We start from the raw sequence: 72,089 nt of genomic DNA, 5'->3' as shown, positions 1-72,089 counted from the left end.
CTAGTCTTCAGTCCACTTTTTTCTTCTTTGCCTCATATTAGCATCTTTCTTTTCTTAATTCAAATTTTCAGATTTCTTCTCAACTTCATTTCTTGTTCACAAGTAGTTTTGGGGAACTGACTTTTGCCAGTTGGGGACTTCCTAATGCTCTTTTTCTCTCTCTCATGTTTTCTTCCTTTTCCCTTTTTCTACAACCAATGATAGTATTTATTAGACAAACTGTGGCCCCACTGGGTCAATTTTTAAGAAACATTTCCTTACTTAAACAGAGAAACAGAATGATCATGAATGGGCAAAAAATTTTCAGTCATTTTACAGAAATATCAAGTGCTTTTTTTTCTTCTTCCTTCCACTGGTAATGGGACACTGAATGGTGTTATGCTTATTCTTCCATTTCAGTTTCTTCTTCAGCTAGAACTGATCAAATCCCCTACACCAGGGGTGTCTGCTATGTCTTCAGTTCTCCCTCTGGTCCGATCCAGCGGGGGGGGCGCCCAGCCACAACCTGATTGGTCACCAGTTTGACAGCTCAGTATAAAAGGAGCTGTCAAACGGGCCAACAGCATTGCCTCACAGCTGAGTTGAACTTGCATTGTTAGTGCACGAAGCTTAAATAAAGCCTAAACAACCAAGCAAGCTGCCTCGCCTCAGTTTGTGGTGTGTTTGTTTCCAAGAACAAAACAGTGTCAAACTCAAACTCCAGGGCTGGATCCGGCCTTGGGGGTGCTTAGATCTGGCCCATGGGAACAACGAAGGACCGGCCCACAGTGCCTCTGCCACCAAAAACAGAGCTCGGGAAGGTTGTGGGTGGCCCATTTTCGCTGGCAGAGGGTTGCAGGAGGCTGTCTGTTGTAGCCAAAAACAGAGCTCAGGAGCCTATTTCACTGGCAGAGCTCTCGGGCATCCCAAAATGAGTGACATCGAGCTGGCCACCCTGACCTCCAAGGTCAAACACAACCCTGATGAAACCCTCAATGAAATCAAGTTTGACACCCCTGCCCTACACCATATCCTTCAGGGCCAACTCACTCTGTGATGATTAGCAAGATGATACCCTGTCCTTGGCCCCTATTATGTGGATGCCACAGAGTCCAATATTTTATGCACTTCTGTACATAAGGCTTCTGGGTTAGCTCATAAATGTTATTAGTACTATGATGATACCCATTTATGTATTTTTGCCCTGGTAAATTAAGCAATGTCTTATTGTGTCTGGAGGCTGGAAGAGTCTGAGTGATGAACCACAGGTTTCAACTGAACCCTGACAAGACTGAGAACCCATGGTTCCAGAACTATGCCATTTTTAGTGTTGGGTGGGGTGGATAGTATTGTGGTTAGAGCACCCACCATCTGTGATTTGGGAGACCAGTGTTCTGGCTGATATCCACCTTGCAAGTTGACATCTTGGGCAAACACTCCAAAATGTTTCAACTGCCTGCCTCAAAATATGAGAGGGAACAAGGGGAATCATGCCGGCTAAGTAATTGCCTAGGTTAGCAAGATCCATGTCAGATGTTGTGGAATCAGGAAAATCTGAAGATAATGGACTACTGGAACAAACTCACTTATCATCATGCATGATACAAAAGAAAATTGTGAATACAGAACAGATAAATACTTCCATTCCCCACTATCCTGTCAGAGCTGAAGACGCTTCTTGGATGAGATGCGAAGCATCTTTGGGATAATCATGACCTGGATAACTGAGAATCTATACAGACTTTTTACTTCAGTAATAATTTACACACACACACTTTTATGATATTTACAACACAAAAATTTGTAAATATGTTTGTATGCATATGTGTGTTTTGCTTTCACTTCTCCTTTTGTTATTCTTTGTTTGTTTGTTTGTTTGTTCAGTTCAATACAGGCCAAATAAATAAATACCAGAAAGGATAAAGGTAGGACAGCAAGCAGGTAGAGACAGGTGATGGAACAAGTGAGAACATAGACTGAGGAAACAAAAGCAGGGAATTAGCCCCTGAGTCAGGGACAGAAAAATACTGCTTACAGTAGAAAAGGGATAAATTGAGAGAGGAGAGAGAAACAAATGTTCAGGGAAATGTAAATGAAGTGGATCACTGCACACTTCCCACACTTGTAGTATACAAACTCAGCCATTTGTGGGATTTTTTTGAAAAAAAAAATCTGTGACCTGAAACAGTGTTAAAAATCAGCATGTGTATTTACTGTAGTCCCAATGATCAAATGCATAGGAATGTACCCAAAGTGGTTGCAGTCTTAAGATTTAAATAGGAAAGCTGCTAGCTTTGAATGCTTTTTGCAGATAGAATATTTTGCTGCAAGGCTGGCCATTTCTATGTAGATAGTTTATATAATTCGGCTTGCTGTTGGATGATTAATGTACAGAGATGCAGTTTCCAGGCTCCAGTTTTAAAAATTAACAAATGTCTTTGAAATAGAAAGGAGATATTATTAAATGCATCTCCTTTTAAACAGAGCTCTTCCTTTTAGCTATTTGAAAGGAATCAAAATGAAGGCTGCAGCATCACTTAATGCAGTGATTAAATGAGAAAATTATATCTGTCTCAGTAGGTTAAATGGGAGGCTGTCGAATGCCATTTAATTGAAGTGGGATTTGGGTGCACATCAATCTGAAAAAGAATGACCCTGAATATACAGCCTTGCAGAAGAGGTTTCTTTCTTTCTGCCCAGAAGGCCACATAGGAATATTCCAGAATATGCAAAGTCTGCAACCCGTGGCTTAATGAAACTGGGAGACAATCAAAAGATGTTTACCCACCATCTCTGTATTATTCACAAATTCACAAGCCTGTCAAACACCTTCAAGTTAATTTGCAATCTCCCCCATGTACTTTTGTCCCAAGAAAGATTAAATTCAGATCTGTATCCTAGCATCAAGCATTACTAGGGGTTGGGTGCAGCTGCCCCAGGGTGAAGAAAATGGAGCTTTTTGCTGGCACTTCATTGACATTCATTAACATGAACAGAAACCATAGTAGGAGCCCATCTCTTTTTGACATTTCAAATCTTTTACTTAGTCTTCTCTCTGTCATGGAATTCTTGCTGAAGAAAGGATCACAAGATGGGGAGAAGTTGCCAGCTCTTTATTCAATAATCTTTGGATGTCTATTTTTCAAGAAAGTGGGACCTGAACAATAGAAAGGCAGAGATTCTTATACAGTGCACTAAGAGGTTGAGAGGCAGGAAAATGAAGACATCTGAAAAGTGAGCGAGATTTGGGTAAGTGAGATAGTAGAACAGAAGAAAATATTTGTAGCTCAGGGTTGAACTGTGGGGTCCTTTTGTGTTCTAGGAGCTTGGTTGTTTTCTTGCAGATGTTTCATTACCAAAGTAGTAACATCATCAGTGCTAGTTTGGTAATGAAACATCTGCAAGAAAATATTGAAGTTCAGAGAGCCCCAAGATATGTTAAACTGTTACAGACTAAGCAAACGCACTAATTAAAATCCTAATAGTTTTACTTCTACGGCAGGTTCGTAATCCTGCACTTCTGATTGGCCCGCGAGCAGCGGAACCTGATTGGTCAATTCTGGCCGATCTGATTGGCTGTTAACGGGCGCCACTGATTGGCCGTTCCCAGCGCGGCAAACTCAAAAGCATTGGCTGTTGTGACAGCAGCCAGCCCTCTAAAAGGGCTGCTGCTGCCCAAGTATTTCGCTCTGTTCTGAAGTCACTAATAAAGAGTTGAGTCACTACCCAATGCCTCGTCTCCATTCCTTGCGTCCACGCTCCAGACATAACTCTAGTGACGAAGGTGGGATGCGGAGCCATTAGAGCTGACTGAACAACCAACGAACCTACAGAGCACGTGGCTGAGAGCGCACCGAAAGAAGCGGCAGGATGACCAGCAGCGCCATACCACCCGCTCCATTTGACCCGGCAAACGAAGACTGGGACTCGTATATGGACAGGTTTCAGATGTTCCTGGAAACCAACAATCTGAAGGATGCTTCGCCTGGCAAGAAACGAGCTGTATTCCTGACCCATTGCGGGCCTGCTGTTTTCAAAATGGCAAAGGCGCTTGCAAAACCAGCGGAAGTCAAGACAATGGACTGGGACAACCTTGCCCCAATCCTCCGGGCCCATTATGCCCCAGTGGTACCAACGCTCATCCGAAGACACGAGTTTTACCAGAGGGACCAACAGGAAGGCGAGAGTGTTGGAGACTTCATCGCCGACCTTCGGAACCTAGGTGGACTCTGTGGCTTCACCAACCTCGAAGAAGCCATGAGAGATCGGATTGCTTTGGGTCTCAAAGATCCCACAACCCAGAGCAAGATAATGGTGAAGGGAGACATCGCCCTCGCAGATGTCATCGCCAACGCTACTGCAGCAGAAGCAACCAGGAAGTCAGCCGCTCGAATGCGCCAGGCAAACGCACCACACCGCCAACTCGCCAATGACGCTACATCGTTTTCCGAGAGGCACGCAACAACCACTCACCATGAGGACCTCGAATCCTCATCAGAAAGCGAGGAAGAAGAGGTCAACAGACTCAGGTCAGAACGCGACCAGCGGGACCAGCGGAATCGGAAATCCCCGTACCAATGCTCCGGATGCGGGGGTAGCCATCCGCGATCTGACTGCAAATTCCTAGATGCACTCTGCCGTTCCTGTGGGAAGAGGGGCCACATCGCGAAGGTCTGCAGAAGCAAGCAAGGACCCAGCCCAACCAGGAGAGAAAACAATTTCCGACAGACCGCTGGCACCCCACCAGCGAATCGGGACCGCCAAGGCACTCAATGGAACCTACACTACAGAAATCGAGCACCTGTCACTTCATCCAGATGTGAAGAAGCGCATCAGACTATCATCATCGGCCACGCATCATCCCTTGATGCAAGAAAAATCCGAGTGAGGGTCAGTATCGAGAATCGTCCATGCACTATGGAAGTCGACTCTGGATCCTCCCTATCCATGGTCTCATAGAAAACCTTCAGGCAGCTGATCCCTGACATCTGCCGCCAGGACCTCAGCACTCAAAATATCATATTAAAAGACTACCAGGGAAACCGAATCCCGGTTGCCGGATCCAGCGATGTCCGAGTAACATTCAAAGACCACACCGCAACCCTACCTCTGACCATCGTCGATCGAGATCGACCCAGCCTTCTGGGTTTGCAGTGGTTTGCACCGCTAGGAATTGAGCTAGCTGGCATCAACCAGACTGGGAGCGATGACTGGGAAGCAGCCCTCGTCCAGGAATTCCAGGACGTGTTCAGCGAGAAGCTAGGCAAGTACAAGGGATCCCCCATATCATTTAACCTCAGCCCCGAAGTTGCACCCATTCGCCTTAAGCCTCGTCGAGTGCCCTTTGCACTCAAGGCAAAGATTGATGAACAATTAGACAAATTAATAGCCCAGGGCGTGTTGGAACCGATTGACCACGCTTGATGGGAAACCCCAATTGTGACCCCCATAAAACCAGACGGATCGTTGAGAATTTGTGGGTATTACCGGGCCACCCTCAATCACGCGCTTCAGCAGAACGCTTACCCTGTACCTGTGGTCCAACACCTTCTTCATTCCCTGGGAGGTGGAAAAATATTTGCAAAATTGGATCTAGCTCAGGCGTACCAGCAGTTGCCCGTAGACGCCCAGACTGCTGAAGCCCAGACTATAGTTACGCATAGAGGGGCCTTTAAATGTAACAGACTTCAGTTCGGAGTAAGTGTAGCACCTGGCATTTTCCAGAGTTTGATGGAGAGATTATTGCAAGGCATAAAAGGGGTCGTGCCATACTTCGATGATGTTTTAATAGCTGCCCCTACTAGAGGCCTGTTAGAAAAACGACTCAGACTGGTTTTACAGAAATTCAAAGACGCTGGCCTGAAGGTTAAGAAGGACAAGTGCCAACTCTGTACAGAGAAGGTTGAATTCCTGGGCTACCTTCTTGACAAACAAGGAATTCACCCTACTGAAAAAAAACTATCCGCAATAAAAAACGCCCCAAGACCTAGGAATAAAACAGACCTCCAAGCCTTCCTAGGACTCATTAACTTTTATAACATCTTCTTGCCCCAAAAGGCGACTGTTGCTGAACCCCTGCATAGGCTCCTCGACAAGAAGGCTTCCTGGGTCTGGGGACAACGGGAAGAGCGTGCCTTTCAGCAAGTCAAGGACCTTTTAACTTCAGATGCTGTATTGATACAATATAACGAGACTTTACCCTTAACCGTCACCTGTGATGCCTCACCGTTTGGGGTAGGAGCAATCCTGAGCCACATCCTACCAAACGGTACTGAGGCACCCATTGCATTTTTTTCAAAAACCTTGTCAAAAACTGAGAGGAACTATAGCCAACTTGATAAAGAGGCCCTCGCTATTGTAGCAGCGATCAAACGATTCCACGAGTATGTATATGGAAGACCCTTTTCCATTATCACCGATCACAAACTGTTACTTGGCATCTTAGCGGGAGACAAACCAACGCCCCACATCTTATCACCTAGAATGACCTGTTGGTCGGAGTTTCTAGCCGCATACGATTACCAATTGCTACACCGCCCGGGAAAAGCCATTCCCCACGCTGACGCTTTAAGCCGCTCACCGCTACCTGAAGTCATAGACGATCCAGCTCCAACTCTAACGCTTCAAATTGAAGCCCTTCCTTCTCCACCACTGACTGCACGAGATATCGCCTTAGAAACAAGGAAGGATCCTTATTTGGCGCGAGTCCTCAGCTGGGTAGAAAGAGGTTGGCCTGACAACGAACCCAACGACGCCTTCAAACCTTTCAAAAACCGCCAGACTGAACTCTTCTCACAAAAAGGATGCATATTGTGGGGAGACAGAGTCATCATTCCAGAGCGGCTACAGCACAAGGTTTTGAAACTATTGCACGATGGACATCCTGGCATCGTGCGAATGAAGGCACTAGCGAGGAGCTACGCTTGGTGGCCAGGTATAGATAAGCAAATAGAAACTTGGGTGGCCACTTGCAGAAGTGTCAGGAAACTCGCTCAGCTCCGCCAAAAGCCTCGCCAACTGAATGGGAAACACCCCAAGGTCCCTGGTCCCGCATCCACATCGATTTTGCAGGACCTACCAAGGGGCATACATTTCTCATAACTGTGGATGCCTACTCCAATTGGCTAGAGGTCCACAAAATGAAGAGCACCACCACAGAAGCAGTCATCAAGAAACTAAATAAACTATTCGCTACACATGGGTTGCCAGACGTCCTGGTCTCAGATAATGGACCCCAATTCACTGCTCTTGCATTTGAACAGTACCTCGCAGACCGGGAATACACCACGCCTTAACTTCGCCTGGTCACCCTGCAGCCAATGGGAGAGCTGAGAAAATGGTCCAATTCATAAAGAAAACCTTACACAAGATGGAGAGAGGAGACATTGACGAGAAAGTGACCAGGATGCTCCTCCTCCAACACATTACCCCGCACAGCATCACAAACAAAACTCCAGCCGAACTCCTGATGGGACGGAAACTACGCTCACATCTTGACCGCCTACATCCCGCCTACACGCCGGAACAACCCCTGGGGTCCAGCAGCAGGTACCACACATTCAGAGTAGGCGACTCTGTTTTTGCGAAAAACTTCTCAGGAGACCCATTGTGGGTTCCCGCTACTATAACTCAACTTATGGGCCCCCGTTCCTACCGTTTACAAACTGCTGATGGGAAAATGTGGAAACGCCACATTGACCAACTGCGCTCCAGACTAGCTCCTACCACAACTCCCGAACCTCAAACCTGGGGGGGAAGGGAAAGTGAGGGGGCCGAAAAAGAGCTAGCATACGACACGGGACTTGAAAACCGAGAGTCAACGCAACCAACCCCGGGATATTCACCTTCCAGAGGAGGACTGGACCAGATGATTGCCTCGCCACAGAGCAGCGCCGTGATGGCAACTAATCCAGGAAATTCAGGAGCCAGTCTTGACGGGAGCAGGGATGACAGCCCCGAGACGCCCAGCGTGACAGTTGACCCAGCCGGGCCGTCAAGCTCAGCAAACAGCCCAGCGGAACCAGAGTCTGGGCAAGGACTGTTAGAGCAACGCAGATCGGGCAGACAGGTGAAACGACCTGCATATTTAAAATAGTACATCACCCCACCCCTCAGACGGAACCTAGGGGGGAGGGGTGTTACGGACTAAGCAAACGCACTAATTAAAATCCTAATAGTTTTACTTCTATGGCAGGTTCGTAATCCTGCACTTCTGATTGGCCTGTGAGCAGCGGATCCTGATTGGTCAATTCTGGCCGATCTGATTGGCTGTTAACGGGCGCCACTGATTGGCCGTTCCCAGCGCGGCAAACTCAAAAGCATTGGCTGTTGTGACAGCAGCCAGCCCTCTAAAAGGGCTGCTGCTGCCCAAGTATTTCGCTCTGTTCTGAAGTCACTAATAAAGAGTTGAGTCACTACCCGATGCCTCGTCTCCGTTCCTTGCGCCCACGCTCCAGACATAACATAAACAAAAGGAAAAAGTAGTTTCTATCGTACAACAAAAGCCACATGTTCGTAACAAGGCAGGCAAGTTAAGGATTCCAGGGTTAAGTAGGATAGAATGGTAAGATAAACAGGTACAACATTTGATTAGAGTAAAATGTGCCTAATTTCTCATTAACAAGACTTCCTCATGGAGGCTGCCTCCTGGACAAATCTTTAGGCAGACAGATGAGGGCAATCTCGGTTGGTCACTGGGGCCAAAGGTTTAGTCTTCCAAACTTTCAGATTTGGGCTAAGCCCATCCTTAGGGAACTTCTCTCTCACCAGAGAGAGAGAGTGTGTGTGTTTTCTTTTGCAGCAGCAACATGATTCTCCTCATCAAGATTTTCCCTTCTAGAACCTGCTTTGATAATTTCCCAGCACAATAAGGGCTTATAGCTAAGTGAAGCAAACTAGCCGCTCTGTTTTAGAAGCAGTAGTGAGCAGTCCCTTGCTTTGCACAGATTTAATTGTAAAAGTAGAGCACCTGCCTTCAAAAATGGCTGAGAAATTATTTTAGGTTTGTTTTCTGAGAAATAAGTTGTACTACGTTCAGTAAAATCAGTTACACCTCAATTTCTGAATAAACTGAGGCATTAAAGGAAAAAAGAAACTTAAGCCCCAATATTGATTTGTTTTTCTACAAATGTTATCCATTTCTACAACATGGTCCTTCAAGTGCTACAACAGCAAAGAAAAGCAGTGCAATTTAAAAAAACTGCCTTAACATAAGAATTTCAACTGATATAAATTATCTTAGTAATTGAAACTATAGATTATTTTAAAATTGAAAGGAGAAAACATGACTAGCTATTAGGGAAAATAAATATAAGAATAAATGAATGAATGTTGCACAAACATGTATTTATTCTTGTCTATGTATTGTTGAAAGGTGCCAAAATGCCTTTCTTTCGAGGATTTGATTTTCCCGCTGGGAGAGCTCCGGCACAAGGATATGGACAACAGTATCAAACAAGAAAATGTTTAAGAAATTTATGTTAAATTTAAATTTTACAGAAAATAAGCTACAATTTTTTTTATTTAAAGTAAGTAAAGCTCCATAAACTGTTTAATCTCTTTGTCCCAGGAAATATATTCACCTACATACATTACAATAGCAGCAATAACATCAGGTCTTTTAAAACTTTCATACAAAATTATTGCAAAAACCTGAATTACTGAAACACAGTTCCTGTTAAGTTAGCAGACCACAGGGTACATCAGCTACATGCTAATGTTCAGCCCAAAGTCAACATTTTGCGCAGACACAAAAAGAATTGATTACTTAACATTATAATAGAAGAAAAATGCTTCCATCTTGGGACCAGATAATAAGCTTTTATTTACATTAGTTTAAAACGTTTTCTTGATGAAGAAAATTTCTTTCATTTGTTTAAAGAAACCAACCTCCTTAAAGTTCCATTTCTGATGGAAATCAGCCACATCTTAGTACATTTCAAGGTGGGATCTTTGAAAGAATTACACATTTGAAGTATAAAAACCACACAAAAGAATCCTTAGTCAGGATGCCTTATTTCATTTTCTTGTTCATTTTGTTTCTGAAAACAAAAACAACACAAAAAAGTCTTGTTTTCTACATTATGTTCATACTATTTTTTATACATTCCCATTTGTATCGATCAAAGCTTACCAAAGAATAAGAAGAAAATAGTTTTAAAAATAATTCAATATAAGTATATTATTTAAGAACAAGTGAAAACAAAAATATAAGGTAGCTCTTCTTTAAATTCATGTTTGCTTTGCCAAATAAAAAAGTGAAACTTTAAATACAGAGAAGTTGCAAACAGTCACTGAATCTTAAAATACCCTTTGTTCAGTATATACTTTAATTGCTGCATGTGATTATTTCAAAGGGAAATTTTAAAAGACATATCAGAGATTTTTGTCTCCTTTTAACATAACAAGACATGTAATGACACCATGTGGAATAATGATATTCTAAAAGTATATCTTACACTACAGGTCTGCATTATTTTTCATATTACCTTTTTTGGCACTATAAAAACCTGTATGAATTAAAACAATTGTATTCATGAAAGATTCATTGTGTTTCTCTCTTCCCAAGATGAAATCATTCCTTCTTGATACCTGATTTTGCTCCTAGATATAGACTCCTAGCTTTGAATAATTATTCTAGTATGAAATAGAAGCCCACTTGTATATTTCTTAAATTTATTATACTAACAATGTGTAATTCTTGTCAGGGATACTTTGCTTTGCAGCATGCATACATAGTGGTAGGTCAGAAGCTAAGTGACAGAGAAAGGTTTTGTTACTCCCCTATATAATTTACTTTCCCATTTAACCTCCTGTTTAAAAGATTATCAGTCTATATTAGTAGAAATCTAAACTGATTCCAATGAAAGGTTGGATAATTGATAACACACACACATACATTCAGAGTTACGCCCACGAGAAGGACCAAAACACTTCAAATTAATTTGTTATAATTGGATCCTGAATTGGGCAGGCATACTGTTCACTATATAAGCGGACATCCATTTTACCTTCTTCAGTCTTTACTCATTTTATTTTAATATAAAGTATTTCCAGTTATTCTTCAGCCTTGTAAATACATACAAAGATTAGGTGCATTGCTATGATTGGAGTCATCATGAAATGTGAATTGAAAATCATAAAAAACCATCCATCTAAGCTCCTCCCCACTCCAAAAGTAGTAGCCAGTTGAAATGCCCTGACAATCAATAATAGTCTTATCCTATGGAATGATCCTCTACAAGTAAGTATCATGAGATACACAAGCAGATGAAGAACAGTTTTTCTCAAAGAATCAAAGACATCAGAAGATACTCATTCAGATAGTCGACTACCAAGAGTATATCTCTATTTAAAATATAATTATTTCCAGTTGTATGCTTCTAACATATCACTGACATTTGATAATATTGTGTAAATGTAGGTTTCCTTTTTCTTTTATAACAAACATTTCTTTCTTTGGGTAACATAAAAGTAGCTACCTATGACAAGCTTTTTTTCTATAGGCAGGCAGATTTATTGGAATGGAAGTATAGCAGTTTGCACTATGCTAGAAAAATGGCTCTTGAACACATACAGTAACATCAAGATAAACAGTTTTTCTTTTCAGGATCATACAAAACACTGAAATCTCATGTTTTCCATTACTTTCTATCTATCTGAATTATTTACATATAATGCATTCATTCTGAATTATAGAACTAACTATCTGAATTCAACAATGTTCATTATCTGTATTATTTATGCAGTTATAATTTCTATTTTATTACTATTATTACATGCATTATTAACTATGCCAGCAGCAGGACATCACAAAATGCCTATGTGTTAAGAACTACCACTATTTTCAGTAGGGAATAATTAAACATATATTTCAATAACATTTAGCATAATAAATAAAAGATCACTCATGTTAGCAGTTCAGAAGTCTGCACAATGTTCTCTAAGGTGTTAAAAAAAAGTAGTAGTTCATAACTCAAATGGAACTGCTACTCTGTGCTATAGTTTGGTGTCAGCAGGCAAATAAAAATTGGGAAATATATAATTAAGAACCAGACCTAAAAGAAAGAAAAGCTTCTAAATATATAGGACAGGGTTATTTAAAGGACACTCCAACATAGAAAATCACCTGTTTGTTAAACTTTATAACAGCAAACTACAGAGAGAGCTCTCATGGAAACATGTTTTTTTTTTTTTTTTTTTGTAAAAATGAACATTCTTGGAAGTGTATATTGTGTAATTAGGTAGCTATCTATCAAGAGAAGATCTAAATAATAACAGTTGATTCACAATTTGGTAACTATATGTTTCATAATATCTCTAGAATTTCTATAAAACCCATATAACGTCCAAGAAGCCACCTAGTAAGACAAGGAGGTATTCTCCTTTCAGTAAATAACATGCCTGGTGTTATATATACACTACTTTGGTAACAGGAGATCCCATGGTGCCTTCCCAAATCAGTTATTTGCAAATGACACCAACACAGCCTAAAGTCAAGGTCTTCCTTACTTCAGAGCTTCTAGTTACAGTGTGTTCGTGGTAATAGATGCAGACTTTTGGTAAATGGGCACTTATCCCCAGGTCAAGGAAATCGAGTTCTTATCGACTTGTTGCTATCAACGTTACCATGCAGTTATGGCTAACAACAAGTTTCTAGCATGGCTAAAAAAAGAAATGAATGCAGCTTTGAGAAGGTCTGTAGGAGTTTATGGTGAACATCAAAGAAAGTCAAGAAGAGGAAAGTTGAATTTAGCTGAAGAAGGCCATTATCCTAGGAAATGAGCCATCAGTGGTTTTGGAAATGTGAATGAAAGAGAAGGGGAAACAGTAAAAAATAAATAGGCTGACTATAAGTAAATTAAAGAATTCAACTGCCACTGATACCCTCCAGATAGTTCCTGGAAAGTTACCTCTGCACAGCCAGAAATGCAAGTGGGGGGGAGGAAATATTATTTTCTTTTATTGCATTGGAATCCAGACTGATCATATAGAAAGGCTACCAACTTCCACCATTATAAGAAACTTCTCCCAATACAATTTGTTCTTGTTGTTATTCTGAAAATCTGTGTTGCTCTTATAAACAGGATTTGCCTCATCCAATCCATTGCTAAACAATTTATTAATTACTCAACAATAGCTCTGCTTATTGGTTTGCAGATATATGTCTATGGAGAGTCTCAGTTATCCAGGTCATGGTTGTCTCAAAGGTGCTTTTTTCAGAAGGCAACTTTGTTTTTCCTGGAAGAGGTTTTGCTTTTCATCTCTTCGGTCTGATTGAAAAAGCAAAAAGTCTAATTGCCTTTTGAAAAAGCATCTTTGAGATTTACAGATATAACTGGAGGTTTAGTCCAATATGACACATTGTATCTCCAAAAATTCATAGCTAGAAAGGCATGCTGACCAGAAATTCTGAAAATTTTACTTCAGTATATATCATTCTTATATGAATAGGATTTAGGGCAAGTATATTGACTATGTTTAGATTCTCTAGTCTGAGAGTGTAATTTTAATGTGGGGGGGAAGGGGGGGAAACCAACTTCAAGAAAACATTTCACATTTGATTTAAAATCTCTTTCCTTTTATACATTTCCTCCGATTTATTTATTTATTTATTTATTTATTTATTTATTTATTTATTTATTTATTTATTTGATTTGCCAATTGTTTACAAGATAATAAGTATAAATGTATACATAGTTGTGAATACATGAAATGGTTACATATAAGAAAAATAAAGAATAAGAGAAACAATAGGACAGGGACGGTAGGCACGTTGGTGCGCTTTATCCTACTTTACTTTATTTGTCTTATTTAAAACAAACAAGCCAGGAATTGAAATAAACCACTTTTGTATTGCAACAACAGCTGTTTAGATTTAGTGCAATTCCAAAGTAGGAATATTAACGGCTTAGATAGCAACATTGTATCATGCATTTAGTAAAGGAACACAAGCTCCCTCTGGCAGCAATATGTAGTACTGATCGAAATTGCTCTTCCAAGAAGAAATTAATGATATAAGATCTAAAAAAGCAATGAAAGAAATATTGAAAATCCATTGATGTACTGGAAAATATGAACTTTTCATTGAGAAAGAAAGCTCCCTTATTTCCAAACAAGAAACTCTCTTTCAAATTGCCACCTCGTTAAAAATATGTCATCTTTACTGATGAACATAGTTTTCTATTCTCTATACAGTTGAAAAATAAATCAGTAAAAAGTAATGAACCATAGTTTTTTTAAATTGCTATTACTGTTACTATTATTATTTCTTAGGCAAATGAGATTGTCATACTTCAATCATCCCCAAAGAATCTACATTTACAAACTCCACACTACCTTTCCCAAGAATTATTATCATCCTTCTGTGGGGATCATAGCTGTTGTGGAGTGGCGGTAAAGATAGAGGCGGACGCAGGCTCGAAAGTTAACAGGCTTTATTCTAGTGAATAAAGGGTCGCCGCGGCTGCCGAGGCTAACTGGCAGTCAGCTGGCAGCGACAGCTGATGCCGTTTGACAGCTCCTTTTATAGCCGGCTGTCAAACGGCATCAGCCAATGGGAGCGGTCGGCGCTCCCACGCAGGCGGCGGACCAGAGAGAGAACTTGTCAGTCTGTGAACACAGCACTCCTTTCCCCTGGCCAGGCGCATGCGTAGTCCTGCAGCCTGGTAGGCCATCTTCGCTCGCGGCCAGATTGTCGTAGACCAAGGGGCTTGCCGGCAGGCAAAAGGTCCCTTGCTCCCAGAGAGTCGCCCGGAGATCCTCGCTGGCCTCCAGGAGCCCTCATCCGAGTGTCCGGCTGCTGACCAGGTAGGTCCTTCCGACTGGCTTGCTGTGGGGACAGCTCGGGATTCGGCCGGTAGACCGGGTTGTCAGGCGGGGAACTGTTCACGGCTGCTGGGTAGACTGGTTCGCTCGGCTGGTCGGCTTCAGCAGGCGGTTGGTAGACTGGGGCGTCCGGTGAGTAGGCTTCAGGTGGCTGGTAGACCGGCGCATCTAGCGGCTGGTAGACTGGGGCGTCTGGCGGTCCCTGGGAGTCGACGGCAGCTCTTTCCCAACGCCTCCTTAGCTGGTCTATGTGCCGGCACCACACTCGGCCATCCTCCAACAGGATTCTGTAGGACTTGGGTCCTGTAATAGAAACTATTTGCCCTGGCATCCATAGAGGGTGCCCTGCATAGTTCCTGGCATAAACCAGGTCTTGCAGGGTAAATTCCCTGGCATGGCTGTCAGAGCCTAAAGGGGTGCCAGGGGTATAGTGGGGGTGCAACCTGTCCAGGGTGGTCCTGAGATGTCTGCCCATCAATAGTTCTGCAGGGGACTTGTTGGTGGTGGTGCATGGAGTAGAATGCTGGCTGAGTAAGTACGTGGACAGCTTGGAGTGCCAGTCTGCTTGGCCAAACCTTGCCAAGGCTTCTTTTACAGATCTAACACCCCCCTCAGCCATCCCATTGCTTGCAGGGTTAAAAGGGACTGTGAGGGCATGCCTGATGCCAAGGTTGGCTGCAAAGACCCCGAACTCACAAGAGGTGAACTGAGGGCCATTATCTGATATCAAGGTGTCAGGGAGGCCATGCGTGACGAACAGTCTGGTCAGGGCTCGCGTCACAGCCAGTGTAGTTGTGGAGGGAAGCAAAGCCACATCAATCCATTTAGAGAACGAGTCTACTATGACCAGGAAGGTCCGCCCATGCACAGGGCCAGCCAGGTCAACATGCAGTCGGGACCAAGGGGCCCCAGCATCCTCCCATCGAGTTGGTACAGCTGTTGGAGGTGCTGATCTAGTTGCCTGGCAGGGCTGGCACGTGCTTACCCAACTGGAGATCCGGGCATCCAGGCCTGGCCACCATACGTAGCTGCGGGCCAGAGCCTTCATCCTCACGATGCCTGGGTGGCCTTCGTGAAGGGCTTTTAAAATTGGCTCTCTTAGCGAGGTGGGTATGACCACCCTTGTCCCCCATAGTAAGCAACCCTGTAGTGAGGATAACTCATGCCTGCGGGTCTTAAATGGGATGAATTCAGGGGTGTACTGAATTTCAGGCCACCCCCCTCCCCACCCAGTCCAGGACTTGGGAGATTACCTTGTCCCTTCTGGAGTGGGCAGCAATGTCCTCGGCTAAGACTGGTAGGTTGAGTTCGTTGCAATCAAAAATGGCGTGGATTGGAGCGGGGTCCTCCACTGGTGTTGGCAGGGGGCACCTGCTGAGGGCATCTGCATGGCACAGGTTCTTCCCCGGGCGATGTACCAGCTTATATGAGTAGGCGGCTAGGAACAGGGTCCATCTGGTCATCTGCGGGGACAGTACCTGTGGGGTTTGCTTGTCTCCTGCTAAAAGGCCTAAAAGTGGTTTGTGGTCTGTTATAAGTTCAAAGTAATGACCATAAAGGAATTCGTGGAATTTTTTTACAGCAGCCACTGCTGCTAAGGCTTCCTTGTCAATTTGACTATCATTCCTTTCTGCTGCAGAGAATGTCCTTGAGAAGAAGGCAATTGGGGCCTCGGAGCCATTAGGCAGCCTATGGCTGAGTACTGCCCCTATGCCAAAGGGGGAAGCGTTTGCAGCTAGAACCAGGGGAAGTTGCTGGTTAAACTGGACTAGAACTGCATTTGAGGTTAGCAGGGATTTGACTGCTTGGAAAGCATTGGCTTCTCCTTGTCCCCAGTGCCAGGGGGCTTTTTTATCTAAAAGTCTATGTAAAGGTTCAGCTATAGAAGCCTTGTGTGGAAGGAAAGCTGCATAGAAATTCAGGAGCCCTAAAAAGGCTTGTAGTTCCGTTTTGTTAGAGGGGGTAGGTGCCTCTTGAATGGTCCTAACTTTTGTTTCTATAGGATGAATTCCAGAGGCGTCAATTCGATAACCTAGGAAGTCCACTTGCTTAGTGGCAATGGTGCACTTATCTTTTTTTAGTTTTAACCCATGCTGCCTAAAACGGTCAAGAACTGACCTAACCCTGAGTAATAATTGTGTTTTGTTGGTGGCAGAGACTAAAATGTCATCAAAGTATGGGACTACCCCTGGGAGTCCTTGGAGAATCCTTTCATCAGGGACTGGAAGATACCTGGGGCAACACTAACTCCAAATTGTAAACGCTTACACCTAAAAGCGCCCCTGTGGGTAACTATTGTTTGCAAGTCAGCAGTGTGATTGTCTACTGGGAACTGCTGATATGCTTGGGACATATCTAGCTTTGCGAAAATTGTACCTGGCTCAAAAGAGTGCAACAGGTGTTGAATTACGGGGACTGGGTATGCACTAATTTGGAGAAAACGATTGACGGATGTTTTATACTCTGCGCAGATTCACACGCTGCCATCTTTTTTAAGGGGGGGTGACTATGGGGGTCTCCCATTTTGCGAAATCTACTTGTTCTAGTACCCCTTGCTTAATTAGCTTATCTAGTTCCAGTTCCAATTTAGGGCAAATGGCAAATGGGATTCTGCAAGGTTTTAAACAAATGGGGGTGGCTTGTGGGCTTACAACAAATGAGATAGGGCTACCAGAATAACATCCCAGCTCATTACTAAAAACGTCAGCGTAGTCCCTGAAGAGGGTGTCTACCTCAGTATGCACCACAGAGTGAATACCAGTTACACTAAGTCCCAGAGCAAGGAACCAATCTAGCCCAAGCAAGCTGGGAAGGGCACCATCTACAACCACCAGAAGCAAGTGGCCTCTAAAGTTCTGGAATTGAATAAGGAACTTGCCTTTACCCAGGACTGGAATGATCTTTCCCTGATAGTCTCGAAGAGTCAGGTGGCAGTTGAGCAGCTTCTTGGAGAGTGTAGGGAACAGCTTCTTCAGGGTGGCCCACGAGATGATTGAGAGGGCAGACCCGGTGTCCACCTCCATCCGACAGGGTTTACCTTCTAAAAAGACAAAAATGCTAATTTTGTTAGACCCAGGGGTGGTATTGTCTGAGTGGTAACAGGTATAGCAATCTTCAACTTGCCTTTGAAAGGAGGCAGCAGCTTGAGGTCTTTGTGAGAAGGTTTTTTCAGCCTGGCAAACTCTAGCTATGTGGCCTTTTTTCTGGCAGTTTAGGCAGATGGCGTTTCTGAATCTGCAGGTTGACCTGGGATGTGCTCCCCCACAGCTCAGACAATTAGGTTGCTGTCTGGCTGCTGGGTTGGTGTTTTTCCTTGGCATCTCTGGGGGCGGGCTTGGTAGTCTGAGGCGGTTTACATCAAGCGGTTCTTCTTCTAGGGATACCTCATCAAAGTGAATGGCAGAGTTCCCTTGCTTTATGGGGTTTCCCTGAATCTCAGCTGCTGACAGCTCTGATAGCTCAGCAGCCCGAGCTTTTTCAATGGCTAAGCTTAGGGTTAAATCCTTTTTTGCTAGCAACCGCCTCTGTAGTTTAAGGTCTCTAACCCCTCCTACAATTTGGTCGAGCAACATGTCTTCCAGGTAATCCCTAAACCCACAGTGTATGGCAGCTGATCTTAAGGCTGCCATATACTGACTAACAGTCTCTCCTTCAGCCTGAACTCTCCTTCTAAAAGCTAGTCTCCTAGCTATTTGAGAGGGTTTGGGGGAGTAGTGGTTAGATAGGATTCCCTGCAACTCCTCCCAGGGAATAGCTTTCACAGAGCGTGGGGACACTAAAGCTGAGGCTGTATCAAAAACTGCAGCCCCACAGAAACTCAGAAAATAGGATCTTTTCCTCAGGTTAGTGGCTTCAGTCAGGTCGATAGCGTTTAGGAAACACTCAAACCGGTTCATATACGACTCCCACGTCTCACCCGTCGGCTGGAAGGGAGGGAATGTCGGGTTTGTACCCATCTTTGAAGAGGCGGTGTTGTTTTCCTCGGCTGAGGAAGCTTTAAATTTGCGCCTTTAAAAAAGCGCTTGCGGCTGTGCCTGTCAGGCAGCGTCAGACTCCTCAGCTGGGATTTGAACTTCGCGCTCGTGGAGAGCATCAGTAGCGGTGACGTATTCAGCTCTTGGTGGCTCCGGCTCTTTTTGACAGTGACTGTGCTCAGCTGTCTTTGCCTGGTTGTCTCTTATCGTATCCCGCCCTCGTCGCCAGTGTTGTGGAGCAGCGGTAAAGATAGAGACGGACGCAGGTTCGAAAGTTAACAGGCTTTATTCTAGCGAATAAAGGGTCGCCGCGGCTGCCGAGGCTAACTGGCAGTCAGCTGGCAGCGACAGCTGATGCCGTTTGACAGCTCCTTTTATAGCCGGCTGTTAATGGCATCAGCCAATGGGAGCAGTTGGCGCTCCCGCGCAGGCGGCGGACCAGAGAGAGAACTTGTCAGTCTGTGAACACAGCAATAGCAGTAGTGACTGCTTGGTTTCCAACAAAAGGTAAATCATTTGGGAAAACTGTGTCATGATAACGAATTTCTAGATTGAAGTCTGTTTCAGTACAGTTATCTTCTATGGAGGAGTATCTTCTGTTTCAGTCTATTTCAGTATCTTCTATGGAGAAGGCAGTTTGCCAGCACAAATAGGTTCATGCTTATCCATTTGGTCTCTGAAAAGAACAAAGAAAGAGATGTGGTAGACTAATGTTTGAAAATACATTCCATAACTAAAATGTGGATAATACAATTATGTTTTCCAATGTCTAAATGAATTACACTGAATTACTGGATGAAAATTAGATGACATGAATTTGACTAGAGAATACCCAAACGACAATGTGGAAAAAACTGATCCCAGATATAAGTTTCACTAAACAGCTGGCAAGCAGGAAGAGCTAACATTTTTAAATGATGAAATCAAGTGCACAAGAATGAAAAAAATAATTTTAAAACTACGCTAATTACTTAAATATATGCCAGATTTTAGTCCAAAATTGGACTATATGTGAACAGAACTTGGTAGCAATAGAGATTACAACAATCTACCGGCTAACAAAAATGTGAATTTTGCAGTACCTATTTTTTTCTTCAATTACAAGATGTGTGTCCATCTTGTAAATACAAACAGTACAGAATTGCATTATGCTGTTTCCCCTGTACTTATTCAGTAGCAATTGTATTTTCCAAAATTACTGCCACTAATATCCTGTACTGTGCATACAAAGGAGGCTGCAGTAGAGATCCTTGCCATTCTTCCTTTCATACTAGTAATGTATACAAATTTCAGTCATGTAATTTGGACTAGTTTATGTTTACATTTTATGCTAGAAAGGAGTAGAGCAGATGTAGCACTACTGAGGAAATTATTTTATTTTATTTTATTTTATTCATAAGTAGCAATGTTATTAAAGTGTGCATGTTAGCTTGTCAGGTCTCAGCCAAATAAAGTGGTCTTAGTGACTAGTGCATTGCAAAGCAACAATACATTGTCACATCTTGTATGTTGTGTAAATCACATCTAAGCCTGTATTGGGAAATGAGAATAACTTTGAGGGAGAGCTGGAGGAGTTGTAACCAGGTGTCGGCTGCAAAAATTTTAGCAACCGGTTCTCTGCCCGGTTGCTGGGTGGGCGTGGCGATGATGGGCATGGCCTAGTAAGCCTCCTGCACCATGGGGGGGGGGGGCATTTTCTCTCTCCCCAGGCTCAGGAGGCTTCCGTCAAGCCTCTGGGAGGCAAAAACAGCCTCCCCGGCCTCTGTAGGTCCTCCGGACGCTAGAAACATTTCTGGCCTTCTGAAAGGTCCATTTTTAACCCTCCCCGAGCCTCCGCGTGGGCCCTGTACTTACCTGGCATCCAAAATGGGCTGCATGGGTACTCCTGGGAGGGCTGGGCTGGGCTGGGCTGAGACAGCTAGGAGTGGGATTTGTGGGTTCACCAAACTGCACAGAATCTTAGCTAGAGGATCACCTGAAGCCATGCGAACCCGCAGCAGCCCACCCCTGGTTATTAAACAGGCAATGGTCAGATAAAAGAAATCTTATTTGAAAGCAGGAATGGAGTTTTATAAAATACTTCAGACTTGACTCTATCTAGGAAAAAGGCAGGAAGGTGCATTCAAACTTACAAGGTTCTGTTATTGTAAGCCTACAATAAAGTAGTTTTAGTATTCATGACCAGTGTTCAAGTCTGAAGTACATCTATATCAAAGATGAAAGTGTGTTGAAGATATTGGGGGGGGGGGAGGGGAGCCAGGTAAAGGATAAAAGAACAGCAGCAGCAGCAGCAAGCAACCAGGCAGAGATTGACTTATGTTGAACAAAGCATAACAAAATCATACTGGATGTTCACAGTTGCTTAAAAACTGAAATGTATTATTTGTGCAATTTCTATTCCTATCCCCTATTGTATTTCTAAGAGGTATTCCTTTCTAACTTGTGGTAAATTAATTCCTTTTAGTTAGATAACAGGTTTTGTTCATAGTAAGTACACTGTTATTAATAACAACTTTGTTTTCCTGACCACAAAGATTTTCATTCACCTCTCCTTTTCTTATTCCTTCTTGCTCACTTATGTCCATTATTTGTTTTATTTTTATTGCTTTACAATATATCTCTTACACTTCTACTTTAACCACCTCTCCTCTCACGTTCTCTCTCCATTCCACTCCTCTTTCCAAAATCACTTATTCTGCTTTCAGCTTCTTCCTCTAACTATCTGACTCCATTAGTTTTCATAATAGAATAGCAGTTATTCCTATCTCTTAGCCTTCATCTCTCTCAGCCTTAATCTTCCTCCCAATGGCTTCTCTAGAATTTCTTCTCTGAGCGAATGCAACATATCTCTCTTGTAAAACTACTTCTTGTCTTGTCCCATCTATGGATTCCATGAAACTGTTTTTTTTACTGCTTCATTTTCTTATACAGAAGCCTCCACAATAACTAAAGCTACATAAGAAAGGTTTGGGAGAATGATTAAACTGTCCTCAGGTCAGTTTTGCCTGGAATCTCTGAAAAATTTGGTCTACTCGATTTCTGAAAATAATTTATCTGTACCTACCTTACCTACACATATCTACACCTCTAATAGCATTCTGCCTTTCCCAGATCACCACTTTGTCCTCTTTCTCCTGAGAATGTTTTCTGGGCCTTAATGTAATTTCTTTATATGAACTTTGTGACTCCTGGTTTCCTACTCTTCGTCTTTTCTTTCCTTTTTGCTCACCAAGCATGGTCAGCTCACTATTTTAATGCCTTCACAACAAGGAGTCATTTTCTAACCAACATCTTTCCTCTGTTGCTAACTCTAAACTCTCCCATTTTATTACTTCTCAATTCCATCTCCAGAAAATTGTTTCTCTACATTCCTCAGGACATGTACTACTGATGATTATGATACTCATAAGTGGCTAGTACATTTGGTGAAAGGCAAGCAAAGTTGTCCTCTCACAAATGATTCATTTATTACAAATAAGATGAAACTGATTTCATCTTCAGTTGTGAATTTTGCTTCATGACTTGTTAAGGATGGCCAATCACATCATTTCTGTATCTTAATGAAAAAACAGCTATAAATAATAAAATAATAAAAGATGAATATCTTTCATGAAAGTATATATTATCTGAACACTGATCTATTTAAAATTAAAACATTTTGCCATGTGCCTGTGATATATTATGATTGAAATGGCTGTGTAAGAGAACAGCTGCAAATAGAAACCAGGAGTCACAAAGTTCATATAAAATATAAGGCACATACTGGAATATCTCTGCCAAAAATTATTTCACACTAGCTTTTTAAAAAAGTTATTAATGCATAACAAACACTATATAACAAGAAAAAATATCTAGTTATAATAAACATGGAAAAGGTTTCTCCTCTTAACTGGGATTTCTACCATCTGCCAAAAAATCATACAGGTTAAACTGTCTAGAACTGAACGTTGATTGGAGAACATGTTCTGCAAGATCAAAAGCAGCCTAAAGCTGTATGTCTCTAATCAATTTATTGCACAAGCATTACATAATAAGGGACTAGATCCTATCCTTCCTCCTAGGCAAAAGCAAGAAGCTTTGATCTGCACAACACAAGTACCAGATAAAGGTGCAAGAACTAAATCACGAATTCACTAAAAAGGCTGTTACTAGAATTTCTTCTTAAAGACTATTATAATTATTGCAATAAACTTACTTATCAAAAACCTGTATGACTTCCACTTTTAATATTATCCAAGCAAATCCTGATAGTTGGGAAACTAGATTTAATCAAAGGTAAAATTATGTTTAAACAGTTACTGAAAGGAAAGTCAATGTGGTTATTATTTGATATGCAAATATTTTATCCATAATTGTCAGTTAGCGATAGTCCTCATGTGTGTTTCCCGAAGTACCAGAACATCAATTGAATAATTTGTAAAGATCTTAGTCAAGTATCACTTTTTGGCTCTGCTGATTCCATGTTAGTCCATCACAAGACTGAAATCCCATAGGCCAGAATGGAAAACAGCTGTTCACTTAACATCTACCCACTTTATAATGTAAATAATAATGTTTAATAATGTCTTGGAAGAGGAATGATCCAAGATACCTTCTTGTGGCTTGACCATTAGTGATCCCTCTACCAAACTACCTGGTTTTAACCTGACTCACTCCTTCTGGACAAAATTGAACAGAATTAAGTGTTACACTGGAAGAAATGCCTCTGCCCTGTATCAGTGGGAATGGAAAGATGTGGCTGTGGTGCTGATATGCAGACTATTAAAAATATTGTGCAAGATTTCCCACAACATGCATCTTCTGGCTTTCTAGAAGATCTGCATCAAGCAATGTCAGAGGCGATAATCTGGATAGCTGAATTGGACATCCAGTTATGAGGCCACTGCCACAGTCCATAGAAGTTTTGTATATAATTATGTGGTTTGTGTGTGTACTAAATAAATAATAATGAAAAGTTTACCATTGTAGCTTTTACCACATCAGCTTCTCAGAAATTGATAGCACTTAAGATAAACAAGCAGGCAAATTTTATTTTTAATTTGAAATATTAATGATGGACTTTTCACACTGCAGCCTTAAACTTCTCAGTTCCCATCTGTAAACTGGTTAGAAATTAAAGGGATCATTTTCCAGTTTTCAACTACTTCCTTCCCTGTTCCCATCAATCCCTAACTGTATATTTATATGGATGGATGGATGGATAGATGGATGGATGGAAGGAAAATAGAAAGTGTTATTTTTACCATTTTCAAGTCTACAAAAAGAAAAAGGAGGAGGAGGAGGAGGAGGAGGAGGAGGAGGAGGAGGAGGAGGAGAGTTTTACTATTTACAATTTATAAAACAAAAAAGTAATTACCATTGCCAGTGCCCATGATGCATGATACACAGTAGACAATTGGAATAGACGTAATTGTCTGTCATGGCATTAAGAATAGTAGATGAAGTGGACAGTATCATTTGTGATGACAAAAAAAGAAAAAGAGCAGCAGAAACTGATTTCACAGAGGGCTGGAAAGAGGCTGTTGTTGTGTGTTCCTGGACTTACCAAATAGCAATCAGTGCATGCAAACAAATCCTAAGATTGAATAAATGCTAGTTACAGGTAGAACCCTATATAAGTTTGAAGGGAAAAAATAAGTTTCTTTTACAAGGGAAAGCAATTTATACATGAAACCCACTGCACTAAAACAATGTATCAAAAGGAGATACTCAGCATGCCAGTTCAAAGGAATACAGCATATAATTCTGTAATGTAAAATGCTTTTGAATCACCAGAGGGCAGACTTCAACTGCTTGATCTATTTAAAATATTTTAAACAAAACAAAATTATCCTTCTTAAAGTTTAAGGACAAGTTTCTTCAGATACTCATGCTTTATTTTTTATTATGCTTAAATTAAGTATATAATTTTTTAAAAATAAAAGTGCAATGTTCAAAACCCCTGGGTGCAGGGATTCAGAGATTTTAGGTATTGAAATGGGCTTTAGGCTTGAACAGGTTAATAATCAGATGAAATCCTTTAAATTTGTAACATTCCAAAAACAAAAAAAAAGTAATGTAAAACAGGGAAGTTATTGACAGTGGATTGATTGATACAATTAGGTCACCTATTCCTCTTTGTGAATTCTAGGAGATCACAAAATAGATGCTGATAAAGCTATAAATGGTTCCCAAAGTACTTATTTAGCATCCTTGACTTAAGTGAGAATTGATACTATATAAGTGACTTCCATAAAGAAGTTTCGAATATCTATTTGGTTTTCTCATGACCAAAAGCATATTTTAGTGCCTAGGACAACTAGTTGAGAAGTAAATCGAATTAATATTTCAGCTTGTGGTTTGTTTGTTTTTTTGCAGTGCCATGTAAATAAAATCTATTGACATATTTAGGGATGGTGGGGTTATTTGACAGATTAAAAATATGGTGAAACTGTTTAGTCAAGTGGGAATTAAACATTTTCTCCTAAACAGATAAATTTAAATGTACATGTTTAATGAAAATTGAACCATAAATCTGTGTGTATGCTTTTATGTATTCAGGGTGAATAAACTATGGTTGTTAAGCCACACTTTTATGAGTTCTAAAGCTCTTCAAATTAATTCCAACAAGATCCAGTGGCAAATTACTGAATAATTGCTTACTTTAAACCAAAACAAAATAAAACAAATTAAGAAAAAATTACAAAATTGCCAATTCCAACATTTCCTCCAATGACATCATCATCTCTCTAATCCCACCATTTGCTTCTCAACCACCGGAAAACAAAATAAATTAAGTTTGCCATCAGCTGCCAAGAGGCAGCTTGTTTTTGTTTCAATGTCTATATAATATCCAAGGAAGGTGTATACTTGGGTCTATATTTAGTTACTTAGAGCACTTAGCCTTGTGTCCTATACTGGGGACAACATTCCAAGTAATAGGCAAAGCCAGAAAAATAAAAGGCTGAGGCCAGAACGAACTAATTTCCATTGTATTTAATAAAAATGTTTAAAAGGATAATTTTGTTTTTCTTCTTTGTTTAATCATTCCTCTTTTTTATAGTTTCATTATGCAGAACTGAAGTCATGTGCCTTTTCTATTGACATTTTTCCTATATAGCAGAATTCTCATCAAGATTAACTATAGGAGTAAATAAATAAAACTGGTAAAGGAAAAAAAAATAGTCTTTCTCAACTTGAACTTCATCATTTCAGTTAGCTTCGCAATAATACATCACTGGCTTCATGTATGGAGGGTTTTTTTTTGACAACATAGTGTAGCATTCAGCTTTAGCAGGTTGAAATACTAACCAGGTCCAGTACTATTCAGCCTTTCAAGATCAGCCAAAATGAGCTAGATTCTGATATGTGTTGTTGTATAAAAGACTGTTTCCCCTAAATATTCCAGTTTTGGCAACACTGAGCTTTTCCAGAGAGATGCACAGATTAAGAGACTGGGCAGTCCCAAACTGGATGAAGAAGGGAGGGGAATGTTCAGGATAGCCACACCATAGAATCCCTGAAGATATATCTAGTAGGTTAGAAGGTTATAGCTTAAGTTTGGCAAGAATCTGTACATTTAAGTGTAAACAAGTAAAAGAACTGAACTCGGTTGGAATTTACAATGTTATCTCTGGGTTTGAGCCTGACTGCCATTTTTTTTAAAAAACAACAACAAATTTTATTAGTTTTACAAAACAATACACAAACAAACAAGGCATAATAACATAAAAGATCTTTTCTGAAAAAACCAATAGAACATACAAAATAATTCCAAATTGTAATATATATATTTATGTTATCTGTTCAGCTTCATATCTTATCCCAACTTCTCCTTTTCATTCTATTATCCAAATTATATTTCTTGCTGATTAAAATTTTATTGCTTTTCAAAAACAATACACAAACAAACAAAACGTAGAACATAAAAACATAAAACATCTTTTCTGAAAGTTGCTTGATCCCGGGTTAAAACTCTTCGCACAGACACAAATTCAAAAATCATATTCACTTTATATACCATTCCATATCTTATTACCATTTTCAATTTTCTATATAGCTTCTTCCCTCTTTTATCTTTCTTAGTTTTATTTTATTTATCTCATCTCAGTTCAATTCATAATACATCATTCTTTGTCTGTTGTATTTCCAGCTATCCATTCATCTTTTCTCTTTAAACAAACTTCTCCTGTACACTGATTGGAGTGACGCCTTTAACTCTTTCCCCTAGCTTAATAATACTTAATATAACACTTAACTTATATTGGGATTCTGTTTAGTACATTCTAAAATTACACAATAAATTTTATGAGAAAGGAAAAAACACAAGAATAACAAAGAATAAGTATATAAGACCACTATCAATGCCATTAAGAAACTAATCATACATATTAATACTCATTTATATCTTAAGCATTTTATTCTAAATACACATATAAAAACACAATCTTATGTACCTTACAGAATCCCTTTTTTCAATTAAATTTACCCATTATCTCTAAATGAGTTTTGTTTCTTTAAATCTTGCTTCCCACCATTAAGGCTTCTCATCCCCTCCTTTCTCTCTTGCTTATTCTTCTCCTTGCCCTTTTTACCCCTTTGTCTCTCCTCCTCCCTTTTCTTCTTCTGCTTTCCCCCTTTCTGTTGTTTTCTAACCTTGTATCCACCTTTCACCTCATTTTTCTCTTTTTTGGTTGTTTTTTTCAAGCCTTAAAATCCCCTTTTTCTTTTCCTCTTTCTCCTCCTTCCCAAATAGAACCATTTGTTCATCAAAGATGGCTTCTTCTTTGTCCCAGTCGTCCTGCTGCGCAGTCAATTTTTCATAAGTGCATACCGCCATTTCTAGAAATTGAAAAAGAGTGCCCAAAGTATCTTTTCCATCTTGTTCTTCTGAGCCTGACTGCCATTTTAGATAGTGATCTACCAAGCTTATTATTTGTAGAGCCCCATGAACAACTGCAACTTCTGTCAGAAAATTAATTTGGGGTTCAAACTTGAGCCAGGGTTGTGCAAGAATAAATCAAAATAAAGTCCAGACAGCTATGAGGAAAGAAGATGTATTTATTCCCAAAAGCAAAGAGGTTTTCCTATGGGAGTAGCTACAGACAAAATGAAGTATAAAAGGACTGCTTTACAGTATAGGGTAGCTTTTCCTTGCTGTGGATCTTGAAAGGTGTGCATGTGTGCATGTGCTAGTTCTAGGATGCCATTTGAGGGATGTGGGCATATGTAAGTACAAGTCATTTGTGAAGGTTATTGAAGGGATGTGGGCATATGTAAGTACAAGTCATTTGTGAAGGTTATTCTTGTAAACATGCAGCTCCACTGGGGGATAATTTTAACTACCGTATTTATCGGCGTATAACACGCACTTTTTCCCCCTGAAAATAGGGGGCAAATGATGTATGCGTGTTATACGCCGATATAATGTTAAGAAGCCTTCGGTGAATGCTGCTGGGATCGGGATCAAGGACACAAATGAAAGAAGGGGAGGGAGGAAGCAACCGAAGCCTGTCCTTCTCTCTGGGTCAGCTCTCTCAGTCGCTCTCTCGCTCCTCCACCAGCACAGGAAGAAACTGCTTCAAAGAAGCGGGGGGCTTTTCTGTCGCCTCTCCCCCACCCCCACCCCCGTCCGCCCGCCCGCAGTGCTCCGTTCTGCCTGCCTGCCTGCCTTCGTTAATGGTGGAATCGGAACAGCCGGCTGAGTAAAAGAGGCGAATAGTTATTATTCTCAGCCGAAGCTGCTCCCAAACAACCAGAAACTAAGGCAGGCAGGCAGAATTTTTTTAATTTTTTTTCCTGAAATTTCCCTCTTAAAATGAAGATGCGTGTTATACGCCTGTGCGTGTTATACGCCGATAAATACGGTAACTCTATTTTAACTAACTCTTCTTTGATGTGTGAGTTAAGTCTGGGTAACTTATTTTGAGGTTTAAGGAAGTTTCCAGTTAAGGGCGAAGATCCAATTGTCAACTGTGATGCTGACCTGGCTGAATCCATCTTTTCCTGCCTCATAGTTGCCATGAACTTTGAAAGGGGAAAGGGAGGGGGGAAGCAGATAGACTAGCTACCAGTCAAAACAAATAAATTTCTTGTGGGAACCAAGGTCATCCCAACAAATGGCAAGTGAAGGAGAGGAGTGACCAAGTAGCCTCCATCTACCTTCATTGGACAATGTGATCGGTGATACTTGGGGATACTTGATCGGTGATACTTGGGAATCACAGAATTTATGTTTGACAGTTTAGTATCTTCAAGGGAACTCTACAGAAATCTGAAGTAGCATTTTTTTTTTACTGAACAAAAAGTGATATAGGTGAAGTTCTCCATTTTATTTTCCTCACTAAAGCTAGCTTTATCTCAGCCAGCATTAGCTGCATGAGCACCACTAATGCTGGCAGAGCTATGTCTAACATTAGCAAGAAAAAGAAAACCAAGATGATGTATTTTCCTTGCTAAAGTTAGCTTTAGTTCTGCCAGCATTTTTTTTTCCTCAGAAAATGATGGATGCTTGTGGGATTGTGCCATGTGGTCTAGCAACTCCAACTTCCAGAGCTCTAGAGAACTTTCAACAGTAAATAAATGTGTGATCGGTGATGGGGGTGCGAGGAGTGTGTGGAATCTGGTATGCTGGCAAAGCAGGGCCAGTGTATGTAGGAACCTGGTGGGGGAGGATGGGAGGAAAAATGGGGAGGGACACAAAGCAGCATCTCTAAAGTTGGCCATAAAGTAAATGACTAGAAGGGTGTTACAGCAAACATAACTTCCGGATGAATCCTAAATAGGCTGAAAAATAGCTACTATCCCAGGGCAGTAGCTCTTTTGAATTCTACCGTATAGTTGGTGCGGTGTTGCCGGTTTTCGGTTCAATGTGTGAAGTGTGAAGGATGTTTGTGTTTGTGTTTATTTTCATGGTCATGATGTGCACCGAAGATGGTGTTTGATTTCGTTGTGCGAGGTGCAATGACAATAAACTAAACTAAACTAAGCTAAATACCTTTTGAGGAGGTCTGCCATAACTTTAAAAGACCACTAAGTGACTGTTGGTAAGTCAATGACTATCTATATATACTTTGATCAGTTCATTATTTTCATTCATGTAGTAATGCTACTGTAACATCTCAGGAATATAGCAGTTCAAGGTTCTCTATCAGCACTCAAGCTTATATAAAAAAGAGATTCAAAGCAACCCTACCTTGATTCAGTTTAGCATAAAAGTGAGTGACAAAATCTGTACATTAAGGCTTTCAAGATTCTGCTATTATTCCCTGTAAAAATAAATTGAAGTTGGCCAGATGAGGGAACAGACATTTCTAATAATCCAATAGTTCTTGCAAAGTCTGTTCTCTGATTTGGTCAACTTCAAAGAGTGGACAAGTACTTTCTAGCAGAAAAATCCTCACCTTGAATTTCAGCTCCGTCCATTTAAATGCATATTGAAAAACTACTTCAGAGTGAAGGCCCATTGCACTTATGAACTCATTCAACCAATATGTCAATCAGTACAAGATGGAGCACTAGAGTTTTGCTAGTGACTATGTTTTATTTTAATTAGTTCTAATCTTCTTTATACTTAACTGATTAGTATTAGTATATTGTACAAAAATATTCCTATCCATAAGATCAGATAGCACTAATTAAAAAAAAACAGGTTGAGTTCTGCCAAACTTTTAAAATTTATCTATAAACTGATATATTCAAATAAAAAAAATTACTTTGCTGTCCCCATTTTCTTAGTTCTTTATGGAAAGTGCAGAAATCTAGTTCTTCTAGATTAGTAACATCAGCATATGTCATCATATGTTCAGAAACATATGACTGATTCTTCCAAAATGTAATCTACTCTCAAAAGCAAGATGAACATTGCCATACCAAAGAGATTTGAAGCTCTTAAACATCTTCTGACATATTCAGGGACTTGTATTTTTGGTTGTGAATGTTTATGTTGTTGTAGATCATGCTTTATAGAAATATTATAAAAGCTGAAGCTGTAAGAGCTAATGTTGGTAAAGAAGATATCATTGTCTCATCTGATTTGGATGACTGATAGATGGAGAAGTCCTACTGGCAAAATAACTTCAGGATTCAAGAAGCAATTATCCACCTTAGGAAATTCCAGCATTAATTTGCAGCAGCTGAAGAATGAGTCAGCTGATAGAAGTCCTGATACCAAAAGGCCACCCAGCTCAAAAATATGCCAAGAACTTCAAATAGCTAATTAGAGATGGTCTGCTGAGCTCCTTCAGAAACAACACCATAATTCAAACACATCTATGGCAATCTAATTTTAGACCAACCATTGGTGACCAATTTCTTCACTGTAAATAACTGGAGCAAACCTCAGCTCCACAGTTTCATATTCTTGAACCTTGTTGAACTTCAGCTCTTTGATAGTGGACCAGCTAGCAGTCCATGATGCCTGACTCTATGGACTACTCTGGATTTCTTTTCTTATGCTTTAACTCAACACACTACCTAGAACCACTGACAAATAAGTTCCAACAAATCAATTCAGCATATATGCTTGGTCTGAAACAGGACAGCAGAAAGCCAAGGTAGAATGCTACTATGAAAACAGGTGGCATACACTTTCCAACCATCAAAACCAAAAGGCAAGTATCTAGTATTTTAGAAGCCTAAAATTTATACTGTAGAGCATAAACAGATGATATCTCTGCCTTCATTGCAATTCAGTGGATTATGAGATATTCAGTTTAGGCTTCGAACTTGTCTGCAAAAAAGGTTAGCCATACTTGAATTGTGAGTACTTTGCCAAGCCTGAAACAAGAGTTAAATACCTTGGGACATTGTGATTTATAACCAAGCAGAATATGAAACATGACTGAGGAATTGTTGTGAATGACGTTGCTGTAAGACTGAAGAGTGCAATTCATAGCTTCAAAAGTTTTGATATAGCCTTCTGGGTGCCAAGACATGCCACTTAATTGTAAAGCTTTATGTCAAAACATTATTAAATACATGACTAATCTTTCATTAATTGATATTTAATTTAACATTAATTGAAGTTAAATAAAATTAAACCCAATATATTTATTTAATCAAGTGTTGAGGCTGCCTAATTCTGGGTGACTTACAAATAGAAAAAAATTGTTTTGTTTGTTTCTCTTGCTTTGTATAAAAACAACACAAAAATACAGAAGAACAGAACTGACCAGAAGAAGTATACACCAACCACAACATATCCCAGATGCACTCATTCCTGATACATCAGTCAAACAGCAAAAAAATACTGTGCATTTTACAGCTAAGTAAAGCCAGTTACACGACTGATTCTTTTACCTGTCAGGCTTCCTGGTATGAAATCAGCCAATGTTTGCTAGAAATTTGACAAAACAAGATTAAATAAAACTCTTTACTGCATACTACTATTTTAAAAACCATTATAAACGGTTGTTTGTCCTTTGTCAATGCAAGTGTGAAGTCTCTGCTCTTATCCCTTGCTGGAATTTGTTTTTCCCATCTTTCCTACAGCTTAATATATTGTTTGACTTGTGCTTTGCAATCTTGGAGCTATTGACTAACAAGCTAATAGATTGACTAGCATCTCTGCCCTAAGACACTCTGGATTTCAATGTAGTTCTTACATAATCTTCTTCACCATAATAATAATATTCTCTGTTGCTGCATGGCTCCCGATACCTGCCTTGTCATCTCCAGGCCTATAACTTTTCTTCCTCCCATTTTCCTATAACAAGCCAATGAGAAGAGGAAAAAAATAAGCTATCGGCTTCTCCCCCTTTTAGATTTAGCACAAAATACTTCTTTTGAGAGCAGGCATCAGAATTTCATTTTTTTTAATATGTGCCAGTGTGTTCACAAAAAGTGACAATAAAGGTTATTTTATCTTATTTTCTACAAAGAATATCCATTGCCCCCAAGCTATCAACTTTTCTTTTACTTTTGTGGGGAAATTGTTCTCTTGATCTTCTTGCTATCTAGAGAGAACAATATTTATAGTCTGAACTATTTAAAAAGGATTCTCTGAAACATTCTAACTCCATTTTTTCTTCCTACAGAGTGTTCTTGCCTGGCATTTTTTGTGTGTGAAAAAAATGGCTAGAGATTAGTTGCTATCCTGATACTGTTCTGCTGACATAAGAATGAAAGAACAAGACATTAAAACAGCAGGTTGGAATGAGGTCTACATTGGCTCAATTGGGTCACTATTTGTGTCTCTTTAGAAAGAAGGGCCAAGAAAGACACAGAAAAGTGAAATAAAAAAGCTATGTACATGTCATAGTTGGATGATGGAGGCCCCTATTATATGACATCTTGGCTCGAAGGATGTTCTTAAAATTGAAATAAGAACATTATGCACTGATCAGTGTGCTTCCTCTAATTTAAAAGAAATACTGTTCACGAGAAACAGAGCATCACATGATACTTACATTTTACTGAACAAAATTTTACTTTGTTCACCCTTTGAAGCATTCAAAACTCATTTATAAATACTTGAGGAACATCCAATTTATACAATATATGTTTAAAATCCTGTAATTGGTTTCTGCTTATGCTCATAAGGCGAAACAAAACTTAAGTATCTAAATCAGAACTGAATGTTCTGTTTAGAGGGTATGAAGGATAATTTTTATTTGAAATTGTTAAAAGGATTTTAAAAGGATTAAAACACTATATATTATATATTCCAAAACTTCATTTTAAAAAACCACAGAAAAATATCTCAGAGAGATTCAAACTGGATTAGAAGAAAAGAGAGGGAATATCTTAGTGTGATGTTTTGTTATATTTTCTCCCATTTTCAGTGATTGGGTATTTCCTATTGACTTTCACAAATGTAGCAATCACTTTCTTCTTCCATGCATTTGATCCCTCATGTGTCTTCCTCCTCATAATCATTCGGATATGTAGTTGAATTGGGGATTATAGAACATTTAATTCAGATTTGGCTATCCTGATGCTGAGCTACAAATATATTTCCTTTCTTTCCTGGAACCCTGTTTTCCCACTCTGACAACAGAAGAATTTTGTTTGAGTAAATGAAATAAGGAAACTCTTCTTCCCAAATTTAAAAACTAAAAAGCTGGGCCTTAAACACTTCGCATCTTTGCTACAACCCCTCTGGTTCTTGCCTCACTCCCAAACATATAACCACCCAAAGTCTGCCTATTTCTTCTGTTATCCAGAACTTCTAGTACATTTAGATGGCATCAGATTGGACAAAACTGTCAAAACCCAACAACAAATTTTATAATAGTTGGATTTTTTTTATTTGTGCCCATTTGGGTGCGAAGCAACCATAGATATGTGAATGACGGTTAAGGCACCAGGCTAAAAACCAGGAGACTTGAGTTCTACTCCCACCTTCGCCATGAAAGCTGGTTGGGTATCTTTGAGCCAGTCACTCTCTCTTTCTCTGCCCAACTCACCTTACAGGGTTATCGTTATATGGAAAAGAGAAGGAAGGAGTAGTAGGTATGGTCACTGCCTTGAGTTATTTATAAAAAATAATAAAGGTGGGATAACAAATAAAGAAATGTAAGAAGTCCCATTGCTTCTTACATTTAAAACTGACAGAGCTTCTTATTTTCTCTGTGACACTCTTCCACCTTAAAATGTGGGAATCTACTTGCCCTGGTATAACTTGTTGACACCAGAAAACACACACACAGTCTTGTGTCTGTATCTAGTAGTAGCACCTGGGTGGACACTGTGGGGAAAAAAATAAGGAACGAGACCATGGATGAAAAAAGGTTTAAAAACCTTGGTTTAGAAATGTAAGTGGTCAGCAGGTTATGAGAGCAACTGAGACTGAAATTTCCATTGCTACATAATGTGATTGTAAAGTAAAATGTCACATGATGCATCATTTAGTGATGGAAATACCAGCAGTCCTGGTTGCCATCGTAATTTCAATTAATGAGGTTTTAAATGAGCACATGGGAAGTGATTAGAGTCCCAGACAAATAGGCTGTCAGGTGGGAGCATGGAGGACATCAGTGGATACTACAAAGCACATGAAGTGAGCTGATGTGCAGGCAGGAAAGTGTTGTAGGAGTGTCCTATAAAAAACAGGCATAAAAATTACTACAAAGAGTGGGTCAGCAAGTAGCAAGGAGAAGGAGAAGCTTGCAACCTACAGCCAGCTTTCCCATTGACTTTGTTTGTGGGAAAGGGAAGGTTGCAAATGAATATTATGTAATACTACAATGGCTGCAACTTCCTGGAGTGGTCATAAGTCCCTTTCTTTCAGTGCCATTGTAACTTTCAATGGTTGCTGAATGGATGATTGTAACCTAAGTTGTATCTGTAGTTTGTGCATTACACAATGACTATATTTTTTGCAGATACTCAGCTGATGATTACACTGTTGTTTAATTTCAAAATATTCATCTGCTGTTTTGCTTTTTGTTGTGAATGCCTCTCAGTGATAGGTAGCCCTTGAATTATGATCATTTGTTTAGCAATCATTCAAAGTTACAATAGCACTGAAAAAAGTGCCTTACAATCAGTCCTTGCACTTATGACTGTTGCAGCATCCATGCAGTCAAATAAAAATTAAGGCACTTGTCAACTAGTATGTATTTATGATGATTGCAGTATGCCAGGATTATGTATGCAAGTTGTCATTTGTGACTTTCCCTGCTGGCTTTCCACCTACGAAGTCAATCCAGAAGCCAGATTCACTTAAATGACAATGTGATTTATTTAACAACTGCAGGGATTCATCAAACAACTATGGGTATGATATCATATTAATGACCCTCTTGCTTAGTGATGGAAGTTCTGGTCACAACTGTGGAAATAAATCAAGGACTACTTCTAACAAGGAATATAAATGCTACTGTGTTCTATGCATAAGCCTATACTTGGATGATTTCCCAAGTACTAAGGAACTGTTGTGTTCCACTTATTTGGTATTGAATCAAAGTTTGCTTTATTGTAACCAATAACAAAATAAGAGGACTAGTTATTGGTGTGCTGTGTTATTTAGTGTGACACTACCCTCCTAAAGGTCCCAGAAAGGATAATATCTCTCTGAAAGCTGTGCTAGTGTGAGGTATAGCCATTGACTATACTGTAGCTATATCTCCAGAAATCCCAAAAGATTATTGAGAAACAGGGCAAATGAACAAAGATCAGGTGAAGTGTTAGTATTGCTTTATAATCCTTTTTAAGATCTCACTTGGAATACGGCATCCAGTTTTGGTCATGTTTCAAAAAATGTTAAGACTCTAGAAAGAGTACAGAGAAAAGAGCAACAAAAAGGACTTGAACACTATGAAGAATGCTTGTAGGAACTTTCTGGTGTCTAACAAAAACCAGGTGTGCGATGATAGCAATCTTCCTGTATCTAAGGGGCTATCTCAAAGAAGAGGGGGTCAACCTACTCTCCAAAGCACTTGAGGACAGGAGAAGTAACAGTTGGAAACTTATAAAAGAAAGATCCAACCTAGAACTAAGAAGTTTCCTAACAGTATGAAGGCTTGCTTCCAGAAGTTGTGGTGCTCCATCGCTATAGGTTTTTAAGAAAAGATTGGAATCTCCTGCTTGGGCAGGGATTGGACTAAAAGACCTTCCAACTCTGTTGTTGTTCCGTTAAATTGATCAGGAAAAGTGCACCTTTTCTACGACCGCCTGTGCTTTTATATCACATAGTTATAATTCTTAGCCCCAAATGTTAAAGTTGTCGCAATTTTCCAGCTTCCCCTTAGTGAAACGTACGTGTCAAGAGCCTGCGCTGCAATCGGCTGGCTGCGTGCCTACTGCCAGAGCCGCCTTTGGTTTAAAAGGAAGGGGCGGGACAAGCGAGAGGACTGTTTTACGGCACCCCTTTTCCAAGTAAGGTGGCGTCGTGCTACCTCCCAGTTTTTGGAAGTTGTAGTTTCCACAGAAAATCCTCTAACTGCCAAGCCAAGGAGATGTTATTGAACGAAGCAATATCTAAAATGCATGTGTTTGTTGGGAGAGTTACCGTGCTTGGTCTTCAGTGCTGACGCAGGCAGATCATGCATTACTAAGTCTCCCATAACGTGTTTTACAACAATCCTCAAATGGAAAATCCAGGCACCTAGAGGCCACAAGTGGAAGAGAATTGCATTGCTATACCGTTGCTCAAGGTCGGGGACAGAAACGTTACCCTTCTAAAGTGAACTAATTGACCAGCGTTGCGTAGCAGCCCCTTCTTAAAGCATTCGAGAAATCGATTTCTACTTCTGGCGACTGCTTGGGCATATCTATTTATGTTGGCTACAGAAGAGATGGCCTTTGCCCCTGCCCTTTTTCAGGATTTTCTTCATTAGTGGTATCGTACTTGTGGGTTTCCCCATACTCACCCGTCCGAGTAATAACCAGGTTCGAAAGCATTTAGCAACCGAGTGTATTTGAGCAGTCGATAAAATTAAAGAAATAAAATAAAATATTTACCTTACACCGAAATCTTTTAAGTGCTCCCCCAGCTAAAAGCTCAATTCAAGTCAAGTTCGGGCTCTTCCTCCCACTCTCTCTGAATGGACTACTAGAGCGATCATTTATCGCTTTCCTAAATGACAATTGCTCCCTTGCCCAGAAGATGGCGCTCACGGGGGTTAGCCAGGCCCTGCCGCACCTTTAAGCAATCACAGAGGAAGGAAGTGTCCAACACTGTCTCCTGCTCTTCCTCTCCCCCTCCCGACCGCCGGAGAAAAGAATGAGAGAGAATGAGCTGGAAAGATACCGCGATCCATTTATTTGCTGGAGGGTAGGTAGAATTGAGGCAGGTTTGGGCCCTGGGGTGGGACGTCAGACGGGAAAACGTGCGGGCACCTAAGCGTTCTGGCCGGCTGTGATGCTGGACAGAAAGAGGGAGGGTTTCCCTGGTTCGCCCAAACTAGTCAGCGGCTAAAGGGGACGGTAATATGAAAAACTTACAGCTGAAGCTGTAAGCTCTGCGAGAGATTTCTCCGGATTTTGCAGAAATTCCTTGGGTGGAAGCAGGCCTCCTGTTTGCAGTTCCCGTAGAAATGGCTTCCCGAGAGTTAGAAGCATCTGCTTGCTGGCCAGGGTGTGGGGCCTGCCCGTGGAGGCAGCCCAGATGAATGCAGGAGGCCTAAGCAAGTTGACTCTGATGTAAAGCTAGAATATGGGGAAAGGAATTGTCTGCGAATTGGACGGTAGGATTTAAGGCCAGAAAAATAAGGGTATATAAGGAATTATCTTCTGGCTCTGACTAATGAAATTGGCCCTGTGCAAGATTTGGATTTTTTTGAGGGGGAGGATGTTTCCTTTTTCGGTTTCTTCTTCTGTTTCTTTTCATTGGAAGGCAGGAGTCACTCTTTGGAAGTTGCTTATGGTTCAGTATCAATCCTGTGTCATTTTTTTTTGCAACAATGTTCTTAAAACCATAAACAAAATAGGCATTCTTATATAATGGTATTCAGCTGAATAATTTTTCAACTAAAATAATTTTTGAACTAAAGAAACTGATTTTAAACTAAAAATACAAGATACAAGTGTCATCAAGACACACGATGCTATATTCTGGAGATGTCATTTATGTCATATCACTGCTTATTCATTAACAAATTCAAACTGAATAATATATACATAGCATAGCAGGACAATTTTGGGTGGGGTTGACACATGCACTAAGCCATGAATTGTTGAATAAATCAGTATGTTGCCTTGAGTTTCTGAATGAAAGGTAGGTTATAAATCAAACATAAAATGACTCAGCAAACAATATTGAATTAATCTGTTTTATAGTTAATCCATTTTTAGCAGGATACAAAAATGCTAAAACCACAGATTTAATAATTTTTATGAAGTTTTATTCTTAATTGAAACAATAGGTTTAGGCAAACTTATCAAAACAGGATGTAACTTTTTATCAATTGAATACTTATACATGTCCACATTTTTGTACTTGTATTAGGCATTGCACCTAAATATGTAAGGGGCATATTTGGTTATACAGTGGTGTATTCATCTTGGTTCACTTAACCCAGATGTTGCCAAAATATGGTTTACCAGTTATACTCTGCTGCTGAAAATAGCCTTTTGTTCATTCATGGAGGATTATGGGCTGCTAAAGCTTAAAGCAATAAACAGCCAACAGCTTAATATATTGTGAAAGGTTTGAAATCAACATAAATTAAACACTGAATATTGCAACATTGTTTTCAAGCCTTTTTAAGATCAAGTGATCTGATATGAATTCAGGTGCTTCTGAATTCAGTATGTATTAATTACACATGTCCATTTAGTATGATCAGGCCTTGGGATGTTTTCACTGTGGAAAATATTGATCCTAGCATTTTAGAAATAACAGGTAAACAATCTGCATAAAGTATTTAAAGGCACTGGATGATTATATATTTTTACACATATGTTGCTACAAATATAATGCAAAAATGCCTCAGCAGTCTTTTATAATAAATTCCCCATTTGCAGATGGGGGGAAATGTAATCTTGTTGCAGAATAACTGAACCTGTATTTGATCCTTTTAAACCAAGTTGGACTTTTTCCATATTTGCACTTCAAATAACCACAAAAAAGAGAGTAAAGTCACAAAAGTATGTTCAGGAGAAGTAGTTGTTGCTGCAATACAGGAAAGAGAAAGCTTTTCAGGTATTTTCAATTGCACCCTTATCTAGGTGTGCTAGGAATGTAAAGTTCTGTTGATTCAGGGAGAATTAGATAATGTTTTAACACTATCCAATTTGTATCTTATACTAAAATAGTATTCAGAGTTTCTTTGTTTAAAAAGTGAGATACCGTCCATTTAAATTCTCAAGGTAGCATAAACTTTGAAAGGAAAGATATTAGTACTAATGCAGTTCAATAAATTGTCAAGATATCTGAAAAAAAAATGCAGAAAGTAGCAAACAGTATAATCAAATCAAGCTTTTTTAAATAAGGTAAAGCTTTAAAAAAAACCATAGAACTGTATTCCTTAACATCCAACAATATTATGTGAGTAGTTGTTATCCAGCACATCTGAAAGTGCTGGGCTAGAGAAGGCTACTTACACAGAAGGAAGATCCCATTGGGTTTATTCTGCTCACTCCCAGCAGTTCACAAAAATTGGCTGTTAATGGATCTGACTTGAGGGCCTAGTCTGCTAAGTTCCTTAGTGCTTATGCAATCATTTCCAAATAATGTCTAATCCTCTTGATCAGGGGTGTCAAACTCGAGCATAGTGACTTTTTTCCCCTTTGCTAAAATGGGAGTGGGCGTGGCCAGCACACAATGCATCTGGCCCACGGGCCATGAGTTTGACACCCCTGCTCTTGATAATTGGGATTGGGGAATGATAGAATTTTTCCAAAGCTGATGGCCATGCATTTTTTAAAAAAACTAATAACTAATATACTAATAACTAATATCCATTGAAGAGATGGGTAGAGGGAGAGAATCTTGTAACAAACTAGAAATGTACAACTATTGTAAGGGAAATATAGAAAGGTCCTGGAGCTAAATTACATAAACAAGTTGATAAGGAATAATTACAATCTGAGATGTTGAGTTCCATAGGGATGAGGAAGGATAATCAGTATGTAAAGGAGATATTTGTAAAGCAGAGTATCATCTATGTCTTGTGTTCTTTCAAAATTAGTAAAATTGATGGGAGTATAGCAGGGACTAGAATTGTGAACATACATGGGAGAGATATTGATTCCATATTATGTACTATTTAAAAAATTTAAAAATCCACCCAAACAATGGTGTAGTTGGAACCATTGGATATTGTTTGAGGCCATCACTACCTGTTTGATCAATATATATATCCAACTATCTTTGCCCAATAGATTCAGAAAATTAGATGAACTAAATATCATGGTTCTGCTAGCTGTGGAAAACAGGTTGTGCAAAACTTATCTTACTTCATAACTTTTTAATACTTCATAACTTTTTTTAAAAATTGAGACGGATATGAATCTCTCTCACGAGAGGAATGAATAGCTCCAATGCCCTTTTTTCCCCCACCCGCGAGAAACAATGTGAAAAAAGTCTCTACACTCCTCTGCTGCTTGCAAACACGCGCATCTGTAAGTCACTCTAATGTATATTTACGCGGAAGTGAAAGCCAACGACTTCAAGGGGCCTTGATCCCAAGAAAATAAAAAGAAATGCGGAAGCATGCGCTTCCCAGGCAAACTAGAGATGCAGCGCCTCTTGCTCGCTATCCCGGCGTAATTGACTTAGGAGGTTTTATTGTTTTGGTTTGGTGTTTTTTTTGGGGGGGGGTGTTCTCGTGTTTTGCATCAGTATACAGTTCAGGACGTAGTCACGTGCACAAAGCCAGCACAACTTCAGCCGGTGATGTCACGGTCGTTCGTGAGCCAATGGCCGTGTCTGTTTATATTGGGCTTCGTTTCGCCTTGGAAGCGAGAGGCTAGGCGGTTGCGCTTTTGCCTGCTTGGCTGGTGCTGCTCTTGCCTCTCCTGTTGGGACCGGAGTTTCTCTTAAGATTAAGGCGTCTCTGAGGAAGCGGCGTCACGGCTTCCGAGTTTATGCTCATCGCAGTTCAGATTAACAAGAAAGCGGAGTGGGAAAAGCCTCTCCCGTTCGGTCTGTCTTCTAGCTTAAGCGGGATAAGAATGAAAATATGAGCCAGAGAGACATTTGCGTACATCTCTTTGCTGGAGGGTAGGTGAAATATTATGATAACCTCCCTTCCTTCCTGCCTTGAAATTTATCGACTGACTGCTCCATAGACAAAACTTCTGTGTGTCGTACGACATTTAATTGCTGGAGCGTGTGGAAGCGTGTTATAGACAGGCATTTTTTTCTCTCAAAATAGAATGGAAGTTTGTGGGAATTAAAACCAAAAGAAATTTCGGACTGACTTTCAACCCTTTTTAAGTCACCCTGCACTAATTCACATTAGGTAATACAGGTTTTTACTACTATTTCACAGAGATTTAAAATAAAATGGTGTGATACATATGTAACATTCATGTTGTGTGCTGCAGGGAAGAAAGTTAAAACTTCAGTTTGTTTGTGCAGAGGTTATGATCTTGAATTGACTAGTTTTTTCCCTATTGCAATTCTTTATTTTTCTTCATCAATTATTGTTGGGGGCTGGAGTATGTTGTTCTAACTTGCAAACAGATGTACACTAGGAAGTTATTTGAATGTATAAAAATTACTTCTTTTGGATAACATTGATTTCTTGAAATATACAGTCAATCAGATAATCCACTGCAGTGTAGTAGGTGCATTTTCTTTCTGTAGTATCTTCAAGCTGATCCAGAGACAACTGGTTCTAACACTGCTCTTGTTTATAGACCTTGTATAAATAAGAAATAGATAATATACTCCAACAATTTGGCTTGTAATCTTATATCATTTATCAGATATACAGCCCATTTAGTCTAGCTGAAATACCAAATACTAGAGGGTAGTTTTATGTATGTATATGTAAAAAGGCAATTGAATGAAAAATTATGACCATATACACTTGTTTTTATTTTTCAAAGAAGGGCTTTGCAGATTTGGTGCAGTCCTGAACATTTCAAGGAAACTGTCAAATGACATTGTTAATATATGGCGAAACAAGTCCCACTGACCTCAGTGGGACTAAAGCTTCACTGATAATATTCCAGTAATGAAATTAAATTTCGCCATTCTTCTGCAACTTTCAGAATATTTCCAGGTCTGTTACATGACACACATATTCATGATTTACTTAAGCTGATTTTCTGAACCTTGGTTTATTTAACTAAATTTTCCAAGTTAAAAGAATGAATTGATCTATTAGCTTAGCAAATGCATGGTGAGTTTATACACAACAGACAAAACTAATATATGGCTGGCTAGTTTACTGTTCATTGTGTTGCAAAAAACAGTCAAAATGTGCCCTGAAATGTTGAGCTGCCCAGAATATATTTTAGTTGGTCATGAGAATATCCAAGATAAAGGAAGTGGTTTCCTTATACAAAGCAAAATTAAATTCCATCCATAAATATAACTTTCCCTGAAAGAATTTTGTGATGCCTCATGTAATAAAAATTCTGGATTTATATAGGGCTTGCAGGCAAAATAGGTAGATCCAGACAACTGAAAGAAAATTGGGAAGAGTTAGATTTCTGTGCTGCTATTTAGTGATAAATGGATTTTGATCCTGATTTTGTAGTATTACCAGAAAAGTCTTAGAGCATAAAAATATTCTTTGGTGCAATGTAGCTGTATGTTTTGAAATTAAATACTTATTTTTTGAGATTAGGAACAGAGCGTGGAACCAAATAGTGCAAAAGATAATGTATCTGAATCAGACAAGGGCTATAAATAGGATAATTGAACATAAATAATTGTTCTCTGCCATTATTGTGGCTGGTATGGGAATCTTTCTAGATTATTTGGTTCAAAATATCTGTAGGATGTTTTTGTTTATTTAGAGGAGGATATTGTGGCATTGTATATCAAAGCTATGATATTGTAGAATTCGTTTTCTTCAAAAATTTGAAATATTCTGCTAGTTTCTAAATTATCAAATTCCACATGCTATTGAATTGAGGCCTCTGAATTTCAAGCTTTTGTTTCAAATTACAAACCTACATGTTAAATTCTTTTTCTTTTCACCCAGATTTACCAATTAGTTTTTCATTTCTGAATGATCTCTGTCCCAAAGGTGCTTTTCAGAAGGCAACTGGACTTTTTTGTTTTTTTCTTTGAAGACATTTCTCTTCTCATCTAAGAAGCTTCTTCAGCTCTGACAGGATAATGGGAAATGGAAGGATTTATATTCCTTGCAGACAGCTGATCATTTGCTGCCTGAAAGGAATATAAATCCTTCCATTCCACACTATCCTATCAAAGCTGAAGAAGCTTCTAGGATGAGAAGCTAATCGTCTTCAAAGAAAAAAAAAAGGGGGGGGGGAACAAGAAAATCTAGTTGCCTCCTGAAAAAGCACCTTTGGGACAACCGTGACCTGGATGACTGAGAATCTCTACTGATTGCTTTCTGGTTTGTAGTTGCATGTTTGGAGATGGTCTACATGGACAGTCAATAATTCTTTTAGGAATTTGATTGTTTCATTCTGTCTGTCATGTCATCCGGGGCAAGGAAAGGCAAGTGAGGAAGCATGTATTGCAACATGACGATGCACATTTGTCCCTTACATATTTATGCATCATATCATTATGCAAGTATAACACAACACTCTTTTTGACATCATTATGGACACCCCCAGTTACACTATTTTCCCCAGTGTTCTTATACTTCTTAATTCAGTAGTATTTTTTTCTTGCGGACAAAGACCCCATATATAACAGAGGCATATGCTTTCTCAAAACTTATAATTTTTCTTTTTATTCTGGGTTGTTTCCTATGGTAGGATTTATATTTCTGCTTCCAATTCTCAGAAAGTTGGTCAAAGTTCATACTGTACAGAAGGTATGTTACAGACCTTGACTGCTTTGTTATTAGAGTAGTTGAAGGCTTCTGCCTAATCCCTCAGTCAGCAAAATACAAAAAATATGTGTTCGTGTGCAGAGCAGGGTGAAAGTAGCTTAGAGTTATCAGTCCCAAGTATTTTTATTACTAGCAGCCAGCAAAAGTTCTTTTAGTTTTTAGTCCTCTAGTTTTTATTTTGCTGTAGCATAAAGTCAAAATATGCCATTTTTACTGCTTTACAAAACTATCTTAACGGGGAAAAAGCATGTTCTAAAGAAAGAAAGGAGTTACCAAAATCAAAACAGTAGAATAGATAGCAGGGGGCAAATTAACAGTATATATTTACAACAGAAGTTAATCAAATTTAAGCAAGAATGATTCCCATATATGCAGTATTGCAAATGTATATATACATTTTCACTTTGGCTTCTAAAAGGGCATAAATCTTTATAAATAAAGTAAGTTAGCAGAAGCTGAAAATGGGTAGTTAGAAAACAAGCAGCCTCTCGTCTCTTTTTTATTTTTAGTTAGTGTCAAATTTGCTTTATTTTTTTCAATACAGACAAATAAGTGGCATTACAGTGGAAACTAACGTAAGACAGAAGCCCATTTGGTGCAACAAATAGTTGATTAAATTTGTAGCAGTTTTTAATGTTATATTTAGTTCTGGATACGAAGGTAAATAATTTCATGTCTATTAACACTGACATGATAGTTAATACTGACGTAATACTTTCCTTTTTGTATCTTTAATGGTTTAAGTTATCTAACCTTAGAGTACTAAGATTATTTAGTTAGTACGGTAAAAATGCCATTATGTCAAATAATGTAATCTATTATGTTAATAAATAAAAGTGCATTAGTTGCATAAATAAAAGTGGTAAACTTCTTATAGGCAAGTTCTTCTGTAGTTCAACTTATCATGTAAAGTTAATGAAATTTGAAAACATCTCAATTTGATTTCAAATTCATCCTACTACCAAATGTTAGAAAATAAATATGTGCATTGTATCAAAACATGTTTGTTTTGAAAGATTCCTCTATTAAACTTACTGAATGGGGATTTGAAATTGGGTGTCTCCAATCCTAATTGGAACTTTGGCCAATTTACCAGCCTATCTATGTCAAGATTCCAAGCTTGAGTTTGAAATACACCTTAATGAAAGTTACTTATTAAAATAAAAATAGTAATATTCAAAAATTTGTTTATTTGCAATTTATACTTTTTTCCTACTTAAAAAATGCTCAGAGCGCTAAAAACCATGGTAAAAATTAGTAGTTAAATTATATGCTATAAATGCAGGTGCCCTCTACTTTGCTGTTATTGATACACTAGTACTAGTGCGATTGATTCAAATACAAAGGTAAAAGTGATTCCTTTTTAAGAAAAGGTAAGTGTTCTTCAATATATTTCCACTTGAATCTTTATTTGCCATTTTTAGAAACCAAATGTGAAATTGGGCTTCTTTAAATTTATTGATAGTAATTCTTGCTACATATTTTCAAAGGTTCTGACAGAAAATCTACATGTTGTAGATAACTGAGTAGTTATGCAATATTGAAAGAAGATAACTCATTGTATTTGCTTATTTAAAAGTGATATTTTGCGAGTGGAAATAATTGTTTATAAATGCAGAAAAAGCATAAATCCTTTCTGTAATGAAAGAGTTATTATACAAATTTAATATATATCATCTTTGTTTAACAAGTCATATTTGTAAAAAAAAAGGAACCCAGTCATGCAGTACTTGTGATAAACACATGAGATTATTTATGGAAATCACCAGTTTCCATTCATGAGAAAATTAAGTTAAATATATTCCTGTTTCTTTTCCTGTGTTTCTAGAAATAGTTTAGTAAATAAACTAAGATTTTTTTTAAAAAAAAGAAAGCATATTGAACATGAAGTCTCACATTTAAAAACCTGCATTTGTCAATTTTTGTACTTGGCAGCTTAACATGTCTTTTAGAACTCTGTTGATATACTATTTACTCACTTAGACTGAACTTTATTTAGAAGGAACACACAAATGGCTAATTTGGTTCTGGGCATTACAGTTATAGTATATATATATATAGTGGACATTTTATATGAATATATACATACTCATACAAAGAAAATAAATTCTTTATTCTGATACCAAATAAAAGAACATTCAGTTTTCCTGATGTATCTTCTCACAGGTTTACTGCATATCATCATAGTATAGGAAACTATATTACCATCGGTCAGTCATTTTATCAATCTGGATGTGTATTGAGTTTTCTGAGAGTGCTCACAGAAATTGGAAATGTAGGAATATTTCACCAGACTAGAAGCCCAGAGATCCCCTTAAGTCTTCTTTAAGGGAAGAACAAAACGGAAATCATTGTTTTGGCTAAAGTAAGCCAGGATTTGTGCAAAAAAATATATAGAGAGAGGTGTGAATGCTGGTTAGTGAAGCTAATTTTGGAATTTTGCTGTGGACGAATTCTGATTCAGAGAATTGATTATGTATTGATTATATGGTTGCCAACTATTTCCATCTTTCTTTCCAGAGTTGAATCTGAGAAAATGGTGAAAATTGCTGCTCAATAACTAAAACAATCCCTATTCAGTTTTAGACGTTCAAAATAAAAATGTAGTGATGTGCAGGAAGTCTTGCAGGGCAGATTGTAATAGTTGATAATATGTCTATAATTGTTCTTTCAACAGGTTTCAATATAAGAGGTGTGAATAACATTAAGCTTTTTGAAAAATTAATATGACATTCTAAGGTGCAGAGATTAATGATTCAATTCAATTCTAATGTTCTTTCCTATTCTAGAAAGTACAAAAAGTGAAATGAACATAAATATATGCCAGTTTTAAAAAAATTGGATGATTTATTCTATTTTTTATTTTAAATTGTAACTGGATAAAATAGGTTTAGGAGTATTTTTCCCCATCTCTAATATGCTCCCATGGAAAAGCTTGTTTCCAGAAATCTCAATAGCATCCTCCCCTGAAGACAAAACTGTTTCAGAGATTTTGATGGATGAGAGGTTGATGTGGACTACAAGTTTGCATGAAGTATAATAGAATTGATCATATGATTTGATATAGTTATATAAATTTCTTTTGAGTTTTGGAAGTTAGTAGAAATTATGTAAAACAAAGAAGTAACATTTTTACAACTATAGCATCTAAATTAATAGTCTTATTTAGCTGAGGCTGAGAAAACGTACGTTTGAGCTTGAGCTAGATTTCCTATTGAATATTACTAGTCTTTTTAGTGACAATTATAAGACTATTAAGAAGGAGAGATATAAAATTGAATTTTTATGAAAGGAATATATATCTCAATGAGATAATCCCAATTTTTTTTCTTTACAGATGTGGAGGCACAGTAGCTGCAATCCTGACATGTCCACTAGAAGTTCTGAAAACACGATTGCAATCTTCATCTATTACTCTCTACATTTCTGAAGTTCAGCTGAATACTGTGAATGGTGCAAGTGTTAATCGAGTTTCTCCACGGGCTTTCCATTGCTTTAAGTGAGCACCTATTTCTTCCTACTTCTGTGTATAATAAGGATTTAAGTTACCGTATTTGCCGGCGTATAAGACGACTTTTTTGCCCCAAAAAACATGCCTCCAAGTGGGGGGTCGTCTTATACGCCGGTATATCCACTGCCGGCTTTCGGATGCTTGTTGGACGCAGCGGGCGCCTCTGGCTTCCTAGATCCCCTGCGTCGCTCCGCTTCATCCCGCCGCCTCGCTCCGCCCGAGGCTGCAGCCTTCCTGTTCTTCCCACGGCCCCTGGCACTCTGCCCCTGCCGCTGCAGCCCTGGGGATTTCTGGAGGGCGTTTCCGGTGGTGGTGGGGGGTCGCCTTATACGCCGGGTCGTCTTATACGCCCGGCAAATACGGTAAGTAAGGAATATTTGATAGAGAACAAGTTTAGGTGACCTGTTTTATAGAGCAGGAGTCGCCAACCTTTTGGACCTCAGGGACCACCAAACTCATACTTTTAAATCCCGAGGGCCACTAATACGAATTATTTAAAAAGATAATATATTTAATATAAAATAATATAAAATATTTATTTTTTATATTTCATATAAATTTAATATTATATTTAATAATTTAAGTTTAAATAAATTTAATAATATATAAGTAAAAAAGCAGAGCCATCTCATATCTCCCCCAAGTCAGAGGAAACCTCTCTCCTTTGCCAGGTTTGCCACTGTTATAGAGTATAGACATGGAATTTCACTTTGAATAGCATCACCTCTTACTATTACATAAATTCATTTTAAGTATCTTACAAGAATAAATTCTAAAAGGACAATTAAAATAAAATGTATTCTCAAGTTAAGTTCAGCTGTCCATATTATCATCTTTATCTTGGTACCTATTCCTTTCGTTTGCAAAGTAGAGTTTCACAAGTTTTTGATAATATGGTTAATATTCACTTGTTGAAATCTTGTGCACAATTATTTCTTCAATCATAAGAATTACTTCTGTTTTATTTATTCCCATGGTATATGTCAAAGCCAGAAGCTAAAGACTTTGGAAAACTAGCCAGCATTATCCTTTATTTAGGATAAGTGATCTAACTGAACTAGAATGTGTACTGCCAGCCAAAAACCATCTATCTTGCTCTTGCTGAATGAATACTTAAAGGAAAGCTCTTTGATTACATACATACATACATACATACATACATACATACATACATACACACACACACACACACATATATATATATATCAGACGTTGTGGATGTCAGCAATTAGTTTAATAACTAGAAACAATCTGATATTTCTAAAAATGTTCTTTTTCCTCAACTACAAGTTTTATTTCTGTTGTTAAAATGTGTAATTATTTTGGCTTGTTCCTAAATTCATTTGGTACACATTTTAGCTGCAGCCAATATGTCTCAACCTGGAGATTGGAGATAGCCTTGTTAAGGTTTTTAAAAAAACAGTCATTGGCTTTTTAAACTGTTTGAATCCTGATTATCCACCATGAGTAGGGAGATTTAAAAGTATTTTGAAAGGATCTTTCACACTGGCAGAATGTGAATAAAAAGGATTTCTTTCTGTCTGTATTCAAATGGACATAATACAGGGCCTCCTTCAGATATTTTCCCACAATTTTAAAAAGCCAATGACTTAATGAGTGGAAATTTTGGGAAGTGGAGTTGGGTTTGCATGTATGTCAATGTTCCTGTTCAGTCATTACTTCAGTAGACTGAGTCTACTAATAAAAGCAATAATGATTTACCATTTGATGCAATGAAGTTCACAATCCATAAATGATTGCCAGCTTTCTGTAACTAGCAAAGATAGTTCAGTTAAGCTAGGAATTAATTGTTATATTGGGCATTATTTTGAAGTTTCCCAAAATTCCTCACACACTGCAGTTTGAAAAAACTTTCAGATAAATTATATTTAGTTTGAGAGAAATGCATGTGAAGCATCAACTACAGTTAAATTAACAGCAGAAAATTTATATTCTTGTTGATCTTGCTTGTCTTGTGTACTGATACACCTGATGGCTAAGATTGCAAAATCATACCTTAACTCTCTAAATAATTAAAGGTACATGATCATTCAGGAATGCAGTTGCACAACATATTTCAGAGCTCTGAATTTTCTTCAGGTGGATTAAAAGCATTGCAGGAACCAAATTTGTTTATAAGCAATTCTTATAAGAGAAACTTCATATTTTGACTGTACAATTGGAGGAGAAATTTGGAGGATCATTATTTTCAATGTTGTTACCAAGAATAAATATTGACATTTGAAACTACTATAATTTATTGCATAATGCTGTTGGGCTGTATGTTTAAACAGTTACAACTGAGTTTTTTTTTTAAAAAAAATACTGTTTGCAGTTTGCTCAATCTTCATGTCATCAACCTGTATTTCTATTTGTACAAGAAATACTTTAAAGACATTCTGATAATACAGAACACTATTGGTAAATATGCTGCGGTATATAGCATGTTGATATTAGATAATGTTAATTTTGAGAGTTTTATAAACTAGCTCTGAAAATATTCAGAAACACAGTATTTTAACAATTGAAACTAACACTTCAGTGTTAGATGACACTGTGTGGGTCACCAGTAATAATTAGAAAATATTAAAAGATATTCTTTACAAAGACCACTGTTGCAAGCAAAGTTGAAACATTTGGCCAATTGTCTCCTGCAAAATATAAGTGAAGCTGGTCCAGGAAATTTCCTAGCTTACAAGATAATTGGTAATAATTATCTATAGTAGAATATTTCTTCTGTGGCATTTTCTGAAAACTTGGACCACATTGCTTATATGCATGCTTGTCTGTGGTCAATGAGATTACAGAGACAAAATTAAAACTAGAGAATATGTGTTTTAACTGCTACAGAATACTTGATATTTCAGATTCAGACTTGCAGCAATTTTTTCATCTAACTGGATCTTGGACACACTTAGAACATGGAATCCTAGGTCTAAAGCTCAGCAGACTGATTTTAAAGGAAAATATATTAAAATAGTGATTCTCTTCAGTCATCCTAGCTGATATGATTTAACTGATATTCTCAGGCTTTTCATTACACTAGATGTGGCACATAACTATTAATTTGTTCTTAATTCCTGGCAGGTGCTTATTGCTTTGCTTGCTTTTAGGACCACACCATATGGTGGCTCATGGCTTATAGTTTTTGTTGAGAAATGTTGTGTGAACTGCATTTCGATTAACTATAGTATCCTAAAATCTTTCTCTTATTCTCTTTGGTAAAATATTATATTCTTGGGAGACAGATAGCCCCACACCATTTCTCTATATCATATAATTACAGAAAGTTGAGGTAAAAAACGTAGTTGCCAGAGACAAGCAATGCTAGTTTTGTAACATCACAGCTTCTGCTTGGATCACTGCCATTCTGAAGTGGCATATTCCATATAGGAACCACAACATTTGTATGACAGATATTCTGTAAACTGGGTTAACTGGAATCTCTTCATCTGATCTTAAATCTATGGTATCATATATGTATTTCTTTCACAGGATGATCTTACAAAATGAAGGTCCCCGGTCATTTTTCAGAGGACTAGGTCCTAACTTGGTAGGCGTGGCTCCATCCAGGTAAACTGAAAAAAAATATTTAATTGGCTTATTTCATCTGATAATATAAATTTATAATGCTTTTCATTATTTTAAAGTCACTGGGCATTCCTTGTTGGGAAGCTATTTCTCTATCCTTATTATCACTATTCAGTGATAATTATTGAACTTTTAATATAAGTATGACGCAAACTATACTTTTAATATTTATAGTCATCTTATGAATCCTGGCAAAAATGCTAACCATGTAAACTTGCATCATACTCTCAAGTTAAAATACACTATAAAGGAAACCATATAAACAATAATACGTGCTATTGTATTTTTTTCTAATTTGGGAATTGAAATTTTCTGTAAACAAATGTCATTAAGTCTTGCAACTATATAACTGAGATATATACGTAAATATCTACCTGTACAGTTAATTTTAATTTTACACTGCGTAGTAAAATAGGTACATGCCATTTTATTTAGGACAATTTTAGTAAACTTTTGTTTCATGAAATCAGAATATCAGTTCCCTGTAATTCACATTGTACAAAATAAGATCAGATCTATAGAGTGATAGTCAATATAGGATTTGTATAGATATTAAGTTCATTATTCCTCTATAGAAGATGAATGAGTGGAATGAACTATGAACAACAAACAGTTTATAATGGCAGAGGAGAAAGCATGCTAAGAAACAATTCTTTGAATGAATCATATGGCTGCCTGCTCAGTTTTGGAATGCCTTGTATAGCATCCTAAAATGGATTATCCTCTGAGTTAACTTCAGTCATTGTTTGCAGGAAATAAGAGACTTGAATTATTCAGGCACGTCTAATTTGCAACTTATCCACTTGTCTAAAAGCTTTGAGACACCAAGAGTTGATTCAATATGATTCCTTTTAGATGCTTGCATTGGAGACAATATTAGTTTAGTCTTATTATGAATATGGTTGTGTACTTATGGTTCTCATAATCATATGAAGTACTGCTTAGTTTTGTAGTATCATAAGCTGCCATCACATTAATAAAAATTATATACACTTGACAGATTTAAGTTCACCATGTCTTCTCATTGTGTGTATATGTTTAATAAAGATTTCACTATAGTATTAAAGTTGCAAATTTGGCTATTACTATCTGTGAATGAATTTTAAAAGAAATGTAAATCTAACCCATGAATAAGTCAGGACTTATTAATTAAATTTTCTAATTAGCAGTTAGTTTATATAATCCATTATTCACTGCATTGAAGAAAAAAGTAGGCAAAAATAATCCTTTATATAATCTTTTATGTAAACATAAGGAAAATACAACACTTTAATAGAATATCAAAAATAGGAATCAAAAGGTTGGAGAGAAATGGGAATTAGCCTGAAAAATATATTATCTAGTTTGTATGTTTCTCTCACCTTTGAATAAAAATATAATTTTGGACTTCTTTCAATTTTTGTATTATGCTTGTCCATTTGTTTATGTATTCTTGGGGTTATGAATAAATTCTAATGCTTTTCTTTTCAAGTCATCAACTTTGGACAAATACATTATGTTTTGTTTAAACATTGCTGAGTAGCTTTAACAGCACTTCTCTATTTAAATAAGACATAATGAGGCCTGTTTTATAACATATATAGCATACACCACTGATTTCAAATTCCCCGTTGCTAACTACATCACGTAAAACAACCACTTTATCACATTTTGTGAAAGGCAACATGTTTGCAAAGTTAATGGCATTAACTAATGTTCTGACGTGTGAATTAATTTATTCAGATCACAACCTCTGTGGACAGCATTTTCCAAACCATCAGTACAATTATGTATGGCAAAATAATAATTTGGTTTATTGATTATTAAGTTTATTTTAAAAGTCTTTATGTTAAAATATCATTAAATGTTCAATGTTGTTATAGTAATATACCTAACTATTGGACATAGTGGAATACTAATCCTTAACATTCAAGTTTTAATACGTCAGTAGTATAACTAAGTACTTCCTTTTTTAAATATTGAAAGCTTAGAATTGAATTTGGACATAGTGGAATACTAATCCTTAACATTCAAGTTTTAATACGTCAGTAGTATAACTAAGTACTTCCTTTTTTAAATATTGAAAGCTTAGAATTGAATTTCTCAAATTTAAATGAACATTCAAAAAATATTGGAAATTCATATTATAAAATAATTATTATAGCCCCACACATATGTGCTCTCCCATATCATTGATTTTAGAGGCCTTTTTAAATTAAGCATGTTATGTATCGTGAATTATTTTATTATCATATGTCCTATAATAATAAATCTTAATACAACTTGCTAAAGAATACTATTCAACAAGAAATCTCTGAACATTAATTCTCTATAAATCTATATCTTCTCTATAAATTCCCATTTTTGTTGCTTAAATCTCTTACTATCTTTTCTCTTTGAATTGGTTTTATCAGGCATAGTTCCACTTAGCTGAACATATGTGAACCTCCAGAATGTTAACTGCACTAGACATCTCTTAATTTCTTGAATTACTTGAGTGTTTATGAGCATTTATATTATCACTTGCCTGCATTGATGAACCAGTTTTCTGCCACTGATCACAAACCAGCTGATGGGCAGAGACCACTTCAGGAAGCAGGTGTAGAAGTGGGAAGCAAGCTGTCAGTCTATGTGAAGAGGTGAAACTGAGGTGGTGAGTCTTGCCAGTTCACTCCCACGAGCTGAGATAGTGAACGGGAAACTGCACCTCCACACACTTCACCCAAGAAACACTACTGTGGAACATTGTTTATTACTGCAACATAACTATTAATACTGGTCTAAAGCATAGCTATGTTGTGGTTAACTGTTTTTGTTCTACTTTTAGAGCGCTATATTTTGCAACTTACTCCAAGTCCAAAGAAATTATGAATAACATATTTGAGCCAGATTCTACTCAAGTACATATGACCTCAGCTGGAGTGGCAGGTAAGGATTTTTGAATTCCTGCTTTAATCTATTGAAAAGCTATTAATGAAATGGCTGCAATAATAAATGAAACCTAAAGAAGTAATGGAAATAGTTCAGAATATAATGAAGATACAATGACTAAAATACTGTATATGAAAATCTACTGATTGTGTATGAATGCTTTCTACAATCATTAATAGAAGATTGAGTTAGAAAGTATTTTATTTTCTTCATAACCCCCAAGTTAGTGAATCAGGTAGACACAGTTTGTAGGAGTATTCAGGGATTTGGAGTAAGGGAAATGGTGATTTGTAGCATGCAGGAGCATTATACGTATTTCCATTAACTCTATAAAGAAGCTGCATTATTTCATGGGCTTACAAAAGAGTAGCCATATAATTGCAGAGAAATATGCTCACTTATGTATGCTCCAGTGCACCATTTCCCTTTGAATCTTGATCAGTGCATAGTCCTGTCAAGCTAAGCAAATTTTATGTGGAATAAAGGAGCACCTCTTTTTTTCCTTTTCATTGACAGACTTTATATTGCAAACTTCTTCCTCTGATAAGTCACCTGCAATATCTTCTTTGTGCACCAGCTTGTATCAGATAAATCCTCAAAGCTCATTGCCTTCATAAGGGATAAGAAAACAAGCAAAATTTCTCCTGTTGGCATTGGGAGGGGGGGAGAGGATATGAAAATGAGTTTCTTAGGAAACAGAGGAGATAAAAATGTACTCCAACATTATTTACATGTTTATTCAGAATTAATAATAGAATTCATGCAGTTGCAATTCTGTAATAGTTATCTCTGAGGCAGGTGATGAGAAAATGTAAGATTGTGCTATTCTAGAATAAATGTTTCAGTTAGTGGCTTACATAATGTGTTCTATATCAGAATCCTGACATGTTTGGGAGACAAAAATGCCCATATAATTAATAAGCATAGTTAATGTTCTGTCTTATTATTTTGGAGAATAGAGATTTACATTTTAAGTAGCTGTTTGTATACAGTCGTTTAAAGAATCCATGGGGAATGGGAAGGAAGTGCAAATGAGGATTCCTTTAAAATTGTACATTGATTTAGAGACTGTTACCTGTCTTCTTTTTTCCTCAGAAGTTACAAAGAAATTAAATTTCTCTTGATAAAGAACAGAGCAGCAGATGAAAATGGATTAGTAATTTTTTTAACAGAAAATGACCTGTGTATATACACATTAATAGTTGTTTGTAATTAGCTTAAACATTAATTACCTAGTTGTTATAATTATTGTTGTAAATATGCATATTTGCCCAGAATATGTAGAAAACTGATTTGTTGGCAAATTTCATATCTACATGCAAGTCCAGTTTGCCTATCCAGCAGTTTTTCTTATATTTATGATTTGAATTATGTATATGAAAATTCTGTTTTAGATCTATTTCTTTAATTATTTAGTTTTTCATAGCTGTCATTTTGAGGCAAATGTGCTTTGTTCTACATTTAATATAAAAGGCTACCTCTTTTGAATTTCTGTGATTCTGTTTTTATTACATGAAATTATCTTGTTCATGTGCTTACAAAAAATTGACTGGCAATAACATTCAGCTTTGCAGTTATATACCTTAAACTACATGGTTGGTGAAAGAGAATGTCCTGTGCATATTGGCTTTGAAGGTAGCTACTTTCCCTTTGAATTAGCATATTTTTAGGATGTTAGAAATCCCATAGATTGCATCTGAAATTTTTTTAGATAAATATAAAACTACTGACATATAATTTTGGCTGATTGGCTCATAACTAATACAAACAGCATATGAGAAAAATGCTAACCTTGTCATTTTTGCTTTTTAAAATGCTTACTTATTGTATTAAGTTAAACTATTAACAATTCTGCCTGCAAGATACATTTTAGTTTACATTTACTAGTACAATTAATATGTCTTAAGGAAGAAATACTATATTAGACTTTCTGCATACAAATATATTTTAAAATCTTTCACAGAGTATGATTTTTTTCTTAACTTTCTCAATACTTTTTTTGGTAATTTTTAATTGTTTTTTTAAATATTGTTTAATGTATTAAATCATACAAGTAATAATTTTTACAAAAGCTAAATAAATTTATCAAAGCCTAATTATTACATGTTTAGTGACTAGTATGTGTTAATATTTTGTTATCCAGTAAGAAATACTTCGTTAGACATTTTGTTATGGATATTAGTGCATTCTTGGTGAACAGACTAATGTAGATTGACTATTCAGACAAATGTGATGTTACACATCCAGAAAAACCTTGAACATCTATTCTGATCCCATTACAGAAGGACTAATATTGTTACAGACTCTAGTTGTTTTAATGGTGTTCTATGTAAGCAGCCCAACTATAACATTGCCAGATACAGATGTATGCCAAGTACAGATAACATTCTGCCACCATAGTAAAACTGTATGCGTAAAGTTTCTGTACCCCATTTCCTGTGGATGGGTAACAGGAACAGCATTATCATTTAAATACCTATTCCACAAATTAACAAAGGTATTGTATTGATCTATTCCTGATCAATACAATACCTTTGTTAATTTGTTGGATATGATATTACAGGTGTTGTGTGATACAATTCTTTGCAAATTATTTAAAGAAATACTGGATTAGATTATTTCCAGATAGTGTTGGCCATAAATATAAAATGTATGCTTTAAAGCTTTTGTTTTCTGAGAAGATATTCTTACACCAATTCTAATATGAAACAACAAAAATTATATGAAGAACTGTCTAATTTTGTAATTCATTGGCTTTTCCCACGAGTCATCTTCTTGATGAATTTTACATAGCAACAGCAGAATTTACAGTTTTGAATTTAAAAAATCCTTTCACAATAAATCTGCTTTCTGACATACTGGTTTAAACATCTGTTTTGAAAAAAGAAAATAAATAGCTGGACTATGATTTTTCTCATTTTTTCCTCATTGTTAATGCTTTTAATAAAGCTCAAAGCCAGCTTGATCTGTAGTAGCAAAGTTCAGGGTTGACTTCATATTCAAAGTGACATTTATCTCAGCATTATATTATTTCTGATGACAAGGTTAGCATTTTAAATTATTTTTAAAACAAAGCCAAAGCAATACTTTGTGTTTCTTTAAAGTTCATAGGTAAGTATTTTATAAAATGGTTAAATTGCTGCAGATGGCAAAAATTTCAGTACTCAGTGCATTTTACAAAATCCTTTTTTTAAATATTTGTGGCCTGTATTCTTTTTTTTTATTTTTTTACTGTTCTAAACTTTTAAAAATTAGATCTCACCTTTTATTAAGTCACAAACCCTTCCAATGGGATTCAGTTTTGTCACATGTATCTGATGAGGTCACTGCTTGTTGTTATGATACAGAAAAGCCTGTGTCTATTTTAGGCATTTACTGTACATTTCTCCCGTGAAAGAGTGAGATCGTGTCATCTCATGTTCCCCATCCGCAGGTCACTTCCTGCAGAAATATGGACTAACTTAAACCTCGTGAGTACTGAACTGAGCATCTCTTGCAGCCTCTAGAGTAAGAACCAGAGTTTGGGTTTGTAACCACTCTTAAAGAAACAACCTAAGGGGAATCTTTATTTCTGAATTCCAGTTGCTTATATTGTTCACTCAGCTGTTTCTTTCGTTCAGTTTGGGGAGAGGTAGAAAACCTTTGAATCAACTGCTATAAAATTAACCTTATTTGTTTAGTAAGCTCTCTTTTTGATAATACGCAGAATTTACACAGAAATTTCAAAGTAGTTATTTACAACTGCATGTAATACCATTGCAGTTAATTGAATTCATTGATCAGAGCCTTTTTTCCTTTAAAAACAGCTTAGCATTACTTGGGTTCATATTGATTTATCAATTCAGTTTATTTCACAAAGTCAGCACAGATTATTCCTGGGATCTTGAGATGTTTTAATTGAAACATGGGATATTTTTTCCTCTAAAAATCATCCGATGTATACTTGCTATTTGCCGTAGTCAGAGTTTTCAGCCAATAGCTTTCAGAATTAAATAAGTTCACAGTACAGTCCTATGCATATCTGCTCAGAAGTAAGTTTTATTGAGAGCCTTTTTCCTGGGATTTATAGGATATTAGTCTCAAACCATAAATTAAAATTGTAATTCTACATATATTTGTCATTTTTAAATTATTTAAAATCATTTTCTGCACACATTTCAGAGTACAAATAGTCATTTTTAAAATATTAAGCCATTTTTAAAATATTAAAACCCATATGTCCATATTAAAGATACCCAAGTAGAGAGACTAATTTACTAAGAACCAGAAGAAATTTAACATTAATAGGGATAAGTTCAAATAATTAATATCTTTTTATTGTGAAATAAAATTTAAGCTTAAAATATATTTTGCTGTTTTATGTTATATTTCCCAAGATAGAAGTAATTATTGTAAAATTAGAATCTAATGTTTAAACATAATAGCAGGAAAATAATTTTGTTTGTTGTAGAGAAACTTCCAAGTCAAATGGGAATAAAAAGTGCAGTAGAGCTTCAAACTTTTTGAAGGAAAAACTCATGAAAGAGGTGAAATAATAAACTTTTTAAAAATTATAACATTGGGAGAATGAGAATGTTACTAATTTATTTGAAGCATTCTAAGATAATTTTATAAATAAGAAAGTAATTAAAATGCTTGCGCTCAAAACCATGATTTTTTAAAAAATTGTATGGTTTTTTAAAAAATAGATTAATTTCAAAATTGTTTGGTCATTTTATTTATACTTTTTATAAATAATACATCATTGAATGGGACTTCCTTCTGAATAGACATATATAGGATTGTGCTGTTGTCTAAATATAATTTTTATGCTGTGAACAATTGTAGAAATTATATAGAAGCTCTATATATGACATTAGCAAATCAAGTTTCTACATTCTCTGGTTTGGAATGTGCACAAAATCTTGAAAAAGATAACCCGATACTGACTCTAAGATCCTTATATCCTTTTTCTTTAGGAAGAAAGTAGGATTTGTGATAGCAAGAATAGTGGAATTCTTTCCAATAAAGAAATGGGTGGTCAGAAACTAGTAAAATGTATTCTCCTTTCTATGTCACCTTACAAATGTTGCATTTTATATTAATCTTGTAACTGAACAGCTATTTAAAACTGCCCTTTCAGCCTTCTGCTTTCCGTGTTTTGTGATTCTGCAGTGGGTGAGATAAACTTTTATCTAGTAGTCTCAGCAATATCATCTTACTGGAACTTTGAATAGTTGTTATCTTGCCTGCTTAATAGGTCACATTATACAAATATTCACATTCTAATAATTTGTTTTTCTGTGTATGAGAATTTCTGTGGCCCACTTTGAATGTTAAATAGTAGCTGCTGGCATAAATTGTATGATATCCAACTTCTTTTTTATCAAATATTTCAAGCATTTATATAGAGGAAGTTGTCCGACTTGTTTAGTTAGCATATTTTTATGTTCTGCTTTGAATTTTCAATGTATAAAGCAAATTCACAGAGAATAATTTATTGATGTGGTTTAATGTTATTTGCAATTTACTTTTATGGATTCTATTTAGATTTAGCTGGCCTTGTTTCAAACTGAGGGACAGGTGCCAAATGAAATTTATATGAATAGAATGGTACAAGCTGAATTAAATGTACCTATGGTTAATAATTTTTGAATAACAAATGCATTTTTGAAATCATGCAGAGTATTTTTTGCCTTGTGGACTTTTAGTAATAAAATGTTGGCAGATAATTATTTCTGAATTTTTACAATAAACATAGTACAAGTCACTTTATATCTTCTTGCTGTGTATGTTGTAGTTTAGCCTATTGTTGCCATGATGTTAGAAAAAATAATTTTTTCTTTAATTGTTTGTTTAGGTTTTACTGCAATCACCATAACTAATCCAATTTGGTTAGTAAAGACACGATTACAACTTGATGCAAGGTAAAATCTCAAATGATCTTTTGAAAATATAAGTAGATCAGTATGTATAAAATTGGTCAAAAGTTTCATTATAAAAAGTTAATGTAAGGAACCAATAAGATTCCATCATTAACTACTGTCCTATGTCTGTTTTAAAATGAACCTGTTGACTTGCTGACAATTGATACATCTTTTTTACTTCAGTATTTCAAAAAAACACATTTCATGTGCCTAAAACGTTTATTTTCAGTATCTAGTTTATATTATCTACATAATAGAAGAGATTCTAGATTCTAGAATGTACATCGACAATATTGATAACTGAAGCTGTAAAATGTAACTGGGTATCATCAGACCTTTTACTACATGGACTAGAAATATCATCTGTATGAGTTAAGATATATTTTAATCCTTTTAATGCGAATCATAATTTTTTTAGATCTATAAATGCTCTGAGTTCTTATTTTTTTATTTTGTGGTTCTATGAACATATATTAGCAAGAAACCTGAGGCAAATTGTTGATTGGCAATGATTTGGATCATAGAACTTTTCAATAATACATGTTATAGTGGCTTCTTAACAGTCTAAATGGCCTGGAAAAAATATTGAGAGCAGTAATCTTAAGTCTGCAATTCAAACAAAGGTTCCGAAATAGCAACTTTTCTGCTTATGTTTTGTCTTAGTAGGCTATGTGACTTTAGGTCTGCCCCTCTATGTCTTAGTTCCAAACATAGAGCTAAAAAAACTTCAAGGACTAATCCAGGCAATCACTAGGAGCCAAGACTGACTTGAAGGCACACAAATAAAATACTGACTTTAAAGAAGGATTATCTTAAATGGAAGAATTTTGATTCAAAATGCATCAGTCATAAGGCTTTCACTTGTAATACTGGCAACTTGATGAATAAATAACATGGTTCAAGAAGCCTTTCTTACATATTTATCTGAGCATCCAGACATATAGAAATAAGATTGAAATGTTAGTCTTGATTGATATCATATATGTGTCTATCAGAATTAAAGAATATAAAAAGCTATGCGAACATGGCCAAATTTTGGGGACTTGGCAACATAGCTGCATTAGAACTATTTGCAGTGTCCAGTGGTCACAAGATCGAGTTTTACAAAAGTTTTGCCAACAATTAGCACTTACAGGTTTTTGCAAAATCATACCCATTGCGAATCTTTGGTTTGAAATAGTTTGACCACAGCATTCACTTAATGTTCGCTGCAGGAAAGTCATAAAATCAAGTCAGTCATATGACCAATCCATTTTACCAACATTGTGGAAGGACTCCATTATGGTAATAAGTTAAGAACTACCAGTAAACAGTAGTCCTGTGCCTTGAAACACATTGAGGCATTTAGTTCTAGTTGAACTATTTAATCAGGGTTAATGTAGTCAAGCTATTGTATGTAGGTGAAAGGCTGTATCTTTTCTTTGATCATTGATAATGTATAAATGATTGCATGAAACAATATGCAAATGTGAGGACTTTGAAAGCTTTGGGCCACTTTGCTGCATGGAGTATGTTATGCTGATTCTTGGTAGAATATTATAAACTATTCAGATTTGAAATAATTTTTATTTTTGTTTTGTTTTCCATTTTAGGAATCGTGGAGAAAGGCGGATGAATGCTTTTGAATGTGTACGCAAAGTTTATCGGTCAGATGGAATTAAAGGTTTTTACCGAGGGATGTCTGCCTCTTACGCAGGCATATCAGAGACTGTTATTCATTTTGTTATTTATGAGAATATTAAACAAAAAATCTTGGAATGTAATTCTGCTTCTGGGATGGATAAAGAGGATGAGCCTGTCAAAAAAGCATCTGATTTTGTTAGTATGATGGCAGCTGCAGCCACTTCCAAAACCTGTGCTACATCTATAGCCTATCCACATGGTAAGGATCATTTGCTTAGAACAAAATAAGTTAGCATCACAGTCCATATATTGCAATAAATCATAGACTATGTTAAAGTTTTTTGGGTTAAATGATGACCATATTCATCTTCTTTAAAACATGCAGTTTTCAGAAAACTGATAAAAATGCTAGCCAGACATAATTAATAAAAAATATTCATCACTGATATTTCTAAAACATTATAAACCAAAAACAAAATACAATTAATAAGTCATACAAGAAATATACCTTTAACGCAGTTAAAAGTCATTATTCCGGTGTAATGCAGACATTTAAATATATATGGTCAGGACAAGAATATCTTTACCTAGTTTCTGAAAAAGACAAAATGCAAGTAACAGGTTTTATTTCTTGGAAAGATCATTTCAAGGAGAGGTAGCCAAAATGAGAATGATCTCTGTCTTGTAGTAAAGTTTAAGAAGATATTTGAACAAGGACCTGAACAAGGATCAGGTAGCCTAGGCAAAATAGTTAAAGCTATTACTTGAAATACTCTTGATTTATTTTAATTGCAAGTCATTCAAGATTTTGAGCATCACTATGGATCTTGGCCCAAACTCTGATGAAAATATGCTGATCACTTAGAAAAGTATTATAATTGGATGAAGGAAAGAAGTATTATATTGCTGTCAGCCAATCTAAGATGGTAAATGGCTTTAATTATTTTGGACCTGATGGATCAAATTCACAGTCTGTTGCTGTCAGCCAATCTAAGATGGTAAATGGCTTTAATTATTTTGGACCTGATGGATCAAATTCACAGTCTGTTGGCCATTACTTTACATGCTTTGTTCCTGGAGAAAGCAGTATTGATTAAAGCATACATGCAGCTAAAGGTTGTTGAATGTGGATTGAATCAAACAGAGATGAAATTTGTTTTCCTGGTCTTTGTATAGTGATTACTTATGAATATTGCTTAGAAATTGAGATTTTTATATAAAATACAGTTATCAAATATGACACTTTCTCCTTTTTCTTTAATGCAGAGGTTGTACGAACAAGACTACGAGAAGAAGGAACAAAGTACCGATCCTTTTTCCAGACGCTGTCATTGCTTATGCAAGAAGAAGGCTATAGTTCTTTCTACCGTGGCCTAGCCACACATTTAATAAGACAAATACCAAACACGGCTATAATGATGACTACCTATGAAGTGGTAGTCTACTTGCTCAATAGACAGCAGCACTACTATCTGACTATAGGGAAATGAAAGACCAAAAATTTGCAACGGACCATAAACATTCTGAATGACAGAGAGCAGCTATACACACATATACACACATATATATATCATCCAGGTATATCACCCATATATCAACTATATGCATATGTGGACAAAGTGGAAGACTGTTGATAGGCAATCATTTACACTTCTCCTGGCTTGTTATATGGTATTTCTTGCAAGTTGTTCTTGAGGACTGCATTTAATATGTCATACTTCAGTTGCAATTTCCTCTTAACATGTTAACTTTTTTACTTCTATGCAGCGAGCAGAGAAGGCTTGGTGTAAGGAAGTTTTAACTTTTTAGTGCAAGGTGTAAATCCATTACTGGCTGTAGAGTTATGTTCTCCTAAAGCAGTTTGAAGGCTATGTCAGGATAAACCTGATTCATGCTCGTATCCAAAAGTCCATTTTGCAATTGAAATAAAATGAAAGGTGAAGATTTACATTAAGCTTCCCATTTTACTACCTCAGTGGGTTTCAGGAGCAAATGTAAATCCCTAAATCCCTCTAAAAACATAGAAATCTTCATTTGTATAAATGGGGGCAGGACAGAAAGAACAAAATTCTAATAATTTTAACAACTAACCCTGGGATTCAGTGTGCTGTAGGTGCATATTTTAATAACCTACTTATTTTTGCTGTACAAATAGAAGAATGTTAAGATCTGCGTAAGATTTACTTCTGTTCTCCTGTATGAATCCTATTAGATGAATCCTGATGAATCCTAGTAGGACTTAAAAGTATTTCTAGATTGTGTTATTTTGAACCGAGAATGAACCAACCCTTGAATAGTGGCAAATAATTTAATAATTCAGCATTATGTTAGACTTCAGCAAACTGAATTATTGTAAGAGTTACTTCACCTGAGCTAAAATCTGCATCAACTAAATGCCAAACTTCACTATACTTCAAGACCGTATCAAAAAAAAAATGCTAATGGAATTAACTGAAGAAATAACATTTTATTATTTGCTTAATTTCTGGTGCATTGTGCAGAACTTGAAAAATGAATGTTTCTTTTTTCCCCCCTCAAAGTATAATCCTTAAAATTTATTTTAACATTTATACAATATCATTTGCTATAATTTAATAGTTGGTTTTCACTAAGGCATAGTAACTTTGTTGTCTTTAACAAACACTATTCACAGTATTACAAGTAACCTGTTTTAGTGTTATATAATTAATATAAAAATCCTACATTCAGTTTTTTAACTACAGCCCTTCTGTTCCAAGCAAATTTTCTGCCTATGTATTACTGTTTTCTAATTGAATATTTGCATATTTTTATTTGCAAATTTAGCTAGTGATACCAAGAAACAAGCTTGTGAATTCATTTGCGGGTATTTAGTTCAAAGAAAATATTCTAAAAATGTGTATCATTAGTGCATTTGATTTTTTTATTTAAGAAAATTAAAAAATTGTAATGGTGCAATCCTACTCTTGCCTATTCAGAAGTTACAAAGAATGTAGAAAGATTTATTTCTAAGTCAGTTGTTTCTAAATAGAATTATAGCTGAAAGGCAACTGGCTTAAATCATGGTTAGTTCCCTTTATTGTATATATTTTGTTACTGTATAATACAGAGAAGTGAAACATAGGGGCACGAGGAAGGCGTAAAATTTATTTCTATAAATTGTTCAATTTTTTTATTGCAGGCTACTTTAAAATATTGCAGGGATACTGAGAATATAGCCAACTGTCAAAATAGTTTCTCCCAGGCTATTCTGTAGCAGATATGTTTCCTATAGACTTGCAATATTTAGTTTGATGGTTGTATTAAAATGTACCTCTTGTTACAAATCATTCTGCTGGACCTTTTTAGCAGAAAATAATTTTCTTTAATGAGACTGATCTTGTTATGCATGTAGTCCTTGATTTACGAACACATTTGGGGCTGAAATTTTGATTGCTAACCAAAGTTATTAAGCAAATCTGGCTTCTCCCATTGACTTACTTATTGGAAGCTTGCTAGGGGGTTGCAAATCATGATCACACGACTGTAGGATACTGCCTCTGTTGTAAATGTGAGCCTGTTACCAAGTGCTCAAATTGTGATCAGGTGACTTGCACGGATGATGTGATGTTGTAAATTCAAGGACATACTATAAATCATTTTTTTCAGCACCATTGTAACTTCAAACTATCATTAAATGAATGGTCATAAGTTGAGGACTACCTGTATTAATATACATGACACATACAATTATTAGTTGAAGATGAATGAAGAAAACTTATCATTAAAGGAATGGATTCCCCAACAAATTTCTTGCTTGTAAATATTACTGACAAAGATGTTATTAGTAGTAAACAATAGGCTATACATGTTTGCTGTCTTAAATGATAAAATTGAGTAATATTACTTTGTTATGAAGAAATTTCTAGAAAAATAGACTTCATGTATTTCTATTTCTACACTCAGGTAGATTCAGATAACCAAGTCCCCCTCCCCTCCAAATGTGCAATCACCATTAACACCATATGATAGCATTCCAACAACAATCGCCAAAGGTGATGAGTCAGAGAACTTTGGGGCAAGCTTAAAATGTAGGTAAAATCATGATTACTTACTAACTCTAATCTGACAAGTCTTTAAAAATGAATATTTCAAAATCATAAGCTGTTCTAAGCATGCCAGCTTTATGAACCCACATTTCTATTGTTCATTATAAAGTAGATCCCACTCAGTACATGATCATGCGGTATTCTGATCGTGCAGTTGCTTAAGGCACATATGACTTTGCTAGATGAACAAAGTCTCTTAGCTAGCATTTATTTGGGCATAATTCAAAACAATATAAACTTCTTTGGTAAAATTTTTATACTCTGCCTTCAGAAAAATGCATTTATGATGGATATATTAAGAATTAGGGATGTGATGAAGTAATAAAGTCATCCTAAGTATTTTTACTGTCATTGTCATTTCATATATGCTGTGACATGAGTGGTGGAATATCTAGGTTCAAAGGAGAAATAGTTATATCTGTGTGTGTGTATGTATGTTGTGCTTGTCAGCAATTCTTTATAAACAACGTCATTGTTCCCTTCTTAAGGCAGTGACTACAGAATCCCAGAAAAAATTACATTAATTTAACAAGGTATGGACAATTGTAACTTTCTTTTTGCATCCTGATTCCTTGTAGTTTTTTTTAATTAGTGCATTACTTGCTAAACATGAATCTGAAAGGTACTTGTTTGCTTTAGTCCAGCATTTCTCAACTTCTACAGTTTTAAGATATGTGGACTTCAACTCCCAGGATTCCCAAGCCAACATGTTGGTTGGAGAACTCTGATCAGTGAAATCTTTACATCTTAAAAGTTGCTGAGATTGGGAAACACTCCCTTAATTCAAGATTAATGTTGATGACCTTTAGCAAAATTGCCTTAATGAGCTATCCTAGCTTCAGCCTGAATTCAGATTAGGGACCTCAGGGGAGGTTAAAAGAAGAAGCAGAAACCTAATGGAATATTTTCAGAAAGCTCCCTAAGTACCATTTCCCACCAAAGGAATGTTGATACCCAGTGCCCACTTGGGTTGAAATAAAAAACAAAAAAATTAACAAAAATATTAGTGGATTGCCCCACATTTTTTTGATAGTTTGAAGAAAAGACTATACATTTTCCATGTACTAGTCTTTTATGGCTTTTGATATTTGCATCCAGCTTTGAATTTATAAGATGAACTAATAGAATTACCCATTTTTCTCTAGGCATATACAATTTGGTTAAATAATTACATAACATGAACATAATTTAATCCTCAGTTGTGTAGTTATGTTCCTGTTTATCTTTTTGAATGAAATAATGGATTTAAAACTTCAAAAGAGGATTTTTCCATGTGCATAATATACTTTGGAACTTTGTTTTATTCTGAAAAATGACAAGACAGACACAAACAGTAAAATAAAAAGGCGTCTGGTAGCATCTTTAGCTGACAAAAGTGTATTAAAAGGCATACATGTTTGTGACTTATAAATGAGCTCGTTCTACTAGACATCTGGTTTTTTGCTGCAGTAGATACCATAAATACAACTCTCTTAATAAAACAAATTTAACCAGAAGGTGGCACTACAGTAATGCCAGTGCCAGAAGTGTATCTGTATGGATGTGTATATTCATATCTATTAATGTGTAGCACAGAAACAAGCCATAGTAGATTATGTAATAAAACTTGCACTTGCCAGATTTTTATTACTCTGTGTAAAATGACATTAAATCAAGGAATAACTCGTAGGTTTCTTATATAATGTTATTATCTAATTGTAAGCAAAGTTTTGTTAAGCATACATAAATCTTTGACTCAAATTTGACACTTTAAATGATAAAAAAGCTAATGTGACATTTTCAGTAGGCTGGTTATCAATCTAAAATTTTATATGAAAGGGTTATTATTCCACCATGCAAAAAAAAAGTTTGAGATTGTATGTGAGGTACTTAGTAATCTGCTTTACTTATACCTAGTAGGTTTCCAATGCTTTCCTTTCTTCTCAAAAAGCATAAAATGTACTTATTAAAAGTAATTTATCATTGAAATGTAGTTCTATGACTATCTAACACTATAATTTTAGAACTGATGGAAGATATTGTGACCTCTCATTTTTAACTCTCTCAAATCTGTATGATATAACTGCAGCCTGTAATCTGTAGATTATTTTGTTTTTATTAGGTTTTATAAATTCTACAATCTAGCAGAATACTGATGATGTGTGCCTATATACGTTTGCTACTTCAGAATTCAAATTTTTATCTTTTGATAAATACCTGAAGTCCAATTTCAGGTTTTTATTTTATGTACAGAAAGCTTGCATACCCTTTATATGTGAAAGTGGTTTTTTGTAGAGCTCTTGTTTACAAAGTCAAACATTCTACCACTCCTACAAACTTTCATTTTTAATTTCATACCATATTTTTGGCTGTCAAATATGTGCTTTAAATACTTTTTGTATTTATGCCGCAATGGCAACATTTTGTTTGGACTGCTCAAAACTTCAAAATAAAATAGAGTTTATTCAAACCAATCAGACTTCATTAACTTTTTTAAAACACAAAGAAAAGGGTGTTTCAAATGGAAAAAAAATGTGATTGTTTAAATTATCAGAGTGGGAGAAAAAACATTGGTGTTGGAATGAAGTTCACAACATACAAGAAAGACTTTATATAAAATGTGCTTTAGGGTAGTATATTTTACCATAATACTTTTTCTTCAGGTCTTGTTTCTTTATGAATAAATGTCTCCTTTTCTTCTAAACCAGTATTTCTCAATCTTAGCCATGTTAAGATGGATGAACATCAACTCCCAAAATTTCTCAGTCAGCTTGTTGAAGTCTCCACATATTAAAGGTGCTGCAGTTGAGCTACACCCTGCTTGATAACAAACAATATTTTAGGATTTCAAGATTTTATCTAGATGGAAGGATAACACTTGGATTCCAGATTTACCAATTATAAAAAAGATGGGAGACCATAACATAAATGTATCTGAGTATCATAAGTAACAAGCACCAGAATTACTGTACCAGATACTCCTGTGGGACTATCATCTGTACCAGATATACAGCAATCACTAATCTGTATAGAATTTATAACAAGTTTTCCAATATCAAGACAAGATCTGAAATTCAGTGGCAGTTCTTATCCTTTGTGCACAGAAGATGCCAGGATTAATTCCACAAAGAAAACGGAAATATTCTAGTCTGAAATTACAGAGAGCTCTGCCAGCCACTGTAAACAATACTGAGCTACAAAGGCCAATAATCTGACTCAGCATAAGGTCGGCTCCCATGTTCCACATTAGAACATTGTACCCTTTTCCTGACAAGTGAGTTGAGAAATAGCCGAAAATCAGTGTTGCAAGAGTACAGTACTAAAACTGTTTCTGACGTAGCATATAATAAACAAGAACACATGCAAGAAAAACAAGTTTTAGAGTGATGCTTGTTAGGAGTGGAAATCATAGTCTACATTATGGTTTTGCATTTCCTTTTCCTTTACAATTGCTGCAAATATCCAATTAATTAAAAATTATACAAATGATTTTCTAATTAGAAAAAGGGAATATCAAGTACTACATGCAGACTATTTCATGTACCATTCTAGGTAGCAGTTATAGATGCATGCTTCAATTTGTAAGTGTAGCTGATATACTATTAATTTGATAGTTTGGGGAGCATTTCATTTCCTGCTGTCTGATATTCTACATGATAATCTGGAGTATTCTATAAATAGAATAGAATTGGATAATTTTACATTATTTCCTTACAGCACCTTACATAATCAGAGGGGACAACTGTATTCTGTTTCCATAGAATATAGGAACTTGATCACTGGATCATTATTTTACATTCCCATGTTAAAATGAAATATTTTTACAAATGTCTAATATTTTATTGCTGCCAAAAATGGCAACTAAGTTTGAATTCATTCCATGGAGAATGTCATGATTTTAGACCACTTATGGTATAACTAGATGGCTGTCATTTTTGGCCCACTTGGTTATCATAATAGATCATTTATATTGGAAATAATTTAAACCATATTCTCCAATCTTGAAGCATATCTAGCGTCTGCCTTAGTAGAAATCCCTTAAGCAACTTGGGAGTAATTCAATCCCTGAAAAGGCTTGGAAGTATTTATATTAGGAAATAAATCCCTTACAATATTTTATTATTATACATATGTTATAGGTCTGGAAAAGAGAGACATGGGGGAATGATGAATTTGTGGTTTAAGCCAATACCTGAAAACAGCTGCATAAAATTGTCATGAAAATTTACTTCCCTGGGAAAAAACCTACACAACTGCCTGTTGAGATAGTGATCGTTAAAAATAAGAATAATTATATTGTATTTGACTATCCATCAATGTGATTCCTTTCAAAAAGCTATGGAAATGCAAGCAGTTTAGTTAAAAAATCATATCACTTACAAACAGGAAAAATCAGCCAAGTTCAAAAAATGGAGAGAGAGGGAGGGAGGGAGGGAGAGAGAGAGAGAGAGAGATGGGTTGTAGAACATGAAAATGTGGCAAATAGTAACAGTGCAATATTTACTGAATTTATAAATATGAAATGTATAAAAACTGAACCATATTGCTATTCCACAATTCTCAGTAAGATGCAAATAGGTTATGGGAAGACTGAGGGTAGGTGTGGTAGTCTCCCATGGAAAGAATGAGACACAAGCATGTGTACTCGGGATGGGAGTCCAGAGTAAATTCCAGTGCTCCCTTTTATTGAGATTTTAGTACATAGTAAGCATAATCACAATGTGGATTACAATAATTAGATATAGTACACAGACTTGTTTACAGTTGTCTGAGCTGCTTAATTGTTTCTAGTGTTTGCTTTTAATTTCCTTGCTTTATCTCAGTGACCTTTAGGCAGACATGTATGTATAAGGTCTTAGACTAATCATTACCCAATACCCAAGTCAAAGTTTATTCCCACAGGTAGGAAAGTACTTTTTTCCCTGAAGTAGAGAAGAGATGCATAAGATACTGACTTCAAAGCTTCTAATGACTGAATTCATTATTTTCTCCAGGCTGTCAAGTGAATTGGGGGATCTTCTGCATACAACATACTTACTAGCTGCCATGCATAGCTTTGTACTACCATCATCTTGCCTAAACTAGTTTTTCCTAATATTTTTTTTTCTAATTTTGGTTCATTTCCTTTTTAAAGTTCAAATAGTTCCTCTTATTTTCTGCTCTCAAAAGCTTTATTCCACAAATTCAAGTCTGAGAGGCTTCCAGGAATTAATACCTCCCTTGTGCCTTTAGAAAAAGGTCACCATGAACTGTATTAAAAACTATCCTATGTCCTACACTATAGTCCTGCTTACTTTACAAACAGAGTGTACAACAGGTTTGGCATAACCACTAGTTTGGCATTCATATAGTGAATATTTTATTGATAGTACTGTAATTTATTTTGGCTGATTTATATGTATTGTTTACTAATGTTAGTGTCTAGCAGCTGAATTGTTACTTTAATTAAACTGTTGATATATTTTGTTTTAAGAATTATTTTACTGGTTTATCTGACATGATTGCTTTGAATACCCAGTTAAATTATCTTAGAATTTTGCAAATGTGCTACATGGCCTGAAATCAATGTATGTCTCAAACGTTGACAAACGTTGATGTTTTATGTCGGTTAAACAGAACCACCCAGTTATTAACTTAATTTATTTACACAGTTTATAAAATAAGTGCAGCAATAAATGTTTTAATGTTAAAACCTCATTAAAAGCTGCATTGAGGTTCAAGTATAGCAAAATAAGACATTAATTGACCCAAAGGTGCTTTTTTAAGAGGCAACTTTCTGGTTCAGAAAATCTAGTTGCCTCTTGAAAAAGCACCTTCAGGATAACCATGACTTGGTTGACCAAGAATCTCCATAGACAAGACAGTAATTGGTGATTTAAATAATAAAACTGGCCTTCTTGTTTATTCATTTAGAACAGGGCTGTCAAACTCCTGGCCCATGGGCTGAATGTGTCATGCACTGGCCACGCCCAGTTTAGCAAAGGGGGGAAAGTTCTGATACATCACATAACACCACCATGATGACATGAGTTTGACACCCCTAATTTAGAAGATACACATCCAGTTTCCCAAACGTTCTGAGAAGGTCAAAATTGTGAGGACAATAGTTTTCTCTATGCAGATAGTCCTTGACATATATTCATTTAGCGACTGAGGTTACAGTGGCACTGAAAAAGTGACTTATAACTGGTCATTGCACTTCCAACTGTTGCAGCATCCCCATGGTCACATGATCAAAAATCAGGTGCTTGCAACCAGCATGTATTTAAAAAGGGTTACCATGCCTTAGGGTCATGTGATCACATCTGCAACTTTTCCACATCTGGCATCCAACCAACAAAGTCAATGGGACAAGCTGGACTCACTTC

The 72,089-nt window shown here is 36.8% G+C and overlaps 1 protein-coding gene and 1 long non-coding RNA gene across 6 annotated transcripts; one reads left to right on the top strand and one right to left on the bottom strand.

Moving 5' to 3' along the window:
- Positions 1 to 34,536: 34,536 nt before the first annotated feature.
- On the bottom strand, positions 34,537 to 37,841 carry LOC148130922 (uncharacterized). 2 transcript variants are annotated; one of them, XR_015749470.1, is made up of 3 exons: positions 37,647 to 37,841; positions 36,712 to 36,807; positions 34,537 to 34,798 (listed from the first exon to the last, which is right to left on the bottom strand). It is a non-coding gene; the product is annotated as an uncharacterized LOC148130922 (long non-coding RNA). The 2 variants fall into 2 exon arrangements; XR_015749469.1 differs by lacking the exon at positions 37,647 to 37,841 and adding an exon at positions 37,164 to 37,200.
- On the top strand, positions 37,311 to 68,191 carry SLC25A36 (solute carrier family 25 member 36). Of its 4 annotated transcripts, none has more exons than XM_087965007.1 (8): positions 37,311 to 37,476; positions 47,472 to 47,633; positions 51,141 to 51,218; positions 54,043 to 54,143; positions 55,713 to 55,781; positions 59,986 to 60,052; positions 61,645 to 61,934; positions 62,942 to 68,191. In XM_087965007.1, the coding sequence occupies exons 1-8, from the start codon at positions 37,436 to 37,438 to the stop codon at positions 63,163 to 63,165; spliced, it is 1,032 nt and encodes a 343-aa protein (XP_087821133.1). In that variant the 5' UTR covers positions 37,311 to 37,435; the 3' UTR covers positions 63,166 to 68,191. The 4 variants fall into 4 exon arrangements, with proteins under 4 accessions (XP_087821133.1, XP_026519876.1, XP_087821134.1 ...); XM_087965008.1 differs by lacking the exon at positions 37,311 to 37,476 and adding an exon at positions 41,125 to 41,367; XM_026664091.2 differs by lacking the exon at positions 55,713 to 55,781.
- The last annotated feature ends 3,898 nt before the right edge of the window (positions 68,192 to 72,089 follow it).

This window comes from Notechis scutatus, chromosome 4 (genome assembly GCF_049901735.1).
Source record: "Notechis scutatus isolate UNSWTSFEM ecotype Mainland chromosome 4, rNotScu1.2, whole genome shotgun sequence".
Taxonomy (NCBI): domain Eukaryota; kingdom Metazoa; phylum Chordata; class Lepidosauria; order Squamata; family Elapidae; genus Notechis; species Notechis scutatus.
The sequence above is the reverse complement of the archived record's forward strand: the minus strand, read 5'-3'. Positions and strand labels throughout refer to the sequence as shown.

Bases quoted from the DNA above. Each gene is read 5' to 3' on its own strand.
- SLC25A36 (XM_087965007.1), top strand. From the start codon at position 37,436: ATGAGCTGGAAAGATACCGCGATCCATTTATTTGCTGGAGG. The intron at 47,634-51,140 runs GTGAGCACCTAT...TTTCTTTCACAG, and splicing joins CGGGCTTTCCATTGCTTTAA to GATGATCTTACAAAATGAAG. The intron at 51,219-54,042 runs GTAAACTGAAAA...TTCTACTTTTAG, and splicing joins GTAGGCGTGGCTCCATCCAG to AGCGCTATATTTTGCAACTT.